General features: G+C 38.9%; 2 protein-coding genes, 1 long non-coding RNA gene and 1 pseudogene across 3 annotated transcripts; all 4 read left to right on the top strand.

The window, feature by feature from the left end:
* Positions 1–586: 586 nt before the first annotated feature.
* Positions 587–19488, top strand: LOC139723750 (uncharacterized). Its single transcript, XM_071634963.1, has 6 exons — positions 587–595; positions 1389–1425; positions 2255–2325; positions 7231–7393; positions 10040–10228; positions 18079–19488. Exons 1-6 carry the CDS (start codon positions 587–589, stop codon positions 18564–18566), a joined length of 957 nt encoding a protein of 318 aa, XP_071491064.1. The 3' UTR covers positions 18567–19488.
* Positions 19489–21814: 2326 nt separating this feature from the next.
* LOC139723766 (uncharacterized) lies at positions 21815–25492 on the top strand. The gene is made up of 3 exons (XR_011710379.1): positions 21815–22336; positions 24868–24950; positions 25323–25492. It is a non-coding gene; the product is annotated as an uncharacterized lncRNA (long non-coding RNA).
* A 1-nt stretch (position 25493) lies between these two features.
* Positions 25494–31352, top strand: LOC139723765 (uncharacterized; the record flags this gene model as incomplete). The annotated part of the gene is made up of 4 exons (XM_071634977.1): positions 25494–25545; positions 26776–26916; positions 30197–30385; positions 30862–31352. Coding segments are annotated over 4 exons (873 nt in total), but the record flags the coding sequence as incomplete, so codon positions are not given.
* Positions 31353–38268: 6916 nt separating this feature from the next.
* Positions 38269–43321, top strand: LOC139723749 (uncharacterized; annotated as a pseudogene).
* The last annotated feature ends 16342 nt before the right edge of the window (positions 43322–59663 follow it).

The raw sequence follows: 59663 nt of genomic DNA, 5'->3' as shown, positions 1-59663 counted from the left end.
AAGTACCACCTCTTGCAGATCGAACATTCCGTGTCTAATGATAATGATCTTATTTAAAATGATGTGCAGTGATGGGTAACCTGGAAGAAAGAGTTTTCGGGCATGCGTTTACGGCAAACCACAAAAAGTAACAAGGAACTGTCAATGCTTAAGTCCTTTGGTAACGTTGCTTTAATTTGAGGGAAAAGGACTCGTTAGTTTCGTCAGGGTTTTTTTTTTGTGTGTGTGTATGGAAATCAACAGGAAATAGACTACAGTTTGACATTGTGACAGCAAACATAAAGACGCACCAAAAAAAAAAAAAAAACACAAATGCAAATCTTCAACATGTAGGTGGCTCGGTATTACGAAAATTTTAAGCTTTTTTACAGAGCGCAAATGGAACTAAGATGGAAGTCCACGTGGAAAACGATGAATACTAAATGTTTGCAGACAAGACATTACTCCTGTAACGAACTCTCCATGCACTACTAAATACAATGAGCTTACTCGGGACAGGGGGAAGGGGTACAGATAAGACAAAACGACTGCAATTATGTTTCATGTTGTCGCAGGGGAAAGTTCCCAGATTGCCACTGGTTCAGAAATGGGGACGGTAGGTCGGCCGTGGAGGGCTACTTTTCCCAAGGAGCACCCTGTCCATATAACTATTCTTTCCTCTTGAGTTAGGTGTCTAGAAGTACTAAAGTCCGCAAGGCGGTCAGGTTAAAGATGATTGTTGAGATGGTGGTTCTCACATGCCAGTGGAAACAATGCACGTTTCCGCTGACAAATTACCGGTGAGTAACAATATTCCTGATACTTTATATCCTGGACAATATAAAACAAAGCCTTGACAATGTGTTCACTCGCAACTCTTGGATGATACCTTATAAAAAAACTTCCAAAGGAAAGAAACGACTCAAGTCACCAATCTTTTGGCCTACCTATGGAATTTAAGGACCGGAAGTTCTTACAGGAAGGTCATAACTTTGAGTCACAGCAGAAAATGCATTTCTTTTTGAGAATCCGCGCCATCCCAATTTACTTATGAAAAGTACCTGCTACTGTATAATCAATATATTTATCGTTGAACAACGAAATAGTGCGACAAACTATTGACCAATTATCTATGCAAATGTACAGTGCTGTAGATATTGATTGTGACGTCACTATATAAAAGAGTAGACACAAACGGTAACAGCACACAACTACAAACTGTCACTCAGCAGAAGTACCAGAGCCAAGAACTTCTTGAGACATATATTTTTATCCCCTTTAAGGGTAACTGGACCCACTTACAAATAGCAATAACGTGTGAGTGAAATAATTTCAATGTGAAAATGTCATCTGTGTCTGGATTATCTCATGTTTTTATGATCTTCTGCTTGACTGTGGTAATATCGCAGACCCATGGACTACCAAAAGGGATATCCGAAGTGGAAGGTAAGGCATTTGGTTCTGTGAACACAGGAGCAAAAATAATTTGTATTCTTTATACTTTTCTAAAGTATCCATGTTCTTTAATGTCTCATTGGTAATGACTTAGTAAGACAGAAACAACCCAAAGGGAAATAAGTAAGAAAGAACGAACTACAATGAATAGTAAGATGTCAGGGCACTGTCAGATATTGTATGGGGACGCCGTAAAAATTGTTCATTTGGTAATGCAAGAGTGTGATCCTAATCTATAAGTAGGACGCACAGATTTTAGAGCATGATAATAGTCTCTGATTTAACATTATTTTTTTACGTCATTTTATTCATGAACATATATACATATATATATATATATATATATATATATATATATGCATATTGCATAGAAAGAAAGATTTTTGCTTTCTTTCCTTTTTTTTTTTTAGAATTAAAGAATACAACTACACTAAGACATGTTGTGTAGGCACCAATTATTTAGCGGACTGGGAAAAGTCAGTGACCATTGATCAATAATAAACTTCCCTTGCGGAGCAGATGTAGAACTAAGTGTATAGTACAAGGGCGGCGCAGCCGTGGGAGCCGTGGGGGCTCGGGCCCCCACACTTTTTGTGCACCATATACAAAGGAATACATGGTGTCATCACTTTGGGCCCCCACACTTTTTTTCAACCGGGAAGTACGTGAGTGGCACTAAAATGGGAGGGGAGAGAATGAGCTGAGGACCTTTTTTTTTGTTTTTTTTGCAACCCGGAAGTGGGCCCCCACACTTTTGAAAACACTGCGCCGGCCCTGATGTAGTAAGAAGTTCTGTCAGCTATGTTTTGTGTTGTCATAGGAGATGAGAGTCTGACAGCTTCTGACCTGGATCAAATCTTGGCACTCCGCGATCAAATCCGTGAACTCCAGGTAAGGTCGCTCATGAAAATAACGTGAGTTTCATTTCGTTTCTACTACGTCGCTTTCTTCGCCATTGTTCATTTCACCAATGTGTACTCTTGCTCGGCATTCTTCTCTTGGATTCATCCGTTTTCCTGAAGACGGGGAAAATGTTATTTGATTCATGCTACGTATGCTGGTAGGTCCTACCAACATCTACATCATGCTACTTTAAAATGAAGTAAAATCATCGTCCTTCAATAAGATTATTCATGAATGGCAAGAGTTAGTCACACTTTTTTGTATATTTTGTGTCTCTCTTTCTTGCATTTTGAATAATATCACGATAATAAATTCAACAAAATTTCCCAGTCATCAGTTGAAGACATCACTCGGTCTTTTGCAACTCTGGAGCTTATTTCTAAAAACCCGGCGATCCTGGAAGACATCCATTTCCTTGATACCCGAGACGATGAAAATGTTAGACGAATTCGTCGAGGCATGGACTCTTCCGTGTCAACTCTTAATCCACCAGCAACACAGCAGAGCAAAGACCTAAATCTCCAAGGGCCCTTCGAATGACCATTGCTTTCTGGTGAGTAGTGGTGGCTTTTAATTTACCAATCACAGTTCACACTTATTCTGTGTCTGTGATATGAAGCTATTAATTTCGTTAACATACAAGACGGATGAATTCCGACTACTTGTTAGGTTCTTGCATAAACGCGCGTACATACAAACAATCAATGATCATTCGTGTTTTGTTTTGTTTTTTTGTTTTTGAGTGTGCGTGCGTGTGAGCGAACTTGTGTATCAGGTAATCGTGGCACAAACTGGGATCGATAGTTTGTTCATGCGTCGCATTAAAGCCTGAGCAAGGGTGCACACAATATAATGGATGAGTAAAATGCATTTTTATCAACTGAAGTTCATGCAGCAGCGAGAATGTGTGGTTAAATGTGAGTATGACATGTGTATCGATTTATACAAATTTTGCATCTTATGATAGCGCAGGTCACTAACTCTGATGGCCAATTATAAGCATACACACACACAATCTATATATATATATATATATATATATATATATATGTATATATATATATATATATATATATATGTATATATATTTGGTGGGAAGCTTTCGACCTTCGGTCTTCATCAGCTTTATTGTCTGCTAAGCATACGTGTGTGTGTTTCTTGGGTGTCTTGTTGTTGTCTTGTGGCAGCCCGAGAAACACACACACGTCTGCTTTAATAGCAGACAATAAAGCTGAGAAAGACCGAAGGTCGAAAGTTTCCCACCAGCCGGCTTCCTGCAACATCTTTTGTCATCATTACATTGTCTCGACTATAATTATACCTAAGATGACAGATGCGTACGGTACGAGTATCAGCATCATCGCACTATATGTATATATATATGTATAATTAGCGTCTACAAATATGTATATAGATTATACAACTGTATATGATATATTTAAGGTTATATTTGCAGCATACTTTTCAATGACCCCCCCCCCCCCCCCCCCCCCCATCGGTTACGTTATAGGCGTTGTGAGCCCGCGAGGCATGGAAACAAAAAATAACTAGAACCGGAATTTGTCAACACTGACAAATTAGGTGATCCGATCTGTTCGGAAATCAACTGTTTGAGTCTCCTGATCCCAATAGGCATGACCATACCGGTTTCATCTGTGTTTAGTGGACATTGGCCGTGTGATGTTTGGATTCTCATTTAGAAAAGGAAGTCAGATCTGCCATCTATGGTACACAATTACGTGTACACTAACGAAGATACAGAATGAAGTATATTTGACCTTTGACCCCACTTTCCACGGACAAGATGACATCTGAGCAAAAAGTGGTTATTTTGTGAAATGATCCTTGAAACATGGTCTTTACGTGTACAAAATATGGGAAAGAAAGAACGTGTACTCACCAAGATACAGGATGATACATTTATGACCTTTGACCCTAATTTACATACAAAAGATGGCGTCCGATCAAGTAGTTGTTATTTTATGAAATAATGTACGTGACATGACCTAAACATGTGCAAAATATGGTGGTGATAGGGTATGTTTTTCTTGAGTTATTGCAAAGAAAATTGCAAAAAGAAAGGAATATGAAAATACATCGAAGATAAGCTTTAATTTCAACCAAGTTTTTGGACGTGATCCCGACAACGTATGAAAAATTGAAGGGCACATAAGCGATAGCCCAAAGTCTCAGCTACAACATATCAAAATCTTGGAGAAATTCACCGAAGCATAAGTGAGCTAGTGCTCGATAAAAATAGTAATGTCATGGCGTCTAAGCAAAAATTGATTATTTTATGAAATGATTCTTGTAACATGGTCTTTGCGTGTGCAAAATATGGGAAAGATAGGACATGTATTCACCATGATACAGGATGAAACATTTATGTCCTTTGACCCTAATTTACATACCCAAGATGGTATCCGATCAAGTAGTTGTTATTTTATGAAATAATGTACGTGACATGCACTAAACATGTGCAAAATATGGGATTGATAGCCATTGTTGTTGTTCATCTGTTGCACAGAAAGTAGTAGAAAGAAAGAAAAATAAAGAAAAAATTATGTTATTTCATAGATATTTGAAGGAGAAGCATAAAAAAATCAGAAAAAGATAAAGTAAGGAAAGGGAGATTAAGATTAACTAAAGAAAAAGAAGAAAAAAAAGTGTTTAAAAAAATTAAAAAAAACATATTGGCAGGGGTGAGCCTCGAACCAGGGACCTTAGGATTACGAGTCGGATGCGCTACGCAATGACCTATTTCATTCTCCATAGGCCCTGTGTATTAAGCAAAATGACGCTGCATCGAAGCCTCGTGCCATTTTCAACCAAGTTTTTCGACGTGATGCCGACATCGTATGAAAAAATACAGGGCACATTTACGATAGCCCAAAGTTTCAGCTACAACATATTAAAATCTGGGAGAAATTCACCGAAGGAAGAGTGAGCTAGTGCTCGAAAAAGAGAGTCATGTCAATTTTCACTGACAGAAAAACTGCTCTCCCATAGAGATAACACGTAAACTGGTCAAATTTGACAATATTACTTTCAATCCATTTTTACGAGGTGATGCCGTCGTCCAATCAAAGTGTTGTAATTATATTAATGAAAGATCATTTAATAAGCTACAACATACTGAAATCTGGGTGTAAATTGGCTAAGGATAAGTGAGATACGCTCTAGTGAACTTGTAATTTGATGACGTCTTTTTGAAAATTTACTCTTTTTATTTTATTAAGAAATTTGATATCTTTTAATCATTTTTCCAGCATCGCCAACCCATGGAATGACATGTACAACTCATCAGCTTTCAAAATATGTAAAGAAAATGGGGGGGTCATTGTCCATCCTGGCGAGTAAATTCGGATTTAAAATTGGCGGTTTTTTGGCATTGTTGCACTGTATATCGCCATTGACGCGCGCGCGGAATTTCAACTTTGAAGGGCCCGTATGACGTCATATTGAGTCGGATTGACTTGAAACTTGGTAGAAATATTCCTTGACATTTCAGGCATCCGATCTGTGTAAAAAAAGTGGAAATTTCTATTGCATATTAGCTGTGCGTGCGAATATGTGCGCGCGCGTACGCGTCCGTCCAATTTTTTCAATTTTTCAAAAAATGCTCCAAATGGTATGAAACGTGTGCAAAAAAATTTGAGCTCGATTGGAGCATACAAATATTTCAACGCGCGCGTACGCGCGCGTTTTGAGATAAAAATGAATTTTGAGAATTTGAGCAGAATTCATTTGACTTGAAATATAGGTGACGTAAATTTCATTGAAATATTCCATTCCATTAATGATATATGCATGAAAATGTGTTTTCATATAATGACGTCATAGTGACGTCACGATCGACCAATCACAATGATACATTAGATTTGTCGTCTTTGGGACATGATACATATATGGTATGAGTTTGAAGTTGATACTCTGAGTACTTTCTGAGTACGTAGATACACAACTTTTGTCCAGAAATAAAGAAAGAAGAAGAAGAACAAAGAATCCGTACAGATACAGAAGGTGATCCGAGAGGATACTCGGATCACCTAACAATAATTGAATGAATGAATAAACATACAAATAATAGATAAATACAGACTGCACAGGTACACATATCCCTGCATAATATGAAAATGTAAATTAGTTTCTTGCGTTCATAAATGTTATCTTCATAATATTATTAGTATGATATCATGGAAGATTTCGATGTTTCAACTTTCTTTTGAGCATTAACAGAGACTCCAACTCTCCCGCTTTCGACGGGAGTCTTCCGCCGAAAGCCCATTTTTGCAGAATCTCCCGTTCTCCCGCTTGAGTTCTAATTTCTCCCGCTTGAAATGATTTTTTACTTAATTTCATTGTATGTTGAAAATTTAGCCTTAGATAGCGCGAGAGAGCATCTAGAACCCTAGACAACAAGGGATTCGCGCTCGTGATGTGCTCTTCGCGCACTTCAAGTTGGAGTCTCCCGTTTGCTAGGGGTTTCAGGCAGGAAAATCTCCAGATCAGAAGGTGCTTGGGGTTGGAGTCTCTGCATTAATGGACATGGTGGTGCAGGGAGCTATAGAACTTGATATCTTTTCTAATTCAAAACGAGGGTGCGACTTCCTGATCTGCCGATCAGGTCCATTATGTGTAATGACGATAAATGACGTAATATAAATCAGTAAAATATCCTACCTATCTAGGAAACAAAAATGATCTGAAGCGTCTCGATCCTTAGCGTTGATAACTATTACAAGCAAATGGAATGTATTGTTGAACACACCCCACTATTCCAGAATTCAAATTAATTTAAAGTTACTATCGCTGCTCATAAATCCTCATGCCTGTACCATAAAAATGTGTATAATGGCCATCTTTGAATGTGTTCTTCTTTTTTCATGTCAGGCCAGTGCTTTCTGTGTCCGGCTGGTGTTCCAGGCCCCCAAGGACCTCCCGGTCCCGCTGGTCCTTCCGGTCCCCCCGGTCCTTCCGGTCCTCCTGGTGCCTCCGGTCCTTCCGGTCCTCCTGGTGCCTCCGGCAGGGATGGCCGCGATGGTAGAGACTCTCTGTTCGATTTACGAGGTACATAGTTTATCTAACCTCTGAGATGACGGTGTATCTATTTGCGTATCTCAAGATAATTTTTCTCTCGTCTTTCTCCCTACGTTCAAAATTTTAAAATTCTGAATTCAAAATTCAATAATCAGCTAGTTCGCTGATTTTGATAGCAGGAATATAATTGATTGCAAATTTGCATGGTGTGAATTATGATAGTCTCAGACATACGTGTCCTGGGGGGCATTTCATGAAGCATTTTGTCCGACAAAGTTGTCGGACAAACTTCCTGTCAGCCAATCAGATGCAAGGATTTCAGTAGCTTGGAACAGTTTACTGTCAGAAAAATATCCGACCAAAATGCTTCATGAAATGCCCCCCCCCCCCGATTCCCGATTCATGTTTGCATCATAAATGTTAAATTGTCGATATAAGGAATTTTTAGATTGTGTTACGAGTTTGCTGTTTTGATAAGAATAGTACATTGTATTAGGTCAAATCCGTCAATGAAAAGCAATACGCAGAGATATTCTGAAAGTGGCTTTGGCATCTTATTAGAATACTAAGTAATATCTACAAATAGAAAAAAAAAATCCAGATTTTTTTTCTGGTACTTCCTGTTTACTGAACACCTACAAAATCAACTGGAGTAACACGATACCAACAAAGAAACCGCGGACTGTAAAACGGAATATTTTTCTTTATGCTCGATAAAGAATAAAAGCAATAGATTATCACTCAACTTAAAAAGGACAAATTTCATTCATTTTCATAAAAGGAAGCGTAAAAATGAAATGCACAATTTGAATATTCTGGTGGGTGGTATATCATTGGAACAAGAAGAAAGTGTCAAATTTCTTGGAATACATATAAATGAACATAAACGTTCCTGTACAATACATCTCTGATAAAGTGTCTCGTAATATTGGTATACATAAGCTGGAAGTATTGTGTCCCAAAGAATATTTTATTCATACTGCATAACTCGTTGATATTATCGTACATTTCATATTGTAACATTATTTGGGCAACTTCAAAAGTTACATTGACAGTATCTCGCTTCTACAAAAGAAAGCTATACGTATATGCAACAACTCAGGTTATCGGGACCATTCAGATCCTTTGTTCGCAGAATTAAAGACACACAAGGCAAACGACATTGATTTTTTTTCTTTGCAAAATTCAGTCTTTATGTTTCGCTTATTTAACGGTGGGTTGTCATCTTCTTTTCTCTCATTATTTCAGTTGAACAAAGACATACATGTTTATCCTAGGGTAATGATAATGGCCGGGCCCTCTGGGAGAGCAGTGGTAACACTGAAGAGGCTACACTGGGTAAATAGGACCTTATTATTATTATTTTATTGTTATTTAATATTATTATTATTATCATTATCATCATTATTATTGTTATTATTATTATTATTATTATTATTACTATTATTATCCCACAAGACAATCAGATAATGTCATTTACCAAAATCCTAAAACGGTAATGGCTCTGAAATCTATCAGAAACGTTAACCGCACCCGATATTTGGAACTCTCTTCCTTCTGAAATTCGAACTTTAACGTCTATGTAATCTTTTTAAGAAAGCTGTAAAAACAATGTTGCTCTCTCGATATTAGTAATTTCATAATTGTATTTTATTTGAAATTCCCTCGTGAAAATATCGCCGATCTTAATTTATTACGTGATGTTATGTAACCGACCATGACCTGTAACTGTTCACCTGTACCTCAGTGAGAAAATACTTTGTCATGCTTTACTGATCAGTGATCCGGGTGATCTAACGATGGACAATCATCTAACTTTGTGTAAACCTTTAGCGAAAGCTGGCAGACCTCTCCCTTCCTTTCTACTTTCTTCTCTCCTATCTCTCTGCAAGTCATCCCTCCCTCCTGTTTTCCTATATGTTATGTATTATGTACGAGGGCTGCATACAAATCAAGCAACGCTTTAGCTGTAGCCCTTCTGTACTATTCATTGCACTGCTGATATGTTTTGTTGTACAGTGTAAAGGGAACGAAGAAACTTAACTTTGTTAATGCCCCAGTCACATAGACATCTCGGATCACCCCGGACCACCCCGGATCTGATCCGGGGTGATCCGGGGAGAGATCCGTGTTGACGCCTTGGACATCCTTGGACATCCGTGTATGTCCGCGTAGATCCAGGGACATCCGGGAGGCCAACAAGGCAACTTTTTGAGGTCAAAAACATCCGGCGTCGTCCGGGGATTGCCATGTTGGCAGAGCAATCCGGGGTGGTCCGTGTAGCTGCCGTGTAGCTGCGTGGTGATACCGTGTGTACAGTCATACCAACGCTCGTCGACACTCCATCGAGGTCGAAACTATCCTGGATCTCCCCTGATCTCCCCGGATCACCGTGAAGAGCCTTGAGCATCCGTGTTTATATGTGACTGGGGCCTAACATCCAACGTTTATGTATATGTATGGCACCAATAATGTATATATAGGCCTACATGTGTATGTATCTGCACGCGCAATAATAATGCAGGAACCAATAAATCAAAAGAGTCTCCGTGCTTCTAGCACAGCAAATTTTGGGCTTAGAACAGTAGAGTAATGACGACAAAAATTGCAATACATTGTACATCGTCTCGTGTTTTTTTTTTTTATCATTATCTTCATGAAGGTCTGGATGAAAGTCAGGATAGAGCGCAAGAACCTGATAAGATGATGTTGAATTCAAAAGACGATGCGTCAGCATGGCAGGGTGCTGGGCAACTGCAAAGTGACAATCAGACGTCGAAAAGAAACAGCGTCCTCTACGTGAGATGGGGCAAACCGGATTGCCCACAGGGAGCAGAACTCGTGTATTCCGGTAAGCAAAGGAAACCCAGTATAGGTAGTCATGTACGTTTGGACCACGCAATGCATTGTATTCCTCCTAGCGCCCTTCCCTCCTCCTCCTCCTCTACTGATTTTCCAAAACATTCCCCCTCCCACAAAATTGGGCTTCACTCAAGTTTGATGTTTTAAATCATGTAATCCGTATACACAGGAAACAGTAGGGTAAAGTGGGGTAACTGGAACACTTGAAGGATTATGGGTACGTACATTGTTTAGGAGAAGGCATTAGTGGAGTAAAAGGTTTTTTACGAACAAACAATTACGTAGACATAAAATGGATGCCTTCATTGTGACAAAAATTAGAATTATCAGAGCTAAAATCGTCAAAAATCCTGAACATCCCACAGCCTCACTCCAGGATTATGCGTCGTAACTATTTCATAAAAAACAGTGGATAAGACGTCGTAGTGTTTGGTGTCCTATTTGATTAAAAAACGTATTTTTGTGTCGTGATTGAAAGATTGTACAACAGGTAACTAGACGTTCAACAAAACGTAAGTAGATTTTTTCTGTCTTTATATTCTAGTTTGATATCGGGCATTTTCTCCTCAGATTAGATATTGATGGACGGCGTGTTGTGAGCGACGTCATCATCGAGGAGATAGAGCTTCCTGTCAGTGCTTTGTTTTATTCAGACTCATTTTAGGCTTATATTTTTCTTCAAAATATTTCATTGACAAGTTTACAGGTCCGAAAACTCCTGAAAAGAATCGTTTTAGTCTTTAGAAGATTATTTCTTAAGAAAACAATTATAATTTTGTGGACTAAATTACTCAAAGAAATTGCATCTTGTGTCCTGTATAAGACCATGACGTCAGGGCGGTAAATTTGAAAATCGAAATGATGCACACGCTACTGAAAATTGGTTTTAAAATTATTTATCGTGTTTATGGTGCTACTTTTTTAACCAAAACTTCTTGCCGGGAACTATTTATTTACTCAACTGTCAAAATTAGGGGAGTAAAATGTTAAATTATATTAATTGCAGCGCCAGTATTGTTTGATTAGTGTTAATTGTTGATGGTAGATTATGTGGTGATTCATAGCGCCATCTGTGGCGAGTGTGTAGTTAACATAGTCATACCAATCAGTGTACGGGCTCCCCGGGTACCGTACTTGCACCATTCGCCTCTTGGTCGGATCGAGCCTCGGCAAAATAAATGCATATGGTTGTTCTACCTAAATGAACCCCAACTAGTGTCTTCCTTTCTGTCGTGGTGGTAGCGTCGGAAACAGCCCTATCCATTGGAAATCTTTTCACCTGCCCAGGGAGACAATCTGAGCTAAGTATCGCTAGTTGACCAACTCTATCGTGTTGGTATAGGTTCATTTCTTTGTTTCGGTGTAGTCCCACCCGTTCGTTTTCACGATGGCCTCGGCCCCGAGAGCGCCCAAGCAATGGTGCCTAACTAAGCATGAAACAGTGAATTCTTTCGAGAATTGGAGACAGAACTTAGTCTACACTCTAACCCTCGATTCTAATTTTGCTCCTTTTCTCGCTGATGGTTGTTCTTGGGCTAAGAAAACAAAATCTGAGCCCCTTCGGGGCTTTACGGATGACCCATCTTCAGTCCCATTAGACTCGAGAAACATAGCCCATCAGAAAGCTACCATGCTAGAACTTATGCTGGGGCAGATTGCCAATTTCTGTCCAGTCATTTCTCGCAGTTCTATTGTGAAAAACTCCACTTCCCTAAATGACATTTGGGGCAAAATACGACTACACTATGGCTTCCAAAGCACAGGCGCCCACTTTCTAGACTTCAGCGATATCAAGCTTGCGGCTGATGACCGCCCGGAAGACCTCTACCAGAGGTTGGTTGCGTTTGTTGAAGACAACTTGCTCACTGCCTCTAGTGGTATCTCGCACCATGGAGACCGTGTAAAGGAGGATGAAGAGCTAACCCCCACGCTGGAGAATTTTATCGTCCTCCACTGGCTCCAATTAATACACTCTGATCTCCCCCGTCTCGTGAAGCAGCGATATGGGACGGAGCTGCGCTCTAGGACTTTAGCCTCATTAAAGCCTGAAATCTCACAGGCCCTAGATAGCCTGCTGGATGAAATTCACTCTTCAGAGAGTTCCCGTGCAATGCGCACCCTGACATCGCCCCCACAACTGCCCGCTTTGTCGAGAAGCTCACCGTCCAGACAACCACTACCTCAGCGAATGCGCATACCTTCCTGAGCACGATAGGCGCTTTATTGCTAAGGCAGGCCAAGTTGCAAACATTTTTGATTATGAAGATGATGTTGATGATGTTGATGGTGTTGATGATCTGTGTCAGGTAGAACAGGTGCACGTGTCAGAGACTGACCCGGTCACAGACAATCACAGTAGCTCATCACTTGCTCTGCGAGTCCAGGTTCGCCAATCTCCGTACTTTGATGTATTTTGTGGTCATCAAGTCATTCGTGTCACAGTTGATAGTGGGGCCACGGGCAAAATGATCAAGTCCTCCGTGGTTCAGTCCCTCCATGGGGTCATCACTCCTACTTCACAGTCTGCCCACCAAGCTGATGGGTCCTCCCCACTTGATGTTGGTGAGGCTAAGCTTACCTTTACCCGTGAGGGTGAGGAGTTTGTTTTCGAGGGCCTCGTTATTGACAATCTCGATGTCGATGTCCTTGCCTTATGGGTCCTTGCCTTATGGGTCCCGCAAGCCACTTGATACTTCATCTCATGCCGTGCGTCGTGCTCATGTTCTACGAGCCCCTGCAAGATCCACAGTCTTGTTCCCTGGTGATTTCGTTGAGGTCTCCCTCCCCGGTGAATTGTCGCCATATGAGACACTTGCCCTAGAGCCGCGCGTTGTAGAGCAGAAGGGCGCTACCTCCTCTGATCCAACATGGCCTAGTCCCTGTATGGTCTTGAGCGTCGCGGGCAAGGTACGTATTCACAATCTCACCCCAGAGCCAAAGATCGTTCGTCGTAATGAACACTTCTGCCAGGTACGCCCCGTGTTTGTTCCATCCAAACTGCCATCCGACTCGGCCCCGCCCATCCCTAGTGGTACCCCTCCAAAGAACACCTCTCTTGATGGGCATGGTGCCTTTTCTGATGCTGTATCTGTGGATCCTAGTGGTACACTCCCTGACCACACTCGTCGTGAGTTCCAGTCCCTTCATGCTGAATTCGATGATGTGTTTGATCCTGCCTTCGGTGGATACAATGGTGCTGCTGGCCCATTCGAAGCTGTTGTCAACATGGGGCCTGTTCAACCGCCCCAACGCAAAGGTCGGCTACCTCTGTACTCGCACAGCTCCTTGGTTGATCTTCAAGAGAAATTCGATACACTTGAAAAACAGGGTGTGTTTGCTCGCCCCGAAGATGTGGGCATTTCTGTGGAGTACCTCAACCCATCCTTTCTGGTCAAGAAGGCCAAAGGGGGCTTCCGCCTCGTTACCGCCTTTGCTGACGTTGGGCGGTATGCCAAGCCGCAGCCCTCTCTCATGCCAGATGTAGATTCCACCCTTCGAAAAATCGGCCAGTGGAAACACATCATTACCACAGACCTCACAAATGAATTTTACCAGATCCCCCTGTCAGGGAACTCAATGAAGTATTGCGGCGTCGCAACGCCCTACCGTGGGGTACGTGTGTACACTCGTTGTGCTATGGGCATGCCTGGTTCAGAGACTGCCCTTGAAGAGCTCATGTGTCGTGTTCTTGGTGACTTGCTGCTTGAGGGCGTGGTCGTGAAACTCGCAGATGATTTATTCTGTGGTGGTGAGACCCCCGAGGACCTTCTGCAAAATTGGTCCCGTGTCCTACATGCCCTCCGCCAGTCTGGCTTGCATCTCTCTGCTGCTAAGACAGTCGTTTGTCCCCAATCCACAACGATCTTAGGCTGGATCTGGTCACAAGGGACACTGCGCGCTAGTCCTCATCGCATTGCTGCTCTCGCTTCCTGTTCCCCCCCCCCTCCCCGGCTACAGTCAAAGGCATGCGTTCCTTAATCGGGGCATACAAAATGCTTGTATGCGTTCTTCCGCAGTGCGCATCACTCCTCACTCCACTTCATGCTGTAGTGGCAGGCGGTCAGTCCAGTGATCGTATCACATGGACAGATGACCTCCATGCTGCGTTCAAAGCAGCGCAAGATGAATTGGCATCTCCTCGTACCATTACGCTCCCCCGCCCTTTTGACCAGCTTTGGATCGTTACAGATGGTGCAGTCAAAAAATACGGTATCGGTGCTACGTTGTATGTCACCAGGCAGGGTAAACCTAAAGTCGCCGGTTTTTTCAGCTGCAAGCTCCGTGGTAGACAGGGTACATTGTTACCATGTGAAATTGAAGCCCTTTCGATTGCGGCTGCCTGCAGACACTTTTGCCCCTTCATCATCCAGTCGCAACACCGCGCTTGCATCTTAACTGACAGCAAACCCTGCGTTCAAGCATTCGAAAAGCTTTGCCGGGGTGAATTCTCCGCCAGCCCGCGCGTCTCAACGTTCCTCTCCACGGTCAGTAGGTTCCAGCGTTCTATTCAACATCTTGCTGGCTCTGCTAATGTCCCTTCAGATTTCGCTAGCAGAAATGCCCAAGAGTGCTCAGACCGCACATGCCAGATATGCCTCTTCACCCGCCAGACAGAGGTCTCTGTCGTACACCGTGTCACACCTCAGGATGTCCTCAGTGGTCAAAAGAAGCTGCCCTTCACTTCCAGACCTGCTTGGCTCAGCATCCAATCAGAGTGCCAGGATTTGAGACGCATCCATGCTTACCTCCGTCGAGGTACAGTTGACCCTCAGTCCACAGGGGATCTCCCAGCAGTTGTGGGAACTACTTTTGCTGCGGATGTCCTGAAACGTACCAAACAGCTGATCCTCGTGCTCAGGGAGTGTGTAACTTCTTACACGGCCACATGCTCCCTTGACGATGAACGTCGGGATACTCTGCGTGATGCCCTCATTCGTCTATGCGTCAGTCTTCGTCCGCTGGATGGTCCACCAGCTGTCATACGCACTGATTCAGCCCCAGGGTTCGCAGCACTCCACGATGATGCGCATCTCAGTCAGCTTCGGCTTTCTATTGAACTTGGCCATACCTAGAACCCAAACAAGAATCCGGTTGCAGAGAAGGCCATACGCGAACTGGAGGATGAGATTCTCCGTCATGAACCCTCAGGGGGTACGATCACGCCCTTGACCTTATCTCTCGTGACTGCTCGCCTGAACAGTCGCCTACGTTCTCGTGGTCTGTCTGCACGTGAGATGTGGACCCAGCGGGATCAATTTACGCACAGTCAGATCCCCCTGTCAGATGCCGATCTCATCTCTACCCAACATGAGCAGCGTCTTGCCAACCACCCCCACAGTGAACGTTCTAAAGCCCCCTCGGGTGTCCTCCCTGACGACGCCGACCTGCATGTTGGTGATCTCGTATACCTCAGGTCTGATCGTACCAAGCACACTGCTCGTCCCCGCTATCTCGTTTCATCTATTGATGGTAGCTGGTGCAATATCCGCAAATTCATCGGTGCACAGCTCAGGAAGTCTTCCTACCGCATCAAGATGTCTCAGTGCCTCAAGGTACCCACCCCCCTACCCCGCTGTCTCGGATTCCGCAGATTCCTGACGATGAGGAGCCTGACGTATCTCCTGCTGCGCAGCCTGGTGTACCCCATGAACTGTCGTATCCTCCGGACTCAGAACCCCCCAACATCCCACTGCATGAGCCTCCTACTCCCCCATCTCAGTATGTGGTTCCTAGTTCACCCCCACCCCCTCCCAGGGGGCCCCTTCCCCTCCTGGGCGGCCACAACGCTCCAGGCACCCCCCAGCCAGGTTCAAAGATTTTCTGATGTATTGAACATTTTATACATAACTGATGTGTTTTATGACAATGTTCTGTCAGATTTATAGACTCCAGCTATGATGTGAACATTTTACTACCTTATGTGCTTGAACACATGTGGTTTATTTGTTACTTCGACGGAGCATTGCAGTATAGTTGGTCTCCCTACCGATCTGTTGGGCCATGCTTGATATTCGTTATTAGATAACTGTTCTATTCCCTTTCTCATTTTACATCACTATGTTTCATTATATCTGATGCAGGCCCAGTGGTCACCTGGCATGCCTCTATATCACCAAGTGTTTTTTCTTTCTCTGTACAATAAATTTATATAGACTGTACATGTTTGCATAAATACCTGTCTATTATATTTTTATTATGTTTGTCTAATCATTGGTAATCATAAAGGATGCTCTTATCTTGCTTTATATGCCTTTATTGTAATCTGAATTTTGTTTTGATATTTTATTGATGCGATACATGCTTTCAATGATTTCCTGGCCTGTGTCTATAGCCTCATTAACAGTCATACTTGTATTTTGCCATTATATTGCCCCAGACTCCAGATCACTAGAGTTCATTTCTTAGTCATTGGTACATTGTTCATACCATGTCAGTGTTATTATAGTTATGTACTGCTAAAACTCTTTTATAGTTATTTGTCAATCCTATGGTTATAGGGTGTAATCGTTTTATTTATTGTTTTATTTATGTCGCTTGACAGTATATCATGTTTGAATGGATTTTTTAGCCTATGTAGTTGTATTTGTGATGGGAAATTTTTTGATGCTTAACTTGACCTGACTTAAGCATTTTCGTTTTATACAGTCCTTTTCCTTTTATTTCCTTGATGGGAAAAAGGACAAACAGGGACAAGCCAAACATGTTCAGTTATGTTAGTGTTTTGAATCCATACACTAAGTTAAAATGGTTTCTTTTTGTACTTGGTTAATATCTAATTATGCACATATCTTAGGTATGGGAGAGTCCGCTCCTTTATTTTTTAGTTGGATTGGTAATATTCCAAAATATTTTTAGGACTGAGAAATTATATTGTTTTGTTAGGATATGATGTTATTTTTAGATGAGAGTCTGGTGTAATAGTTTCAGGTAATATTGAGGACTTATAGTATTTATAAAGTGGAAGATAGAGAGAAAAACAGAAAAGTGATCACGCCAGTATTGTTAGATTAGTGTTAATTGTTGATGGTACATTATGTGGTGATTCATAGCGCCATCTGTGGCGAGTGTGTAGTTAACATAGTCGTACCAATCTGTGTACGGGCTCCCCGGGTACCGTACTTGCACCATTCGCCTCTTGGTCGGATCGAGCCTCGGCAAAATAAATGCATAATGGTTGTTCTACCTAAATGAACCCCAACTAGTGTCTTCCTTTCTGTCGCAGCATTAAAGTAAGTGGAACGCATGTATTAATGAATGGACGGCTTGGTGACTTTGTCAGTTTTGCGTACTTTCACCTTTCTCATTTTGTGTAGACAATCCAATGCTGTTCTGCTTACCCCATAACGTCGGGGTAAGTGGAACAATGGAGTAGTCATGACTAAAGTGTAATCTTGAACTTAATCATGAATAATATTTACCCAAAACAAGATCACATATTTGTATTGTGTTAATGGTCAAACTGTAATGCTTGAATATTTCTTGGCGCGTTTTATCTTTTGTGATTTAAGAATAAAGTCTTAGGTGTTCCACTTACCCCACTTTACCATAAGTCCTGAAAGTGATTATTGCTTCACACGCTTCTTGTCGTGGGACATATGCATTTGGAATTGACAGGAGTCTTTTGAAGTCGATAAAACAAATCCTATCAATTGATATCTTTGTTACTAGGCTAAGATGACGAAATGAGAAGACAAAAGAAAAAAATATATAATTTTTCTAACTTGCTGCTTTCAGAGAAGGCCAAACACTGCAAACTGCGTTGGGAATCGGGCGTCATCGTGGGAATAAAATCTTTAGTTTACATAATACATGTATATCCATATTATGCATTGTGTGCAGGGTCCGTTGGAGGTGAATTTTACTCAAATGCCGGGGGCGCTTCTAACTACCTGTGTTTACCAGACGAACCGCTCTATGACGAGGTGCAAACATCGCTTAGTGCTCACCGAGCTCATGTCTATTCTTCCGAGTTTCAGTCAGACTTTGTCGGCCATTGGCCACAACTGGATGACCTCACCCCAAGTTGTGCTGTCTGCCTGGCTCCAAAGGGACAAACGACAAAGTTGATGAACCCAGCTCGTAACGTGTGTCCGTCCGACGACTGGCGTTTGGAGTACGCAGGCTACTTGATGTCCGCTAAATACGAGCACAAGCGAACCGAGTACATCTGCGTGGATCGCGACGCTGAACCGGTACCGGGAACGCGTGGGAATCAAAACGGAGCGCTCCTGTACCACGTGGAGGGAAGGTGTGTGGACGGAAGCGGTCTTCCTTGTGGCCCGTATGTCCATGGCTACGAACTTACATGTGCCGTTTGTACGATCTAGAGAACCCCTCTTTTTCTACATGTAGAGTAGTCTGTGACATACCTTTGATCATGGTTATAATCGTCTGAAATTGGACAACGAATTAGAAAAAAAAATTGATATAACGATCATTGATTAATTCTGTAGGCGACGACATCATCCGGATTTTTCGAAATATGCCAGTTTTTAAAAGGTGTGTTTACACTTCAGACAAAGAAATAGAAGCACAAGTAGAAGGGACAAGCATGCACCACTTCATCTTCTGTGTTGTTGTCGGTGTTCCTTGAAGGACTCTTTGAGAGCTGTTAGAGAGTAAAATATGAAGATGATGTGGTGCGACGTTTCATGGGACCAATGAAGTACTCCCTCGCCTATCGAGCAACTCATTGATGGAACTGGAAATTATCACTAGGCTCAATAACTTGAATGTAGGACCTATGTTTTGGAACCTAATAGTTTAGTATACATGCAGGGATCATGGAATTTTAGAAACTGAAATTCATTAGTTTCACAACAATGAAAGATTCTAAATTATGATATGAAAGCTGTATAGAAAGCAATGTTTCACGTGTTTTCACGAAACACTGACAAGGGTCGAAGTGATGATGTTTTTGTCTCACATAATTATAGTAATTATGCTTTAGAATCTTCAACCCTCTTTCCCTGAACATTCATCAATTCTAAGTTTTAATAACCACACGATAACTTCATGACCAATGGATGTGATTCATTCCAAGAAAGAAGGAAAGGAAATTTAGTATCATGTAGATAGGATAACGTGGGTAACATAGGAGACGCATTATTCCATGACGTCATGGCCATAACTTCCTCTTTTTTGTGTGATTTTTTGTTTTTTGGGGAGGGGGGTGTCATTTCTATTTATTCTTCTTGTATCTTTGAATTAATTCTATTATGCCATCGAGTACTGTAAACTGTTGGGTATGCGAAACGGTTTTCCGTTGTACTTTGAATTAGGGTCTATGTTTTGTGAAAATTTTTGAAATATTACACTTGAATCTTACAACATTGTTTGGTATTTTACTCTATTTCTTACGGTCACAAAACTGAAACTTGCTTGGCAGCTTGGGCTGTTCGGTCTATATTGAACACTGTTACCGTCGCATTTGCAGCATTGTTCGGTAAAACTGTATTCACATAAATATCTTCATTCTATATTCGTGTAAGTTCTGCGCAGATAGGTAAAACACACTCGAATACAAAACGAAAATAGATGTTTAAACCACATTCTCGTCAACAAGATGATAATTTCCTCTTCAACGTACAGTGATGTACAATGTATGTCTTGTTAATTTGCATTCCATTTGAAACTTTGGACTTTGATTTCAAAAATAAAAGGCAACAATGATTGGGATTAGGCCGATCTAAGAAAGCTTTAAAGGACAAGTCCACCTTCATATACATGTGAATTCAGTGAATGCCACAATATTTGTAGAACACATTAGTGAAGGTTTGGGGAAAATCAGACAATCCGTTCAAAAGTTATCAATTTTTAAAGTATCTGCGCAGTCACTGCTGAACGAGAAGACTATACAGGGGAGGGAAAAATCCCATCTTATACGTGGGATGATAATGAAACAAATACTCGTCACCTAATAACCCCACTGGTGATCTCTTTTTGTTATCTGTATTTGTCTTCGTGGAGTTGTGTTTGGGCAACATCATCCACAGAGCAAGAATTTGTAAAGACGGGTTCTCCTAGAACAAAAGAAAAACAATAACTAACATGACACTAAAACGATGTCAATATGATTATGCTTGTGTCACTCCTACCAGAAAAAACACACAATCAGTATCAGAGCGACAGAATGATTTCTTTTCTTAGATTTACTTTAAGTAGACACTTTGTAAAGATAGCAAAAAGAGGAATGTATCGGTGTCATAATTTTGCCGTCAATATGTTTGGGGTTTTTGCTTTTGTTGCGTTGTGTTGTGTTCTGTTTTGTTTCTTTTTTTTTCTTTCGGGAACCTATTGCACGTTACAGTTCGTTACTCCGAAGGTTCGTTGATCCGAAAATGAAATAGGATCGTTTATACTCCGAAGGTTCACTATGTCGCAGATTCGTTAATTCAAACATGAAAAAAAAAATGGTTCGTTAGTAACAAGATTCGTTAATCAGAGAATGAAATAAGGTTCGTAATACCGAAGGTTCGTTTCATTAGTACGCACCTTCTTTTCTCATTGTCGGATGAACGAACCTTCGGAATAACGAACTTCCCCCCTATTGCTGGCTATGATGGTGATGAGTGGTTCGGTTGCCGAGTATGCCACCCTTGGTAAACCACTGTAACATCGAATACGGAACAGCGGATATAATAACGAATGAAACACAAACAAACATAAGCGCTGCCCGTTATCATCAAACTGATTAGATTGGAATGAATGTCTATAGCATTGCGTATTGTTTATCCTTTGTCAATGGGTCTCTGGAAGAAAGCGTGTTCGGGCACTTACGGTTATTAAATTACAAGCACAGCAACAAGGAAATGTCAAGATAAAGTCCTTTGAAAACGTTGCTTTAATTTGATGGAAAAGACTCATTAGTTTCATCATGTTTTCTTTGTATGGAAATCAACAGAAAATGGACTATGACATCGTGATAGCAAACATAAGGACACCAAAAGAAGACAAAAGCAAATCCCCAACATGTAGTGATGTCTGGGATTATAATATTTTTTTATGCTTTTGTATATCGCGCAAATGGAAATAAGATTGAAGTCCTCATGGAAAATGATGAATATTAAATGAAAATGTTGGCAGACAAAACATACATTCTGAAACGAATTCCCAGTGGACAATTTAATAAAATGAGCTTACATGGGACGGGTGAGGGGTTCAGATAAGATAAAACGACTGTAATTATGTTCATGTTGTCTCAGGGGAACGTTCCCAAATTGCCACTGGTTCAGAAATGGGGACGGTAGGGCGGCCGTGGAGGGCTACTTTTCCCAAGGAGCACCCTGTCCGTATATAAGTATTGTTTCCTGTTGAGTTAGGTGTCTAAAAGTACTATGGTCCGCATGGCGGTCAGGTAAAGATATTGTTGAGATGGTGGTTCTCTCAGGGTTAATCATCAAGGGCACAGGCGAGTGGAAACAATGCACATTTCCGGTGACAAATTACCGGTGAGTAACAATATTCCTGATACTTCATATCCTGGACAATATGACACAAATCATTGACAATGTGTTAACTCGCAACTCTTGGATGATACCTTACCAAAAAAAAATCAAAGGAAAGAGACGACTCTGTCATGACTCAAGTCACCATTTATTTGGCCTACCCATGGAATTCTGTGGACTGGAAGTTCTCACAGGAAATTCATAACTTTGAGTCACAGCAGCAAATGCATTTCTGTTTGAGAATCCCCGCCATCCAGATTTGTTAATGAAAAGTACCCCTATTGCATAATCGATATGTTTATCGTTGAATAACCAAATAGTGCGACAAACTATCGCCCAACTATCTATGCAAATGTGGATACTGATTGTGACGTCACTATATAAAAGGGTATACACAAACGGTGTCGGCACACAACTACAAACTGTCACGCAGCACAAGAACCAGAGCCAGGAACTTCTTGAGACAAATACTTTTATCCCCTTTAAGGGTAACTGGGCCGACTTACAAATAACAATAACGTGTGAGTGAAGTAATTGCAAACTTAAGATGTCATCTGTGTCTGGATTATCGCATGTTTTTATGATCTTCTGCTTGACCGTGGTAATATCCCAGACCCATGGACTACCAAAAGACATATCCGAAGTGGAAGGTAAGGCATTTCGTTCTATGAACGCAGGAGCAAAAATAATTTGTGTTGCTCATAATTTTCTTTAGTAGCCATGTTCTTTTATTTCTCATTGGGGCTGACTTAGTAAGAAAAAAAAAAAACTCAACGGCAATACCAAAAACGAACGGACTAAAATGAATAATGAAATGCCATCGCACTGTCGGATATTGTATGTGGACGCCGTAAAAATTGTTTATTTGGTAATGCAAGAGTGTGATCTTACTTATAACTAGAGCGTACGGATTTCGGAGCATGATAATAGTCTCTGAATTTAATTATCATTTTGATGTTATTTTATTCATGAATGATCCATATATATGTTTATATACATATGTATATATATATATATATATATATATATATATATACAGTGCGTATCAAAAAAAAAAAGGCAATCCAACTTTGGAGGGCTACCATTTCTTAATTGTCAGCTATGGACAGAAGAATGTTAATTGTCAGGAAAGAGGAACTCTTCTTGTTTGCAGTGGTACCTAATTATGTTGACAAATGTCATGCATGACAGAGCACATTAAATGTAAAGACAACAATGACAAATTGCCCCTTTTCCAAGTTTGCGTGTCGCATGAAGGAACATTGCATGTCTCACTGAATGGAATGAGATCTGTCAATTAAAGTGTCCAAATAAACAGGCCAACCTGTACGAATGCACGTTTGTGTTTTGGTTTGTGACCAGTGTTTCTTCTAACATTTTATGGTCCCTATCAAACCTGCAACATGGCCACCTGTCCGATAACTTGGTCACTCCCACAAGGCCAACCCACACAGTCCATTTTCGATGTTGATATGCACCGCTGTGCTCGTAGCGACAAATCATGTTTTGAATATGAAGGGAGAAAAAGGATAATGGGTTAACCTTTGTGGGAATGACCAAGTTATCAACAGCATGGCCATGTTGAAGGTTATGGACCATAAAGGTATAATTAGGTATCAATGGAAAGATAAAGAGTTAATCTTTCCTTACAACTAACATTGAGCTCTCCATAGCTCACAATTATGAAACAGTAGCCCTCCAAAGTTGGATTACCTTTTTTTTATATACGCACTATATACATATATATATATATATATGTATATATATAAATATATATATATGTTATGTATATATATATATATATATATATATATATATACATGTATATATTAGAAAGAGAGAGCTTTGCTTCATTTCTTTTTTTATAGAATTAAAGAATACAGCCAAGACATATTGTACAGGCACCAATGACTCACCGGATTTTGACAAGTCAGTGACCATTGACAGTTTGGGTGCCAAAGTCAGATTTTGGGCCTAACCTTGTTTTGAGGATTTTAAAAAATTCAAGATGGCCGCCAAAAATGGAAATTCCCATATATTTCCTTTGAAACTTTGAAAAATGTGAAATCAATGTTCTTACCCTATTTTGATGGTGCTGAATCAGAATCTGGACAAAACAACTCTTACATCCCAGACGTCTTTGAGATATCCAAACTGGCCGCCAAAAACTGAAATTCTATCATTAAGTATGTCATTATGAATTGTAAAAAATAAAATAATAATAATTTGAGGGTTTTACAATGTTTCGAGGGTGCTGAATCCAAATCTGGTTGATGCAACTCTTGTATCAATGAGGAATTTTTCATATCCAAGATGGCCGCCAAAAATGTAAATACCAATTCAAATATTTCCTTATAAATGAAGAATTAATCAATACCAAAAATATGGCTTTACCCTATTTCGAGGGTGCTGAATTCGAATCTGGTTGATGCAATTCTAGAATTCTTGAAATTTTCGAAATATCAAAGATTCTTTATATCTATTTAGGCAGCCATCTTGTATATTTTAAAAACTTCAATGATGGAAGACTTGCATCAACTAGATTCGGATTAAGCACCCTCGAAATAGGGTAAAATCATCAAAATATTCTCAGTTTTGTACAATTTATAATGAAATACTTGATATTAGACTTTCATTTTAGCGGCCAATTTGGATATCTCAAAAACTTGTGGGATGCAAGAGTTCTTTTGTCCAGATTCAGATTCAGCATCCTCGAAGTAGGGTAATATCATCACTTTCTTTCACATTTTCACTGTTTCAAAGGAAATATTATGGGAATTTCCATTTTTGGCGGCCATAATTGAATATTTTAAAATCCTCAAGAAGGCAATAATTGCATTATCCAGATTCGGATTCAGTACCCTGGAAAAGGGGTGAAATTGCATTTTTGCATCCGATATTTCACCCTTTATAAGGAAATATATTGGAATTTCAGATTTTTGCGGACATTTTTGCGGCCATTTTGAATATCTCAAAACCCTCAAGAATGCAAGAGTTGCATCATCCAGATTCAGATCAAGCACCATCAAAAGAAGGTAAACCACTAAAAAACATCGGGCAGACGGTAAAACAAGGTTCAGCCTCTTGGCACCCAGACTACTGCCCTGTCAGAGCAGATGTTAAAATAAGTGCAATTGCAGTAAACAGTTCTGTTAGGAATATTATGTTTCGTGTTGTATAGGAGATGAGAGTCTGACAGCTTCTGACCTGGATCAAGTCTTGGCACTCCGCGATCAAATCCGTGAACTTCAGACATACTGTCAGGTAAGGTCGCTCATGGAAACAACGTGAGTTTCATCTTGTTTCTACCGCGTCATATTATTTTCCATTGTTCATTTCACCAATGTGTGAGAACCTACTGCTGCTCGGCGTTCTGCTTTTGGATTCATCCACTTCCCTGAAGACGGGAAAATGATATTTAATTCATGACATGTATGCTGGCACCAACATCTAAATCATGCTACTTCTGCATAGTCTGTGATGCCTTTAAAATGAAGTAAAATCATCCTCCTGCAATAAAGTGATTCATGATAATGGTAATAATAAGTCACAATTTTTTATATTTTGTGTCCACTGCTATCTCTCTCTCTCTTGCATTTCACATAATGTAACGATTTTCAAAAAAAAATTTCACAGGCATCAGTTGAGGAGATAACTCGGTCTTTTGCAACTCTGGAGCTGATTTCTAAAAGCCCGGCGATCCTGGAAGACATCCATTTCCCTGACAACCGAGCCAATGAAAATGTTAAACGAACTCGTCGAGGCATGGACTCTTCCGTGTCAACTCTCAATCCACCAGCAACACAACAGAGCAAGGATTTAAATCTCCAGGGGCCCTTCGAATGGCCTCTGCTTTCTGGTGAGTAGTAGTGGCTTTTAATTTACCAATCACACTTACTCTATGTCTGTGATATGAAGCTATTAATTTCGTTAACATGCAAGAATAATGAATTCCGACTACTTATGAGGCTCTTAGTTGCATAAACGCGCATACATACATACGATCAATTATCATTCGTGTGTATTTTTGTGTGAGCGAACTTGTGTATCAGGTAATCGCGGCACAAACTGGGATCAATACTTTGTTCATGCGTCGCATTAAGGCCTGAGCAAGGGGGAACACTACAATGGATGAGTAAAATGCATTTTTATCAACTGAAGTTCATGCAGTAGCGACAATGTGTGGTTAAAAGTGAGTATGACATGTGTATTGATTTATACAAATTTTACATCTTATGATAACGCAGGTCACTAACTCTGATGGCCAATTATACACACGCACACACACACACGCACACAATATGTATATATATATATATATATATATATATATGTGTGTGTGTGTGTGTGTGTGTGTGTGTGTGATTAACGCCTACAAATATTATATATATATATATATATATATACAACTGTATATGATATATTTAAGGTTACATTTCCAGCATACTTTTCACTGACCCCACCCCAAACCGGTTACGTTACAGGCGTTGTGAGCTCGCGAGGCATGGAAACAAAAATGAATAATTGAATGAATAATGAATATACAAATGATAGATAAATACAGACTGCACAGGTACACAAATACTTGAATAATGGGAAACTGATAAATCAAGTCATTCAATATGAAAATGTAAATCAGTTTCTTGCATTCGTAAATGTTATCTTAAAAATACTATGAGTATGATATCATGGAAGATGTCGATGTTTCAACTTTCTTTTGAGCATTAATGGACATGGTGGTGCATAGAGCTAAGACTTGATAGCCTTTCTAATTAAAAACGAGGGTGCGACAACCTGATCTGCTGATCAGGTCCCTATATGTAATGACGATAAATGCCGTTATACAATATAAATCAGTAAAAAAAAAATATCCTAACTATTTAGAAACAAAATGATCTGAAGCGTCTCGATTCTTAGCGTTGATAAGAATTACAAGCAAATACAATGTATTGTTGAACACACCCTACTATTGAAGACTTCAAATTAATTCAATGTTATTATCGCTGCTCATAAATCCTCATGCCTGTACCATAAAAATGTGTATAATGGCCATCTTTGAGTGTGTTCTTCTTTTTTTTTTTCATGTCAGGCCAGTGCTTTCTGTGTCCGGCTGGAGTTCCAGGCCCCCAAGGGCCTCCCGGTCCTCCTGGTTCTTCCGGTCCTTCTGGTCCTCCTGGCGCCTCCGGCAGGGATGGCCGCGATGGTAGAGACTCTTTGTTCGATTTACGAGGTACATAGTTTATCTGATTTCTGAAATGACGGTGCACATATTTGCGTATCTCAAGATAATATTTCTGTCGTCTTTCTCCCTACGTTAAACATTCTGACAGAGGAGAGATTTAACAATCATCTAGTTCGCTGATTTTGATAGCAAGAATATGATAATTGATTGGTGTAGCAAACCATCCGATATATTTTCATGGTGTGATTTATGATAGTCTCAGACATACGTGTCCGGATTTATTCCTTTTCTGGATATTCGAGTCATCCCTGTTTTCATCATTAATGTTAGATTGACGATTTAAGGAAATTCTTTTAGATTGTGTTACGAGTTTGTTGTTTTGATGACAAGAATAGTACATCGTCTTAAGTCAAATCCATCGATGAAAAGTAATACGCAGAGATATTCCGAAAAAAGGCTTTGGTATCTTATTAGAATAATGTCTACAAGTAAAAAAAAAAAATCCAGATTTTTTTTTTTTTGTGCTTCCTGTGTAGGCTACGGTCACAACTCAGAGCGGCGACCGACCGATTTGTAGCCTGCTCGGCGGCTGCTGAAATTTTGGCACCGCTCAGCAATTTTTGGAGATGTTGAGCAGGCTGTAAAACCCTAGCGATGACCGAGCAGTGCCCTGTCGATTTCCCGTCGGTCACCGATCGATTTTCAGTAAAATTTTGGCGAAATATGAGGATCTGCAACGCGCAGAGTCCGAGCAGTCACCGAGCGATGACCCATCGGCAACTGGACGATCTCCCACCGGCCACCGGCCGAATTTTACGAAATCGCTCAGCGACCGACAGGTGATCGATAGGTCATCTACCGATGACCCGTAGGCGTACCGACGGCCACCCGCCGGTTTCTGCCGGAAATTTCTCACGAGCTTCCTGTGTTTATTAATGTACCTATGTGATTTGTGATGTGTTATACTTAATCAATTAAGATAAAACTCGAGGCGAAAGATCTGAGAGTTAAATTGTCAACTAACAAACCTTGGCTATGTGATACCACAGATAACTAGAAATTAGGGAATAAAACAAAAAATGAGGAACACCCAAGATGGAACAAAGATTAAAATAGATTAGAATTTTCCAAAATATCTTTCTTGCTTCTATTCCAATTTTTCTATTCCAATCTAATTTCATATTTTAATTTCCCCATCTCTTGTCATTCATTTTTCTTCAATCAATAGGCCTTTAATGAATGATAAGGTAACCAAACCATATCTAACTACGTCAACATATCGACACTAACTTTTAGCTTTCATCTCTTTTGCCCCAAAGTGGTTGCCTCTGACATCCATGTCCCTCATGTTGGTTGCCGAGATGTTGAGATGCTGAGATGTTGGTGGGGTTTCCTTGCCTCTTATCCCTCCCCCTGCTTCTTCCACATTGCGCCAGATTATCTTCTCCATCTAGTCCCTGGTTTCCTTCAGTGCTTCTGTCATTTTTATCTTAACTTTTTCAGTCCCTAAATCGCTCGACGGCGACCGCTCGATCTATTCTCTTGGCTGTGCTGTTGTCAGTTTTGTCTCTATTATTTTTGTTCCCTAAATCGCTCGGCAGCGACCGCTCGATCAGGTCAGTGCGTGGGCGGTTCCCGTTCGGACACCGAGCGTATTTTGGGCAGCGAGTGAAAACTGGTCGGTCGCCGCTGAAATTTCAACTCCGCGTTAAAACTTCAGCGTCGACCGACCGATGACCTAAAAACCAGTGGCGCCTGGTCGGTCACTGGTCGGTCACCGGTCGTTGTCCGACCGGTTTTGGCTAAAAACTCGCCGACCGGTCGCCGAGCAGGCTGATTTTGGGGGTTACTGAACACCTACAAACTCAACTGGAGTAACACGATACCAACAGAGAAACCGCGGACTGTAAAACGGGATATTTTATGTTCTTTGTGCTCGATTAAGAGTAAAAACAATAGCTTATTGCTAAACTTAAAAAAATGAGAAAAATATTTTCATAATAAGAAGCGTAAAATGTAGAGCATCATTTAGATATGATGGTGGATAGTATATTATTGGAACAAGAAGAAAGTGTCAAATTTCCTGGATTATGTATAAATGAAAATAAGAAATGGAACGCTCATGTGCAATACATCTCTGATAAAGTGTCTATACACTGTATATGTCTTGCTAAACATAATCTAATAAGTATTGTGTCCCAAAGAATATTTCATTTATGCTGTATAACTCGTTGATATTATCGTAAATCTCACATTGTAACATATGTTTGGGCAACTTCAAAAAGTCACATTGACAGTATATTGCGTCTACAAAAGAAAGCTATACGTATATGCAACAACTCAGGTTATCGGTACCATTCAGATCCTTTGTTCGCAGAATTAAAAACACTCAAAGTAAACGACATTGATTTTTTGCAAAATTCACTCTTTATGTTTCGCTTTATAACGGTGAGTTGCATCTTCCTTTTTCTCATCATTTCAATTGAACAAAGACATGCATGTTTATCCCACTAGACAATCTGATAAATTTCATTTACAAAATCCTAAAACGGTGATGGCTCTGAAATCTATATCAGACACACCGCACCCGATATTTGAAACTCTCTTCCTTCTGAAATTCGAACATTGAAGTCTTTGTATGAAATAATCTTTTAAGAAAGTTGTAAATATAATGCTGCTCTCTCGATATCAGGGATCTCATAATGTCATTGTCATGATTGTAATTCTATTGTCTATGAAATTCCCTCGTGGAAATATCACCGTTCTTAATTTGTTACGTAATGTTATGTAATCGACCATGACCAGTAACTGTTCACCTGTACCTCGGTGAGAAAATACTTTGCCATGCTTTACTATTCAGTGATCCAGGTGATCTAACTTTGTGTTAACCTTTAGCGAAAGCAGACAGACCTCTCCCTTCCTTTCTCCTTTCTTCTATCCTATCTCTGTGCAAGTCATCCCTCCCTCCTATTTTTCCTGTTTTTCCATGCAAATCAAGCAACGCTTAAGCTGTAGCTCTTCTGTATTATTCATTGCATCGCTGATATGTACATTGTAAATAGAATGAAGAAACTTACTTTGTGAACATTCAACGCTTATGTATATGTATGGCACCAAAAATGTATCGGCCTCCATGTTGTGTATGTATCTGCACGTGCAATGATAATGCAGGAACTAATAAATCAAATCAAATCAATTCAAATTCAAAAAGAGTCTCCGTTCGTCTAGCACAGCAAATTTTGGGTTTAAAAAAGCAAAGTAATGAGGACGAAAATTTCAATATATCGTCTCGTGTTGTTGTTTTTTTTCAATCGTTACCTTTCTAAAGGTCTGGATGAAAGTCAGGATAGAGGCCAAGAACCTGATAAGATATTGTTGAATTCAAAAGACGATGCGTCAGCATGGCAGAGTGTTGGGCAACTGCAAAGTGACAATCAGACGTCAAAAAGAAATAGCGTCCTCTACGTGAGATGGGGCAAACCGGATTGCCCACAGGGAGCAGAACTCGTGTATTCCGGTAAGCAAAGGAAACCCAGTATAGGTAGTCATGATCATCTGTACCACGCAATGCATTGTATTCCTCCTAGCGCCCTTCCCTCCTCCTCCTCCCCCTCCTCCTCTATTGATTTTCCAAAACCTTCCCCCTCCCACAAAATTGGGTTTCACTCAAGTTTGATGTTTTAAATCAAGTAATCCGTTTAAACAGGAAACAATATAAGTCTTGAAAGTGATTATTGCTTCACACACTTCTCGTCGTGGAACATGAATTTCGAATTGACAGAAGTCTTTTGAAGTCGATAAAACAAATCCTATCAATTGATATCTTTGTTGCTAGACTAAGATGACGAAATGAGAAAACAATAGAAAAAATATGATTTTTCTAACTTGCTGCTTTTAGAGAAGGCCAACTACTGCAAATTGCATAGGGGGTCGGGTGTCATCGCGGGTAAATTGACGTAATACATGTTTATCGATATTATGCATTGTGTGCAGGGTCCGTTGGAGGTGAATTTTTCTCAAATTCCGGGGGTGCTTCTAACTACCTGTGTTTACCAGACGAACCGATCTATGACGAAGTGGAAACGTCGGTTCATAATGACCGAGGTTTAGTCTATTCTTCCGAGTTTCAAACAAACCAGTTTGTGGGTCATTGGGTACAGTTACACGACCTCACCCCGAGTTGTGCTGTCTGTCTGGCTCCAAAGGGACAAACGACCAAGTTGATGATCCCAGCTCGTAACGTGTGTCCATCCGACGACTGGCGACTGGAGTACTCCGGCTACTTGATGTCCGATTATCACGGTCACAGCAGAACCGAGTACATCTGCATGGACCGCCACGCTGAAGCCGTACCGGGAACGCGTGGTAATCAAAACGGCGCCGTCCTGTACCATGTGGAGGGAAGATGTCTGGACGGAAGCGGTCTTCCTTGTGGCCCGTATGTCCATGGCTACGAACTTACATGTGCCGTTTGTACGATCTAGAAAACCACTCTTTTTCTGCATGTGGAGTAGCCTGTGACATACCTTTGATCATGATTACTATCGTCAAAGTATTGGACAACGAATTATACGATTTAATGTGTAAACGTACAGACACAATACATCGTCTCATTTTAGAGAGTATCAATTAGACTTCAAAGAAGTTAAATGTACGGTTACCTTCAATGATTGTACGATCCAAAATCTACTTAACAGAATTTTAATGGTGATACTAAAAGATTACGTTAGAAAAGAAAACTGTATAGAAATCAATGTTTCACGTGTTTTCGAAACACTGACAAGGGTCGAAGTGATGAGGTATTCTTCACACAGCTGTCCTATCAGCTGCCTATATGGGTTTGTATGTAAAATCTAGTAAATATGCTTAAGAATCTTCAACCATCTAGCTTTCCCTGAGCATAATAACCACTGCTAATTTTTAATAACCATAATTTCATGTAATGGATGTGATTCATTCCAAGAAAGAAGGGCAATTTCGATCATTTAGATAACATTATGTAGATAACATGTAGTAGACGCGTTATTCCATTACGTCATAGCCATAACTTCTTCAATTTGGGCATATGTCTTGTGAAAATGTGCGAAAAATGACAATCGAATCTTACAGCATTGATTTGTAGATTTTACTCTATTTTTTTCGGGCACAAAACTGAAACATGCTTTGACGCTTCGGTTTATATTGATCATTATTACCTATACGAGGTAGTTTTGCGAGGCAATTGCAGTTGGTATTTTGCAGGGTCGTGGAGGTCAGCAGTCAATATTCGTTGGTATTTTGCCTCTTCCGGGTTTCGCCATTCGCTTTACATGTAAACATTCCGATCGACCGCGAAGAGAAAACATTCAAGGACGTCGCTGTGTGTCGGTTACACGCACCGCAGAAGAAAGCCGATAAATCAACTCATACAAGGTCGACCACTTCCAGCAGCACTACGCGTCAAACAATGACTAGTCCATTTGTGCTCAATAACTGCACCGTGACCATCAGTTATTACAACTCTCCAAATTGAAACAGAAGCAAAAATAAAGTGTAAAAGCGTTCAGATGTTTCAAGTTCGCCTGTTCCAACTACATTATGTATCTTTGAAGTTGGAGTTGAATGATATACATTGATGAACAATTTTTCAATTATTCGACATGTTGGTGATGATCGACAGGTAGTCAAATGTGGCTTGATCTATATCATAGTATATAGCCGTATTCACATATTTTCCTAATTTACCTAGGGGATAGATAATAATTATGATATTGCCTGGCCTTGAGGGAGATACCAGATAAATATTGCCCGCACTGAAAGAATATTGCCCTCATCTTCCACTCGGGCCATATTCTTTCAGTTTGGGCAATATTTTCTGGTATCTCACTCGAGGCCAGTCAATATTATATAACTGTTACCGTCGCATTTGCAGTACTGTTCAGTAAAACTGTATTCATATCGATATCTTTATTCCATATTCGTGTAAGTTCTGCGCAGATTGGTAAAGCACAATATAATACAAACTGAAAATAGATGTTTAAACCACATTCTCGTCAAGAAGATAATAATTTCGTCTTCAACGTACAGTGATATACAATGTATGTCTTGATAATTTGCATCCCATTTGAAACTTTGGACTTTGATTTGAAAAATAATAGGCAAAAATAATTGGGATTAGGCTTATCTAAGGCTGCGTTTATCAACTTTCCCCTGTTTAAACGGCTTTCCAAAGCCCTTTCCAAAGCCCTTTCCAAAGCCCTGTACTATTAATGTACCGCTTGTTTTCTAAGAAGGGACGACGAAAAGCAAATTACCATCATAAAGACATATCTTCCTTTGAGGGTGACGAGTCATGATGCAATGCCACATGAATCAATTGTCTTCCTATCTGTGAGGCAGCTCCAGCTTAGCACATACTTCAAATATTTCTGAGTGGCGGCATGATTAGTTTATCAACTTTCCCCTGTTTAAACGGCTTTCAAAAGCCGTTTCCAAAGCCCTTTAGAAACGGCTTCCAAAATAGTTGCGTTTATACACTCTTCGCGAACACTATAACTGGCCTGTCACTGCACAGCTGCATTGCGCAATTCGACCCGAGGAGAAGAGGTCATATACGGCGTGCATTGTTCGTTACTGCAGTACAATACTAAAAAGCCGTTTCAAAACAGCTTTGCGTTTATCAACTTCAAAATGCTTTTACAAACAGGTTTCTGAAAACCTGTTTAGGAAACCTGTTTGGAAAGCCACAAATTTGCGGCTTTCGAAAAGGCTTTCCGAAAGGGCTTTCAAAACAGCTTTGCGTTTATCAACTCGTAAAAATTCCTTGAAAGCTGTTTTGAAAACCCGTTTCTGCCGAGAAAAGGAGTTGATAAACGCACCCTAAGAAAGCTTTAAGAAACCTTTGATAAGATAAAGATGTTTATGAAGACTTCCACAATCGTTTCCAAACACTTTTGTCAGATAGTCCCGTGTACCAGAAAACACTGATAAGAGTGTATAGTATATATGCAGATACTTGACATTGCGGTGACGAGTGATTAATTATCTTCTAAACTTTACACCCTAGTATACTTTTTTCCTTTTTCTTGTGTCGAGAGAGGGGGGGGGGGAATTCCATCTTATGGGATGATAATAAGGCAAATACTCGTCACCTTATTACCCCGTTGGTGATCTCTTTTTGTTATTTTTATTTTTCTTCGTAGAGTTATATTTGGGCAACATCATTCACAGAGCAAGAATTTATAAAGGCGGGTTCTCCTAGAACAAAAAAACAACAACAAACAAACAAACAGATGTCAATATGATTATGCTTGTGTCACTCCTACCAGAAAAAAAAGCACACAATCAGTATCAGAGCGACAGAATGATTCCTTTTCGTAGATTTACTTTAAGTAGACACTTTGTGAAGATAGCAAAAAGAAGAAATTATTGGCGGCATAATTTTCCCGTCAATATGTTTGGGGTTTTTGTTTTTGTTTGTTGTTTTGTGTTCTGTTTTGTTTCTTTTTTTTATAGGGAACCTATTGCACGTAACAGTTCGTTATTCTGAAGGTTCGTTGGTCCGAAAAATGAAATAAGGTTCGTTACTCCGAAGGTTCGCTATTTCGTAGATTCGTTAATCCAAATATGAAAAAAAAATGGTTCGTTATTCCGAAGATTCGTTAATCAGAGAATAAAATAAGGTTCGTAATTTCGAAGGTTCGTTAGTACCTTCTTTTCATATCTGGATTAACAAACCTTGGTTCATTGTCGGATGAACGAGTCAATTCAGAATAACGAACTTCACCCCTATTGCTGGCTATGATGGTGACAAGTGGTTTGCTTGCCTAGTATGCCACCCTTGGTAAACCACTGTAACATCGAATACGGAACAGCGGATACAATAACGAATGAAACACAAACAAATGTAAGTGCTGCCCGTTATCATCAAACTGATTAGATTGGAATGAATGTCTAGCATTGCGTATTGTTTATCCTATGTCAACGGGCCTCTGGAAGAAAGCGTGTTCGGGCATGCGTTTACGGCAAATTACAAACACAGCAGGAGGGAACTATCAAGATAAAGTCCTTTTATAACGTTGCTTTAATTTGATGGAAAAGACTTATTAGTTTCACCATGTTTTCTTTGTATTGAAATCAACAGAAATGGACTATGACATTGTGATAGCAAACATAAGGACGCACCAAAAGAAGACAAATGCAAATCTTCAACATGTATAGTGTTCGCGAGCTGATGTCTGGGGATTATTTTTTTAATGCTTTTGTTCATCGCGCAAATGGAACTAAGATTGATGTCCTCATGGAAAATAATGAATATTAAATGGAAATGTTGGCAGACAAAGCATACATTTTGAAGCGAATTCCCAATGGACAATTGAATAAAATGAGCTTACATGGGACAGGGGGAGGGGTACAGATAAAACAAAACGATTGCAATCATGTTTCATGTTGTCTCAGGGGAAAGTTGCCAGATTGCCACTGGTTCAGAAATGGGGAAGGTATGACGGCCGTGGAGGGCTACTTTTCCTCTTGAGGTCATTAGGTGTCTGGAAATACTATAGTCCGCGTGGCGGTCAGGTTAAAGATGATATTGTTGAATGGCGGTTCTCACAGGCGAGAGGAAACAATGCACGTTTGCGGTGACAAATTACCGGTGAGTAACAATATTCCTGATACTTTATATCCTGGACAATATGACACTAATCCTTGACAATGTGTTAACTCGCAACTCTTGGATGATAACTTCAGAAGGAAAGAAACGACTCAAGTCACCATTTATTTGGCCTACCCATGGAATTCTGTGGACTGGAAGTCCTCACAGGAAGGTCGTAACTTTGAGTCACAGCATTAAATGCGTTTCTGTTTTAGAATCCCCGCCATCCCGATTTTCTTAATATGAAAAGTACCTCCTCTTGTATAATCAATACCTTTATCTTCGAACTACGCAACAGTTCGACAAATTATTGGCCAAATAGCCAATCTATGCAAATGTGGATATTGATTGTGACGTCACTATATAAAAGAGTAGACAGAAACGGTACAGCACACAACAGCAAACTGTCACTCAGCAGAAGAACCAGAGCTAGGAACTTCTTGAGACAAATATTTTATCCCCTTTAAATGATACTGGGCCGACTTACAAATAACAATAACGTGTGAGTGAAGAAATTGCAAAGTTAAGATGTCATCTGTGTCTGGATTATCGCATGTTTTTATGATCATCTGCTTGACTGTGGTAATATCACAGACCCATGGACTACCCACAGACATATCCGAAGTGGAAGGTAAGGCATTTGGTTCTATGAACTCAGGATCAAAAATGATTTGTGTTCCTCATATTTTTCTTTGGTAGCCATGTTCTGTTATATCTCATAGGGAACGACTAGCTTAGTAAGAAAAAAAAATCAAAGAGAAATAACAAGAAAGAAAGGACAATAGTGAATAATGAAATGTCAGCGTACCGTCGGATATTGTATGTGGACGTCGTAAAAATTATTGTTGGGTAATACGAGCGTGATCTTACTTTAAAAGTAGAGTGTACAGATTTCTTAGCATGATAAAAGTCTCTCTTTTTATGTTATTGTTTTGATGTCATTTTATTCATATATAACTATATTTATAGATATATTACAAAGAGAGAGACAGTTTTACTTTCCTTTGTATAGAATGGAAGAATACAACTAATACATATTGTATAGGCATCAATAGTTATTATCCAGCGTGTTGGGACAAGTCAGTGACCATTGACCGATACATAAGACTGCCCTTGCGGAGCAGATGTAAAGATAAGGAAAGTAAGGAATGTTAGGAATATTATGTTTCGTGTTGTATAGGAGATGAGAGTCTGACAGCTTCTGACCTGGATCAAATCTTCGCACTCCGAGATCAAATCCGTGAACTTCAGACATACTGCCAGGTAAGGTAGCTCATGAAAATAACGTGAGTTTCATCTTGTTTCTACCGCGTCACTTTTTTTTTACTTACTTTGTTCATTTCACCAATGTGTAAGAACCTACTGCTGCTCAGCATTCTTCTAAGTTTCAGCCACTTTCCTGAAGACGGGAAAATGATATTTAAAGATAACAAAAAGTTTTGGTACCTCAAAAGTTTCCTTGAATTTCCTTGTCTTAGTTTGTGTTTCAGGTTAAAGTACCTTTCATATAACTAACACTGTGAGACTTACTCGTCCCAAAGTGCTCTCATGTCTTAGTAATCATGCAATTAACTGCGACCAGCAGCCCCATACGCATAGCGTAATCGGGCTTCGCATTGTAGCATTCAGGATCATGACAGATTTAGTATCGCAGGATAAATGTCAACTTAAAATCCCAAAAATTCTTCAATTTGAAGACTTACCAATTAAGGTGAAATATTGAAAATAGGCTTCGGGCAACGTTTGGTTCTGCCTATAGTCCCTTTCTGTTCGAATTGATGACTGAATGTGACTCGGTCGAGAGGACCTTGGTTGGGAGAGCTACCATACACTGAATACTACAGCCAGTGCATGCGAACACATCACATGCGCACAAATTTCAAATCCATCAGCGGATAAGATGTTTGTGTGCGCATGCGCTGGCCGTAGTAGTCAGTGTAGTAGCTCTCCCAAGGTCCTCTCGACCGAGTCACATTCAGTCATCAATTCGAAAAGAAAGGGACTATTGGCAGAACCAAACGTTGTTCGAAGCCTGTTTTCAATACTTCAACTTAATTGGTAAGTCTTCAAATCGAAGAAACTTTTGGATTTTAAGTTGCCATTTACCCGCGATACTAATTCTGTCATGATCCTGAATGCTACAATGCGAAGCCCCATTACGCTATGCGTATGGGGCTGCTGGTCGCAGTTAGCTATGCGTACAATGGGCTGCACGCTGCTGGTCGCAGTCCGTGGTTTCGTACAATATTTATCGACGCCGTACGGCGACGGCTCTGGTACGAAACCATTATTGCATGATTACTAAGACATGAGAGCACTTTGAGGCGAGTAATTCTCACAGACAACGTACTTTAACGTGAAACACAAACCAAGACAAGGAAATTCAGGGAAACTTTTGAGGTACCAAAACTTTTTAATATCTTTAATGTATGACATGGATGCTGGTACCAACATCTACATCATGCTTCTTCTGCATAGTCTGTGATGCCTTTAAAATGAAGTAAAATCATCTGATGCAATAAAGTGATTCACGATAATGGTAATAATTATAGTCACATTTTTAACACATTTTGTGTCCAGTGCTATCTCTGTCTTGCATATCAAATAATATCACGATTTTCAAAAAAAAAAAATTGCAGGCATCAGTTGAGGAGATAACTCGGTCTTTTGCAACTCTGGAGCTGATTTCTAAAAACACGGCGATCCTACAAGACATCCGTTTCCTTGATACCCGAGACGATGAAAATGTTAGACGAATTCGTCGAGGCATGGACTCTTCCGTGTCAACTCTTAATCCACCAGCAACACAGCAGAGCAAGGACCTAAATCCCCAAGAGCCTTTCGAATGGCCATTGCTTTCTGGTGAGTAGTGGTGGCTTTTAATTTACCAATCACAGTTCACACTTATTCTATGCCTGTGATATGAAGCCATTAATTTCGTTAACATACAAGACGGATGAATTCCGACTACTTGTGAGGTTCTTGTATAAACGCGCACACATATACAAACAATCAATGATCATTCGTGGGTGTTTGTGTGTGTGTGTTTATGTGTGTGAGCGAACTTGTGTATCAGGTAATCCTGGCACAAACTGGGATCAATACTTTGTTCATGCGTCGCATTAAAGCCTGAGCAAGGGTGTACACAATATAATTGATGAGTAAAATGCATTTTATTCAACTGAAGTTCATGCAGCAGCGAGAATGTGTGGTTAAATGTGAGTATGACATGTGTATCGATTTATACAAATTTTACATCTTATGAAAGCGCAGGTCACTAACTCTGATGGCCAATTATACGCATACACACACACACAATATATATATATAGATATACATATATATATATATATACATGTATATATATGTATATATATATATATATATATATATATATATATGATATAGGAGACTATATTCATAAAATATACATAACTGATAATATACATAATTGACTGCACAGGTACACAAATACCTGCATAACGGGAAACTGATAAATCAAATCATTAATATGAAAATGTAAATCAGTTTCTTGCGTTTCTAAATGTTATCTTAAAAATATTATTAGTTTGATATCATGGAAGATTTCGATATTTCAACTTTCGTTTGAGCATTAATGGACATGTTGGAGCATGGAGCTAAAGACTTGATATCCTTTCTAATTCAAAACGAGGGTGCGACTTCCTGATCTGCTGATCAGGTCCGTATATGTCAATGTAATGACGATAAATGCCGTTATATACATCAGTAGAAAAAAAATATACTACCTATTTAGAAACAAAAATGATCTGAAGCGTCTCGATTCTTAGCGTTGATAACAATTACAAGCAAATGCAATGTATTTTTGAACACACCCTACTATTCCAGACTTCAAATTAATTCAACGTTACTATCGCTGCTCATAAATCCTCGTGCCTGTACCATAAAATTGTGTATAATGGCCATCTTTGAATGTGTTCTTCTTCTTTTTTTCATGTCAGGCCAGTGCTTTCTGTGTCCGGCTGGTGTTCCAGGCCCCCAAGGACCTCCCGGTCCTGCTGGTCCTTCCGGTCCTGCCGGTCTTTCCGGTCCCTCCGGTCCTTCTGGTCCTCCTGGTGCCTCCGGTAGGGATGGCCGCGATGGTAGAGACTCTTTGCCCGATTTACGAGGTACATAGTTTATCTAACCTCTGAAACGACCTTGTGTATCTATTTGCGTATCTCAAGATAATTTTTCTTTCGTCTTTCTCCCTACGTTTAAAATTCTGACAGAGGAGAGATTCAATAATCAGCTAGTTCGCTGATTTTGATAGCAAGAATATGATACTTGATTGCTGTTGCAAACCATCCGATAAATTTTCATGGTGTGAATTATGATAGTCTCAGACATACGTGTCCTAATTCACACCTTTTCTGGATATTTCAGTCATTCCAGTTTGCATCATTAATGTTTAATTGACGATATGAGGATTTGTTCAGATTGTGTTACGAGTTTGCTGTTTTAATAAGATAGTACATTCTCTTATAAAGTCAAATCCGTCAATGAAAAGTAATACGCAGAGCTATTCCAAAAAAGGCTTTGGTATCTTGTTAGAATAATGTCTACGAACAGAAAAAAGAAATCAAGATTTTTTTCTGGTACTTACTGTTTACTGAACGCCCACAAAATCAACTGGAGTAACACGATACCAACAAAGAAACCGCGGACTGCAAAACGGAATATTTTTCTTTATGCTCGATAAAGACAAATTTCATTCACATTCATAACAAGAAGCGTAAAAATGGAATGCACAATTTAAATATTCTGGAGGGGGGGTATATCATTGGAACAAGAAGAAAGTGTCAAATTTCTTGGACTATATTATATACATATGAACATAAAAGAGAAATAGAACGTTCCTGTGCAATACATCTCTGATAAAGTGTCTTGTAATGTTGATATACATAAGCTTAAGTATTATGTCGAAAAGTTATCAATGCTGTATAACTCGTTGATATTATCGTACATCTCGTATTGTAACTACGGAAGCCCATTCGTGCCACGCAGGATAAAACTTTCAGTGGAGCTAACTGGCGACCGCCACTTAATTATCTGGCGGCCGCCACTTAATTTTCTGGCGGCCGCCACTTAATTATCGTTTAGCGATATCGATAATTATGCGAAATATCGACCACAAGTAGCGTTAAAAGTAGCGTTACACAAGTAGCGTTACATGTAGCACTTCGTCATATGAAAGACGTCTGAGTGGTGATGAAGGTGATCGACCAGCTGTAGACAGAATTAATCGATATCGATAATTATGTGGCGGCCGCCAGTTAGCTCCACTGAAAGTTTTATCTTGCGTGGCACGAATGGGCTTCCGTACTTAATTATCTGGCGGCCGCCACTTAATCATCGTTTAGCGATATCGATAATTATGAGAAATATCGACCACAAGTAGCGTTACGGATCTCAATTCAGTCTACAGCTGGTCGATCGCCTTCCGTAGGACAGCACTAATTCGTCATATAAAAGACGTCTGAGTGGTGATGAAGGCGATCGACCAGCTGTAGACTGAATTGAGATCTGTAACGCTACTTGTGGTCGATATTTCTCATAATTATCGATATTGCTAAACGATAATTAAGTGGCGGCCGCCAGATAATTATGTGGCGGTATCGTTTAGCGATATCGATAATATTGATATCGATAATTATGTGGCGGCCGCCAGTTAGCTCCACTGAAAGTTTTATCCTGCGTGGCACGAATGGGCTTCCGTATGTAACATTGTTTGGGTAACCTCAAAAAGTCACATTAACAGTATATCAATTCTACAAAAGAAAGCTATACGTATATGCAGCTTGTTCGCAGAACTAAAAACACTCAAGGTAAACGACATTGATTGGTTTTTTTTACAGAATTCCCTCTTTATGTTTCGCTTTATAACTGTGAGTTACATCTTCTTCTTTTTCTCATTATTTCAGTTGAAATCCCACATGCATGTTTATCCCACTGTAGACAATGTGATAAATTTCATTTACAAAATCCTAAAACGGTGATGGCTCTGAAATCTATATCAGACACATCGCACCTAATATTTGAAACTCTCTTCCTTCTGAAATTCGAACTTTAAAGTCTTTGTAATCTTATAAGAAAGCTGTAAATATAATGCTGCTCTCTCGATATCAGTGATCTCATAATGTCATTGTAATTTTATTATCTATGAAATTCCCTCGTGGAAATATCGCCGTTCTTAATTTGTTACGCAATGTTAAGTAACCGACAGTAAGCTGTAACAGTTCACCTGTACGTCGGTGAGAAAATACTTTGTCACGGGTGATCTAACTTTGTGTATTTCACTGAGAGGTGAATGTTTTCAGCGTAGCGAATTTGGGATTTCGCGAGGGTTCGTAAGATAGGGTTGCAAGAGAGTTCGCAAACGAAGTTTCTTGCCGCAAGCAGTTTTTCTTGTCGCAAAGAAATGTTGAACATGTTCAAAATTTCTTAGCGAACTTGTATTTTCGCATACAGTTGCAAACATTCGCAAAACACTCGTAAGAATTTGCATACGGTCGTAATACGGTGTCGCAGAGTAATGAGGACGAGAATTGCAATAATTATATCGTCTTGTGTGTGTGTGTGTTTTGTTTTTTTTTTAATCGTTATCTTTCTAAAGGTCTGGATGAAAGTCAAGATAGAGGGCAAGAACCTGATAAGATGGTTTTGAATCCAAAAGACGATGCATCAACACGGCAGAGTGTTGGGCAACTGCAAAGTGACAATCAGACGTCAAAAAGAAACAGCGTCCTCTACGTGAGATGGGGCAAACCGGATTGCCCACAGGGTGCCGAACTCGTATATTCCGGTAAGTAAAGGAAACCGAGTATGATAGCGCCCATCCCTCCTCCTCCTCCTCCTCCTCCTCCTTCTCCTCTACACAGATTTTTCCAAAACCTTCCCCCTCCCACAAAATTTGTCTTCACTCAAGCGTGTTCTATCAAATCAAGTAATCCGTATACACAGGAAACAGTAAGTCTTGAAAGTGATTATTGCTTCACATACTTCTTGACGTGAAACATGAATATGGAATGGCAGAGTCTTTTGAAGTCTTTGAAACAGATCCTCTCAATTGATATCTATCTTGCTTAGATAGGATGAAAAAACGAGAAAATAAAAGAAAGAAATATGAATTTTCTAACTTGTTGCTTTCAGAGAAAGCCAACCACTGTAAAATGCATGTATCGGATGTCATCGCGGGTATAAAACCTTTATTTGACATAATACATGTATATCGATATAATGCGTTGTATGCAGGGTCCGTTGGAGGTGAATTTTTCTCACATTCCGGGGGTGCTTCTAACTACCTGTGTTTACCAGACGAACCGCTCTATGACGAGGTGGAGAATTCGCTTAGTCCTATACGAGGATATGTATATTCTTCCGAGTTTCAAACACCTAATTTTCCCGGCCATTGGCCAGAACTGGAGGATCTCACCCCGAGTTGTGCTGTCTGTCTGGCTCCAAAGGGACAAACGACCAAGTTGATGATCCCAGCTCGTAACGTGTGTCCGTCCGACGACTGACGACTGGAGTACGCCGGTTATTTGATGACTACTAGATATATTTACGACAGCAGAACCGAGTACATCTGCGTGGATCGCGATGCTGAAGCGGTACCGGGAACGCGTGGTAATCAAAACGGCGCCGTCCTGTACCACGTAGAGGGAAGGTGTTTGGACGGAAGCGGCCTTCCTTGTGGCCCGTACATCGATGGCTACGAACTCACATGTGCCGTTTGCACGATCTAGGACTCCTCGTTTTCTGTGGAGTCATCTTTTACCACGGTCATAACTATGATTCTTGTAAGAGGTGTGCTGTAACATAATATGAACAGCTACAGCTACCAATAATTACACTATTGGTAATCTTTTCTTATTATGTCCTATATTTTCTTTAAAGATTCCTCTTCTTCTTCTTCCTTTTTCCTTATGCTCATCTTCTAAATCTACTTTTGTATGTATGATTTATTTTTCTTCCAACACAATTTCATACATACATCAAGATTCTTTTCAGTAATATCACATAAAATATCAGTAAGCAGATTTCAATGTACATGATTTAAAGAAGGAAAATAGATGTGTAAATTAATTCCATTAACAAAATACAAATTGTATATATCGTATTACCAAATTTCCAATGATTTACTGAGAAATCATGCGAAAGAAGGACTGCCATTATAAGCAAAAGCTTGAACACGTGGCAGCCCAGGGACCTGTCTACATAATACACATATGTTGTTTGCGGAATAGGGAAATACTAAAAAATATATTACACTGTAAATGCATCATGTTTTATATTCTAGTGCATAAATACGAATAGAAATAAAGTGAATTATGATGACGATGATGATGATGATGACGATGACGACAGAGCAATGATGAGGGAAAAAATAATAATGAAGATGAAAGTGATAGTGGTGATAATGAAGGTAATGGGAATGAAGTAAATAATAGACACAGAAACATTGTATATTTGTTGTAGTTTAAATCTAATTTACAGAAAACAAAAGATGTCATCAAACAAAACAAAATCTTTATTCAGATGCTATGTTCATAGATTGTAATGTGACAGTAACATAGTTTTCAATCTAGCTTTAAAAGAATATAACGTTTTACATGATTTAACATAATCTGGGAGTGTGTTCCAAAGGTTTGGTCCATTATGTCTTATAGATTTCTGTGCAATTAATAATTTGGGATTTACTAAATGAAACTTTGCGCATTATGAAAGGGATACGAATGGACAGTATTATTCAGTTCAAAGAAATCGTGATTCCTTTAACTCTTTATGTGCCACGTTCGCACGTCTGACTCAGTCGACGGCTTGCCAACTTCGCATATTCTGCTCAACAAACAAAGCCGCCAAGACCGATCGATAAACCGCTAATTACTGCTAATCCCTGGGCACAATGAAAGCGTTTCTCATGCTTTTGTTCCTCTCATATACGGCTTGCATTCTATGTGGTGATCGACTATCAAGCGATGTTCCCAACTAGATTTGCTCGTACATTCTAAGTTTCTGTCAAGGTTTTATGTGCAAAAGTCATGCCTTCACAGTAATGTAGCAACTGGTCATTCAAAAGAAAAATTGAAAATAGATTCGTCATACAGTTAATATCGAAACAAAGCTTGACATTCCTCTTTAACTTTGCCTACTATTATGCCCATCCTAACAGAAATCTGTAGAAGTTAAACACATTTGAAAAACAGAATTCTTTCTCAAAGCATGACTACCTTCGTGTCTCAGAATAACGCGGCACACAGGGGATTTCCCCCATGGCACATAAAGAGTTAAAATGATATATTGGTCACTACATATAAAAGTACATTTTTGAAGTTACGGTCAGAAGAAGCAAAAATTTTATTATTCTCTTTATTTTCTCGACCTTTAATCGGAAATATCTCCATTTGGCAAATATGGACTTATCGGTTTTTGCGAACAAACTCTTCAAGTTGTTCAAGTATTCAAACATAAAAAGCATAGAGTGTAATGTATTTATTTCAAATGTATTCAGTGTCTTTAAATGATAAAAAAGCGGATTGGTGTGGGCTAAGTATTGTGAACCAGTACAGATGCGAATGGCCTTCTTTTGTAATAAATAAATAAGTTTGAGTTTAGTCTTTGCACTTGTAGCCCACACTAGATTACAATACATAATATATGGTATAGGATTAAAGAATTGTAAAACATTAAAAGAGTATGTTCAGGAAGATAACTTTATACCGTGTGAGAATACCTACGATTTTTGGAAATGCAAGTTGTAACATAACGTACGTGATCGTTCCCTGTTAAGTGTCTTCATTATAGACTTAAAAACCCGTGATTTTTATGTAGATTTTAGACAACACCAGTGGCAACATTTATTTTGATTATTAAAATAACAGTTTAGATGGGTGTCTTTGTATCATGTGTTGTTTGATATCACAGTTCATGCGGGTAGCGCATCGTTTTATTTGTACACGAATGCAGAGTCTATACCAAAACCATGGCCATCAGGAATGGTGTACGTGGGTCTATAATATACTAGAGCACGAAGTTACATAATAATTTAGGATAAACATAATAACGAGATAAAAACAGAATCACCACTTTTCATTTGATAGTGACCATAGACAATATATATATAATTATTACCTATACGAGGTAGTTTTGCGAGGCAATTGCAGTTGGTATTTTGCAGGGTCAAAAGGTCAGCAGTCAATATTCGTTGGTATTTTGCTTCTTCCGGGTTTCGTCATTCACTTTACACAGGGAGGTGGGAAGAGAATGAGTGGAATCTCTCTTCCCACCTCTCTGCTTTATATGTAAACATTCCGATCGACCACGAAGAGAAAACATTTTAAGGACGTCGCTGCGTGTCGGTTACACCATGGACTTAAGTAGGTAGATGGTTACACGCACCGCAGAAGAACGCCGATAAATCAACTCATACAAGGTCGACCACTTCCAGCAGCAATACGCGTCAAACAATGACTAGTCCATTTGTGCTCAATAACTGCACAGTGACCATCAATTATTACAACTCTCCAAATTGAAACAGAAGCAAAAATAAAGTGTAAAAGCGTTCAGATGTTTGAAGTTTGCCTGTTACAACTACATAACGTATCTTTGAATTTGGAGTTGAATGATATACATTGATGAACAATTTTTCAATTATTCGACATATTGGTGATGATCTACAGGTAGCCAAATGCGGCTTGATCTATATCATAGTGTATATTCACATATTTTCCTAATTTACCTAGGGAATAGGTAATAATCATAATAATTATGATATTGACTGGCCTTGAGGGAGATACCAGATAAATATTGCCGGCACTGAAAGAATATCACTCTCGTCTTCGACTCGGGCAATATTCTTTCAGTTTGGGCAATATTTTCTGGTATCTCCCTCGAGGCCAGTCAATATTATATAAATATAGGCATAGCATTGGTTTTGACAATATTCGGCTAGAGCACCAGAGTTTTCGTCATCAAATTCTTGGTACTACTGATCATATTTCCTCATAGTCATATTCTGACATATTCTATATTGTAGATATTTTACAGCACCCTGTTCCCCCCCCCCCCCCCCCACCCTCTGCGTTTCAATTACCATTCTAATGACGCCAAAGAATCTTGGTTCGGGAATATATTTCATAACCATAGAACATATATTTATAATTATACGCTGACCCTAGATTTTGGACAAATGAAAAATGAAATTTGTTTGTTTGTTTGTTTGGTTGGTTTATTTCTGCACTTTCTTTCTCCGAATACAATTGCAAATGAAAACAGAATAATACAGATGACATACAAATCAATACAAAAAAAAAATCATTTGCGTAACAACATCAGTCTGAAGTGACATATGAATCAAAATAACATATTAAGGCATACTGTATCTATTAACAAAAGAGAAATCAATACAGGGGACCGTCATCATAAGCAGAGCTTGACGTGGATGAGGCCCTATCTGAATATGTGATACCAATATAATACAACACCAATTATGTATGTACTCATTAAACTCTTCATCTTAATACACGAAACACATTTTTGCTAGAGAAAAAAAAACAGAAATGAAAAGTAATGACTTGGCGCTTTAAAACAAGAAAAAAAACAGCATGCAGCACCATTGACTACTGCATGGTATAGTAGACAATAAAAGTGTAGGTGTGTGCGAGTGACAGTGCGTCGTGTGTGCAGGTGACAGTGCAAGAGAGAATAAAGGCTGTAGCATGCATATTTTTGGGGTAAGGTATGCGCTTTACTCAATGTATGCAGTATCATTATCAAAGAAAGGAACGGGAGGGAATGGAAAAAAATCGAGAAAAAAAACACTTTGCATTGATCAGGGCTGACTGAGACTTAAGAAAAAAAAGAAAAAAAATACATTGATCAAAGACTACTAACTGGAAACATATTTCAATAATAAATACTTTTTTAAATGAGCTTTAAAGGAAAAAAAGTGATGTACACTCCTTTAATTGATCATGTAGGTTATTCCTGACATCGGGACCTTAATGTCTAATTGATTTCTGAGCTAAAACAGTTTTGAGGTTTACAAGGTGAAAGTCTGTCGAACGGCGAGTTGGATATGTGTGTATATTCGAATTTAAGTGAAATATATTATGAAATAAAGAGGGAAGTTGATTTGTTGCGTACTTGTACATAAATATACCTGTTTGTAAAATGTGGATGTCCTGAAGCTTCAAAGTATGCAAACGATAAAATAAAGGATCTGTATGAGATAAATATGTGGAATTAGTAATAATGCGAATAGCACGCTTTTGGAGTAAATACAATGAATTCAGTTTAGTAATACTACAATTTCCCCATACAATATTTGAATACAATATATTTGGCAGAATTAAAGAATTATATAAAATAATCAGGGACCGTTCTGATAAGAAATCTTTCAACTTCTAGAGTACGCCAATATTTCTTGATAGGGTCATTTGTAGACAGGATATATGTTCGTTCCATGTCAAATGAGAATCGATTGTAATGCCTAAAAATCTAATAACCTGTTTCTCCCAGAGAGAAAACCCATCAATTGATATATTGACATTAAGATCCCGTGAGTAGGGTTTTCTAAAATGAACAAAATTTGTCTTGATAACATTCAGAGATAACTTGTTTGATTTCAACCAATTCAATATATTCAATAATTCAGTGTTCAAACGATTAACAAGGATCCTTATATCATATTCTGATGTAATAATGGATGTATCATCAGCAAACAGTATAAAATTCAAAGATGGAGAAGAACTTATAATATCATTTATATAAATGTTTAACAACAGAGGCCCTAAAATGGAGCCTTGACGTACCCCACATTTAATATCAAGTTTCTGTGATTCATAAGACTGAAAACTAACATACTGTTAACGGTTTTGCAAATAATTTATAAACCAGAGCAGAGCGTGACCTCGTAATCGTCGAATGTTTTCGACAAATCCATGTATATACCTATAACATGCTTCTTATCAGCAAAAGCTTAGATTATTTTATCACAAATGTGAGTGATTGCATAATCAGTAGAATATCCGCTTCTAAATCCAAATTGATTGGGCATCAATAAATTATTGGTTTGTAAAAACTGATTTAACCTTTTATACACAATTTTTTCAAGAACTTTGGATATACTTGGGAATAACGAAATTGGTCTATAATTGCTCATTAATTTAGAGTCATCTTTTTATGAATAGGAATAACTTTTTCAAGTTTGAATGAGTTCGAAAAAATGCCTGTTGAAAATGACATATTAAATACGTGAGTTAGGGGGTTTGCCATGTAAAAAATTATTTGTTTCAATAAATGAACACTAAGATCATCATGTCCACTCTATTTAGTTGTTTTCAGATTCTGGACAGCATTGATTATTTCATGATCATTGGTAGGCCTGGGGAATAATGAACTTTCACAAGGATTGGGTAAATAATCAGTAAAATGTGTATTACATGAATTCATATTAGATGATAAACTAGGACCAATATTCATAAAATAATCATTAAATGAGTTAGCAATTGTGGTAAAATCAGTAATTTTCTCATTGTCAATAATGATAGAGTTGGTAGTTTCTTTTACCGTCTTTCCCATAAGAGCATTGGCAGTTTTCCACAATGAAAAAAGATTATCCTTATTTTACTCCTACCGAGTAGTGTCTCTATCTTATCAACAATTATCAATTATCATTATTACAGTGTACCAGATAATGAAATACATTGCCATATAAGCCTGACAGCTGCTCTAAATCACTATTCCGAGGCTCTTTCTTAATTTTCCGTTTTCCTCATTCATCGTTTGCGGCTTGCAGATATTTATATTTACATTTGCAGTCATGTTGCTGTGTTGTTGTTGTTGTTTTTTGTCTTTCGTTTTGATAATTACCATTATTTTTCACCTCGCAGTCAACCAATGTATGCTTTAGATCATTTGCAACTATTCCTTTATTATGTTCTGTGGAAGAAACATTTAAAAAAATGAATTGAATCAAAATAAATCACTATGCAGTCGAATAGCCAAAATAAAATATGGCATCTTTCCTTGAAATTAAATCTATCTCCGCTAACTTTATATAGACATATATAAGATACATGGCTAATGGGGTACAATTATTGTATTCATCAAAAGGAGGCAGGAAAAGGGAAAGAGATATAAATCGTGAAGTTTTCTTGAGCCCCTGTGTAAATTTGTTGCCTAAACGATAAAATTGTCATATCTAGGTTTTTCGAGGTTGTTTACAGTGTCAATTGATATTTTCTGTTGTCTGTCATTAAAATTGTGATTCTTAAATCTTGTGTCCACGTTCCTTGTATCTTTTTGCTACGACGTTTTGCTTGCACTAGCTAGGAGTTGTTGCCTGTAGCCAGTCAGTCACTGAGCAGCTATACAGGCAACAACTGTTACTCCTGAGGATTGCAACTGATTGACAAATTACCCTACATGTACGTAAATACATTGATTTTATAAATTTCGATAACTAACAATGAGTGATGGAGATTCCCTTCATTTTTAACTTCGCTCTGAACTTGTAGACGAGTTGCCTCGCGTTGATACGTGGCGAAGACCACGATAACGGCTCTCGGTTTTGGTGGTCCATTGTGTGTGCGTGTGTGTGTGTGTCTGTGTGTGTGTGTGTGTGGACAGCTATTGGTCAAGGGCGTTGTGTGAATCTGTGGCTGCGTCATTGTCCTTGTGTGGAGGTCAATGCCCATCGTCAGTTCCTTCTTGGTGATCTGTGAGATGACGGTGTCTGTGTTCTCGTTCTGGTTCTGTAGACGGCCAAACAGTTCGACGACTGTATTGTTTCTTGTCATCGATTTCTTCGGTATAACAGGGTGTGGAAGAGCAACACCCAATTCTACATAAAATTCCTTGATGGACACTGATGGCAGAGATAGAGGGGAGAATCTAGGCATCTGAGACCAAGTGCAGGAGAAAATTACTCCGCATTTCCTACAGGGAGTACAAGACCAACGATTATGTGCGGAACCTTGTCACTAACCAAGTCAGGCCCCATGAACCACTACTTGCGACTGTCAAACAACGGAAGATGGCATGGTTTGGCCACGTCACAACACCCTCTCATAAACCATCTTACAGGGAACTGTTGAAGGAAGGTGCAGACGAGGACGGCGGAAGAAAAGCCATGAAAATGATATAATGGATTGGATGCGGATGATGATGCCGAGTCTCCTCACTTCAGCTTGCTGCCGACAGAACGGCCTAGAGAACAACTTCTGTATCTTCATCATGCCCCCCCCCCCACGACCCCCATATTAATGGGTAGATTGACTGATGATTGGTAACCTTCAACTTTCCGATGGCGATGCTTGAGCTATTTGGAGAGATTCAGGAATCAGGATTCAGGTGTGGGTGTACTCAAGGGACTTCAAAATTAAAATGTTTTCTGTGCCTTGAGTATGACCTTTACGGCTTCCCTTCAATGAGATATCACATATTGCTCGACATTGAGTTTACTATATACATTATATCTAATTTGTATTCAAAAAAGTGTAGACTTTGATTTTTAAAATACCAGGCAATAACAATTGGGGAAAGAACACAGTAGAAAACTGTTTCCAAATATTCGCCAAGGAAGTTCAAGAGATAGGGTCAATGACAACAGGCTTATTCCCTTTGAAATCAGTGTTTGATGCCGCTGTACACTGTATACTTCAAAATATTTATAAGTGTATCAAACTGGATCTGCCACGAGGAAGAGGGTTTCCACGATTAAGGATCTTTAGTTTGAAGCCACTCTTTACCATAGAGAGCAATTATTAAAAGATGTTCGAGTTATGAAATTTTACGCATATGTATAATTTAGTTCAGTTGTATCAAAAAACAGCTTGCCATATTAAAATTTTGCAATACAGCCACAAAAGAGATCAGTAATTTTCTCAATAATATATAATCGTATAACTGTAGACGCTTTATTCTGGAAACAGTTTTAGTAAAAGTAATGTTCACATTACTATTTTTTCATGAGTCTGTTTCACTAGTGTTTAGCTAATGGGTCGAGCTGCTTTCACTTTATGCCTATGCCTAGCAATTGTCTATAGACCGTGGACTGTATGACTCGAGGTACTGCAATAAGGTGTATAACTCATAGCTTTGGCAATACCTAGCTCTTGGGCCCTAATAACTCGTGGATGTCTAGCTCTTGCCATTTTTCTCTTTTTTCAATGTCTAGCTCGTGATCTCTAATGACTCGTGGTTGTCTATAGCTCTTGGGATGACTCTCTTTATTGAGATGTATAGCTCGTGGTCCCTAATGACTCGTGGTTGTCTATAGCTCTTGGGATGACTCTCTTTATTGAGATGTATAGCTCGTGGTCCCTAATGACTCGTGGTTGTCTATAGCTCTTGGGATGAGTCTCTTTATTGAGATGTATAGCTCGTGGGCCCTAATGACTCGTGGGTGTCTACTCTTGGGATGACTCTCTTTATTGAAATGTATAGCTCGTGGGCCCTAATGACTCGTGGATGTCGAGCTTTTGGGATGACTCCCCCTTCTTTTTTCAATATATAGCTCGTGGGCCCTAATGACTCTTGACTGTCCAGCTCTTCGGATGACTCCCTTTTTTCATTGTCTAGCTCGTGGACCCTAATGACTCGTGGGTGACGAGCTCGTGATGGGATAACCCCGTTTAGATAGCCATTCAATAACTCAATGTGATACATGTGAATCATTAATTCTTTATTTGAATTTAACAACAAAACAAAATATATAATATTGCGTGTGGTATGTATACGTGACTTGTGAGGCCATGACATCATCACGTTACTAATTCAATAATTTAGAAAAACATGAGATATTCTAAAACTAAATACAGTGTAGCTCCTTTTGTCTTATAACGTATTTTTTACAGCTTTGTTTGTTGCAATTTACTCTGTAGTATACGGTAAACCTCTTAGGTCCAATAAGGGTGTGATTTCACGGAGCACGCGAACGATTTGCAAAGGATGCGAATGGAAAAATCCAATATTCGAAAAAATTTTCACCGAATGTGTTCCGACAATGAAGCTAAAAACCATTCTTGCGCAGTTTGTGCGAAGTTCTCACGACGTATGCGCGAATGTCGTGTGTATCATTGCTAAGTACAGCATGTTACGTACACGGAGAATACGTGACGTAAATGCGAACAACGCAAATTTTTCAATAATCATGGGAGAAAATGTATTTGAGGAGAGGTGGAAGCTGTCTTGAATTAAAGGGTTTTTTTTCTATCTTTCCTGTATTTCTCCTTTCTTTTTTTTTTCTCATTTCTCTATCGTGTGCGTGCCCACAGTTTTTTCTTAGGACCTTATATCTCCACAAGTAAAGCATTTAATTTTTTTTTCTTGCAGTTTCTACAACACTGTCGTAATCTCTAGTTTCAAATGTAATTTTGGCATACTTTAGATTCATTTTAAGTGTATTCTGCGATTTTTGTATATCAAACATTTCTTTCTCTCTGCAAGTCTTTATTTTTTTACTATATAGTTGTTAATAGTTGTTTGATGTGTAGATGTATACTACGATTTTGATTTGTAGAAAACGTAGGTCATAGTCTACATCCCCAAACATGAGCTAAACGTTCGTGAGAATGTCTCAAAAGGTACGCGAACAGTTTGCGGTTACGTCGTAAAATGATCGGAAAAACTTCGCAGATTTCGCGAAACATACGCGAGACATTTTCCAAAGTTTCGAGGTCTGTTTGGGGTCTCACGAACATTTTGCGAACGTCGCGCGTGTCTTGCGAAGGTCTTGCGCATATGACGAGGCTTTAAAGACACTTTCTAGAACAAATCACGAGCAAATCAACAACCAGGTATTCGGAAAAGGTTCGCAAAAAAAATCATTTTTTTTTTAAATTCTCGCCGAAGTAAAAACGACATTCGCGAACAATTGACGACGCTTCCGAACCCTCACCGTTCGTTCGGCGATCTTTTGCAGACTAAAATACGAATGCCGGATTTTGCCATTCGCGTCCTTCGCAACTCGTTCGCGTGCTCCAATCACACCTTAAGCAATGCTACAGTCAGAATAGCGATATACTATCTTGGGAAAATTGTTTTCATGTCAATATCTATAGTATTTATAAGTGTCAGTCCGGCACAGATGTTCATACATACACAAGTACATAAAGAATGAGAAAACGTTTCAAATCATCTGCAAGATATATAGGCCTAATTTCCACGATAATATATTTCATTTGCACAAAGTCTTTAATTTGCATTGCACTTAAAACTAAGAACGATTGATTGAAAATACCAAGCAATGATTAAAGCGAACAGGCCAATCTTAGGACAGTCTTCAGAAATTCATGAAAAAAATAACAATAAGCATTAAATTCTTAAAAACTTCCATAACTGTTTCCAAACACAAGAGACGAGCAACTTCATGCGACCGAAGGGAATGCCAAGAGTGTATGCAGATACTCGTCATTTCTATTGAATGTGGTGAAGAAAGGTTCGTTCAAGCTGGTTTGACAAATGGAGTCACAACAGTCTTAATCCCTTTGAAACCATGTTTGCTGCCGCCACTTGCACATAATATTATTTGAAGTATGTTTGGAAAGCAACTTCCCCCGAGGGCAATTAGCCCCGGCTAAATACTGGTGAGTGATAATGGTGAGAGTAAAGATTGGGATTAGGGTTAGCTTTACGGTAGAGAGTTTGGGTTAAGGTTAGGATTAGGTTCAGGATTAGGATTAGGATTAGGGCCAGGGGAAGGGTTGGGGGCAATTGTCCAGGGGGCAATTGCCCTACACTTACTGGAAAATCGTGTTACTGTATACATGGCCAATGATGCTTTAAAATGATGTACAGACCGGGAAAGTTTTAGCGGTGAGGAAGAAGCTGCAGACAGATACTAATCAGTGCTAATAGCACGTTTGGAGTCATTCCCTATACAGTGTGTCCCAGAAAAAAAAAGAAAAGAAAGAGTTTTATTACAATTTATTGCTAACAAAATTGTAAATATGTTTTATTGAGATATACATGAATGGAAAGATAAGCTTCTCTTCTTTCACTTGATGAACAACTCAGTGTTCATATCTCATGCGTGAGAGTGGCTCTACCAAATTTTACATGTAATTCACACTCGCAAACTGCGACATTGAGTGATTTTTTCAGGCTTTTCCGGCAATGTATGAGCTGTGATCTAAAGATAGAATCATTCAACTTTTGAGAGATGTGTAGTTTGTCTTGTATGTATACGGACTATTTAGGCAAATTCCAGTGTAAACGACATTGAACTTTTTCATATTTTTGGACTTTTCTTGTATCAAACTTGCTTTAATTAAGTCAATAACCATCTCAATTGATTTTTATGCCACATTTTATTTTCAATCTGAAAAAAAGGGTTCTTTTTTGTCCCTGTATATGTTGTGCAGCTCGAAATTTATGAAATTTAATGATTTTCGTTTTAAATCCAAGATGGCCAACAAGATGGCCGCTAATAACCGCCATGGGACACGTGCACGTCAAATAATTAACTGGATATTCTAAGGGTTACAAAAAAAGCAAGTTAAAAAAAAAGTGTGTTAAGAGGGTGCACGGGAGAGCCCCAATTCCTGTCAGATTACCAGTGATGGTCGTAGTCTGGAAGATTTCCATGACTTTTTGCAAATATTTAAGACAAACAGTTCCACGAGACAGAAAGCAATGCTATGTGCCTCTGTGCTTGACATCGCCAAATATTGAAGTGACAAGTGATTCGCCAAGGAGGATCAAAAGATAGGGTCAATCACAATAGTCTTATTCCTTTAGAAAACAGTGTTTGATGCCGCTATTATATTCAAAAATATCTAAGTGTGTACCAAACATGATCTGCTGTCGGGCATAGAGGGTACAACGAGGTATCACTCATTTTCTCTAAATGTAGACGCTTTATGCTTGAAATGATTTTATTTAAAAAAGCTGTTGTTCACATTTTGTTAATTTTTAACAATAGAAGACCTGAATATAAGAACGACCCAAGTCCAATTTTTGGCCAAATTCAGTTTGACATGGGAAATTGTAGCTTATGCATGGACTCATCTTGTGTATAAATGATAAATCCTAATTACCCCCAGAAGTGCCAGAAATAAATGAGTTAAATCTTTAATATATGAATGTAAGAATGAAGGACTTGGGTCATTCTTACATTCATATTATAGCGCCCTCTCTCGTCCTTCTCTCATCTCTATAGCAGAATATCATGTATATGAATCAAAGAACGACCCAAGTCCATATGATTCAAAGAACGACCCAAGTCCATCACACAAAATGGCCTCTCCACAACTAATGTAAATGTTAATTGCCATAATAATATATGTTCTAATTTGTATATACAATGTTGCCTTCCCATCACAGTTAGATAGAATATTATTGGACAAATAAAAAAGATATGAAGTTTTTTTAAGTTTACTCGAAATGGTCTTCCATGGACTTGGGTCGTTCTTATATTCAGATACTCATTATTATACTTAATATTGATTACACTGAGAAGCAATGTAGTTTGTCTTGTATGTATACGGACTTTTCAGGCAAATTCCAGTGTATAAACAACAGTTAATTTTTCGTATTTATGGACTTTTCTTGTATGAAACTTGCTTTCTTCATGTCATTGAATAATTTAATTGATTCCTCATGCAACATTTCATTTTCACTCTGAAAAAAAAAAATGATTTATTTGTCTCTTTCATTTCATTTTATTTCATTTATTTCAGCACGGCCCATGATACAGCCAGACGGCTGATCTTCCTCATGTCCGTGTGTCATGAGGTAAAAAATGACATACTTTTTTTCAAAACATATTCACATGTACATGAAACATATACAAAATACCATTAGATCAAACAAATCAGAGCAAAAGTAAAAAAGAAAGAAAAACAATAAATACATGCTCGGTTTACTGAAAAATAAAATGGAGATGGGGTACAATATCACTGTGGTGTCAGATACAAATTTAAACTCCGTCTATAACCGCTAAAAATTGTTTGCTGCTTTACGCATGTTGGCAATGTATTCCATAATTTTGGCGTATATAACTAAAACTCTTTTGCCTAAAGCAGGTTTGATATTATGGTAACTTGAATATCAGCGTTGTATTCTCCTCCAGTGTATATTGTGTAGTACGAAATTTATGGAATTTAATGATTTTCGTTGTAAATCCAAGATGGCCAACAAGATGCCCGCTAATGACCCCATCTGACACGTGCATGTTAAATAATTAACTAGATATTCTAAGGGTTACAAAAAAAGTAAGTTACCAAAGTGTGTTCAGAGGGTGCAAGGGGGAGCCCCTTTTCCTGTCATATTACCAGTGATGGTCGTACTCTTGAAGATTTCCATGACTTTTTGCAAATATTTGAGACAAACAATTCCACGAGACAGAAAGCAATGCTATGAGTGTACACAAATGCTTGACATTGCCAAATATTGAAGTGACAAGTGATTCACGAAGGAGGATCAATGATAGGGTCAATCACAATAGTCTTATTCCTGTAGAAAACAGTGTTTGATGCCGCTATTATATTCAAAAATATCTAAGTGTGTACCAAACATGATCTGCTGTCGGGCATAGAGGGTACAAGGAGGTATCACTCATTTTCTCTAAATGTAGACGCTTTATGCTTGAAATGATTTTATTTAAAAAAGCTATTGTTCACATTTTGTTAATTTTTAACAATAGAAGACCTGAATATAAGAACGACCCAAGTCCAATTTTTGGCCAAATTCAGTTTGACATGGGAAATTGTAGCTTTTGCATGGACTCATCTTGTGTATAAATGATAAATCCTAATTACCCCCAGAAGTACCTGAAATAAATGAGCTAAATCTTATATGAATGTAAGAATGAAGGACTTGGGTCATTCTTACATTCATACTATAGCGCCCTCTCTCGTCCTTCTCTCATCTCTATAGCAGAATATCATGTATATGAATCAAAGAACGACCCAAACAATGCAAATTTGAACTCCGTCTATAAACGCAAAAATTGTTTGCTGTTTTACGCATGTTGGCAATGTATTCCAGATAATTTTGGGCCTTGATAACTATAACTCCTTTGCTTGAAGCAGGTTATGATTTGATTTGATTTGATTTGATTTGATTTATTGATTCCTGTATTATCATTGTACGTGAACATACATGTACATATACATTGTTGGAGACATATACATAATCATCACTTGTTAACGGAATTTTTTTTTCTTCACTGCCTTTACACAATGTACAGCAAAGAATAATACAGTTTTGATATAATATGGTAACTTGAATATCAGCGTTGTATTCCCCTGTGCATGTTGTGTAGTATGAAATTTATGGAATTTAATGATTTTCGTTGTTAATCCAAGACTGCCAACAAGATGGCCGCTAATGACCGCCATGGGACACGTGCATGTTAAATAATTAACTAGATATTCTAAGGGTTACAAAAGTGTGTTCAGAGGGTGCAAGGGGGAGCCCCTTTTCCTGTCATATTACCAGTGATTGTAGTACTCTTGAAGATTTCCATGACTTTTTGCAAATATTTGAGACAAACAATCCACGAGACAGAAAGCAATGCTATGAGTGTACACAGATGCTTGACATCGCTAGAGATTGCAGTGACAAGTGATTCACGAAGGAGGAACAAAAGATAGGGTCAATCACAATAATCTTCTTCCCTTTGAAAACAGTGTTTGATGCCGCTATTATACTCCATAATATTTAAGTGTGTACCAAACATGATCTGCTGTCGGGCGTAGAGGGTACAAGGAGGTATCACTCATTTTCTCAAAATTTAGACGCTATATACTTGAAATGATTTTATTTTAAAAAAGCTATTGTTCACATTTTGTTACTTTCTAACAATACTTAATATTGATTATACTTATAAACAATGTAGTTTGTCTTGTATGTATACGGACTTTTTAGGCAAATTCCAGTGTATAAACAACAGTTAATTTTTCGTATTTATGGACTTTTCTTGTATGAAACTTGCTTTCTTCATGTCATTGAATAATTTAATTGATTCCTCATGCAACATTTCATTTTCACTCTGAAAAAAAAAGATTTATTTGTCTCTTTCATTTCATTTTATTTCATTTATTTCAGCACGGCCCATGATACAGCCAGACGGCTGATCTTCCTCATGTCCGTGTGTCATGAGGTAAAAAATGACATACTTTTTTTCAAAACATATTCACATGTACATGAAACATATACAAAATACCATTAGATCAAACAAATCAGAGCAAAAGTAAAAAAGAAAGAAATACAATAAATACATGCTCGGTTTACTGAAAAATAAAATGGAGATGGGGTACAATATCACTGTGGTGTCAGATACAAATTTAAACTCCGTCTATAACCGCTAAAAATTGTTTGCTACTTTACGCATGTTGGCAATGTATTCCATAATTTTGGCGTTGATAACTAAAACTCTTTTGCCTAAAGCAGGTTTGATATTATGGTAACTTGAATATCAGCGTTGTATTCTCCTCCAGTGTATATTGTGTAGTACGAAATTTATGGAATTTAATGATTTTCGTTGTAAATCCAAGATGGCCAACAAGATGCCCGCTAATGACCCCATCTGACACGTGCATGTTAAATAATTAACTAGATATTCTAAGGGTTACAAAAAAAGTAAGTTACCAAAGTGTGTTCAGAGGGTGCAAGGGGGAGCCCCTTTTCCTGTCATATTACCAGTGATGGTCGTACTCTTGAAGATTTCCATGACTTTTTGCAAATATTTGAGACAAACAATTCCACGAGACAGAAAGCAATGCTATGAGTGTACACAAATGCTTGACATTGCCAAAGACTGCAGTGACAAGTGATTCACGAAGGAGGATCAATGATAGGGTCAATCACAATAGTCTTATTCCTGTAGAAAACAGTGTTTGATGCCGCTATTATATTCAAAAATATCTAAGTGTGTACCAAACATGATCTGCTGTCGGGCATAGAGGGTACAAGGAAGTATCACTCATTTTCTCTAAATGTAGACGCTTTATGCTTGAAATGATTTTATTTAAAAAAGCTATTGTTCACATTTTGTTAATTTTTAACAATAGAAGACCTGAATATAAGAACGACCCAAGTCCAATTTTTGGCCAAATTCAGTTTGACATGGGAAATTGTAGCTTTTGCATGGACTCATCTTGTGTATAAATGATAAATCCTAATTACCCCCAGA

The sequence above is a fragment of the Diadema antillarum genome, unplaced genomic scaffold, assembly GCF_040938485.1.
Source record: "Diadema antillarum isolate AM-2024a unplaced genomic scaffold, OU_Dant_1.0 scf00000199, whole genome shotgun sequence".
Classification (NCBI taxonomy): domain Eukaryota; kingdom Metazoa; phylum Echinodermata; class Echinoidea; order Diadematoida; family Diadematidae; genus Diadema; species Diadema antillarum.
Note: the sequence above shows the minus strand (reverse complement) of the source record. Positions and strands in the feature narration are given on the sequence as shown.

Coding starts and splice junctions, on each gene's coding strand:
- LOC139723750 (XM_071634963.1), top strand. Junction 1,426..2,254: donor AGGGATATCCGAAGTGGAAG/GTAAGGCATTTG, acceptor GTGTTGTCATAG/GAGATGAGAGTCTGACAGCT. Junction 7,394..10,039: donor CGCGATGGTAGAGACTCTCT/GTTCGATTTACG, acceptor ATCTTCATGAAG/GTCTGGATGAAAGTCAGGAT.